The 72,089-nt window shown below is 36.0% G+C and overlaps 3 protein-coding genes across 5 annotated transcripts in view; 2 read left to right on the top strand and 1 right to left on the bottom strand.

The window, feature by feature from the left end:
- The window catches only part of LOC136034632 (longitudinals lacking protein-like), a 20,875-nt gene extending 4,978 nt beyond the window's left edge, over positions 1 to 15,897 (bottom strand). Inside the window, exon 1 of the mRNA XM_065715934.1 lies at positions 15,760 to 15,897. The gene's annotated coding sequence lies outside the window, so the exon portion shown is untranslated. The remainder of the gene's footprint in view (positions 1 to 15,759) is intronic.
- Positions 15,898 to 23,731: 7,834 nt separating this feature from the next.
- On the top strand, positions 23,732 to 58,327 carry LOC136034631 (uncharacterized). Of its 2 annotated transcripts, none has more exons than XM_065715932.1 (6): positions 23,732 to 23,801; positions 37,525 to 37,838; positions 38,631 to 38,835; positions 46,138 to 46,225; positions 47,470 to 47,882; positions 58,082 to 58,327. In XM_065715932.1, exons 2-6 carry the CDS (start codon positions 37,543 to 37,545, stop codon positions 58,181 to 58,183), a joined length of 1,104 nt encoding a protein of 367 aa, XP_065572004.1. In that variant the 5' UTR covers positions 23,732 to 23,801; positions 37,525 to 37,542; the 3' UTR covers positions 58,184 to 58,327. The 2 variants fall into 2 exon arrangements, with proteins under 2 accessions (XP_065572004.1, XP_065572005.1); XM_065715933.1 differs by lacking the exon at positions 23,732 to 23,801 and adding an exon at positions 23,802 to 23,820.
- An 8,178-nt stretch (positions 58,328 to 66,505) lies between these two features.
- LOC136034630 (MAM and LDL-receptor class A domain-containing protein 1-like) overlaps positions 66,506 to 72,089 on the top strand; it is a 114,529-nt gene continuing 108,945 nt past the window's right edge. For both annotated transcript variants that reach the window (XM_065715931.1, XM_065715930.1), the window contains exons 1-2: positions 66,506 to 66,619; positions 67,850 to 68,020. In XM_065715931.1, the coding sequence (XP_065572003.1) occupies positions 66,550 to 66,619; positions 67,850 to 68,020 (241 nt within the window). In that variant the 5' untranslated portion in view covers positions 66,506 to 66,549. The remainder of the gene's footprint in view (positions 66,620 to 67,849; positions 68,021 to 72,089) is intronic.

Raw genomic sequence — 72,089 nt, 5'->3', positions numbered from 1 at the left:
GACAGAGCCTCAGGGGTGTTAGATGCAAATTAAAGAAGGTCAGGGTTGGGCTGGCTAACACAACCAAGGTTCAGTAGTGAAGAGAAGTGATCCTTCCAGGCAGACAATTGAGTGCTCTTGTCAGTGAGAATATCTCCATCATTAGATGTGATAGGGTGTAGGGAAGATGGCTTTCCGTCTGTAAGATCCCAAAGGTGTTTGTATAGAGTGCATGTGTCACCCTTTCTGGTGGCCTCCTCAAGATTGGCAGCCTTTTTCTTGGTGAACAGCCTTCTGTCTCTGTGTCTTTTACATTGCTTACTCAAAAGAGTTCTCTTTTCTTTCTAATCCAGTGTTGTGAATTGAGCTGTACCCCATATTTTACGTTTTATTTCCAATATTATTATTGCACTTTTCTTCATGTACTTCAGTTTGAAATATTTGTACACTGACATATTTGGTAAAACAGATATTTGCAGATAAATAATTAATTTCAACAAGAAAAAAAATCCCCCCACCCTCCTAATTGTCTTTATGTAGCCAAACTTGATAAGCAATAAAATAGACCTTTTTCAAAATTCTGGAATCTTTGAAAAGGTATTTAAAAATCATAAACAGCAAGGAAATAGATGGTGTTGAATATTCAAAATAGAGGGACATGGGAAAATTAACATTTGATATCCATATCACTTAAAATAAAACGAAAACACAGAAAAAAACAAAGGCAAATCAAAGCAGAAGCATTTGAAGAATGGGCAGGTGGAAGGCTGTTGGAAACAGGAATTACAGGAAAAGATATATGTATCTTGACTGACAATTAAGCATGCCTAAAGGCTCTTTGAAACACAAAGGGCCAGCAAACTAGAGAATTGGAATGCTATGAAGTCTAGCATAGCTTTGCATCCAAAGGAGACCAAATTACCCAAATGTGGGTCTCAGGACACTCTGGAATGAAGGGTAATGAGATGGTAGATGAAGTAGCTAAGACCAGGACATCACTAGGACATTATAGTCCAGAACCTTTCATCCCAATTCCTCAGAGTTGCTGGAAGGGGGTGCAAGGAAATAAAGGAATTACTCCCAAGGTTCAACCCTGTTCTGACTAAATATTTTCTACAACTGAAAAGATCTGACACAAGAATAGTTATAGATAAATTCCCATTATACCAAAAATGCAAGATGGTCACAGTGGAAAGAAGAAAGCATCTGATAGAAGAACATCCAGCTAGAATTAGACACCAGCTTGAGATATTTCAGATATTTCATAATGTTATTGCTAAACTGGAGGACATAGTAAGGGAAGGAGAAGTCCAACAGCTGGCAAGATATGAGGCATGTTTTTTTTTTAAATTAAGGTTCATTTGATCATAAGTACACGACAAATATTATTTTAAATAAAAGTAAATTTATTTTAAAAAGTACATACTTTACTCTATTTAACAGCATAGTTGCCAAGTTTGTTGTAACACTTATCATGCCTCTCAACTAATTTTAAAGTAACTTCTGCATAAAAATCTGCCAAATGTAATACTAACCAGGAATCCACTTCTGTTTTTATGTTGTCATCATCATTGTAATGTTTGCCACTGAGCTGTTTGAGTTAGAGAAATGGATGGTAATCAGTCTGCCCAAGATCATAACTGTATTGTGGGTGATCTGAAACTTCCCAGACAAAACTGTCCAGCAAATTACAGGTCTGACCAGTAGTGTGAAGTCTCATTCTCATGAAGAAGAACAATTTACTTTGTAGGCATGCTAAGTTTTTATTTTTTATTTATTTATTTGTTTTTTTTTTTAATTGCTCTGCTATGCATTGATAGTAGTTCCTCTGTCGCAAGAAGTTGACCAAAAAACACCATGTCTATGTTCAAACATTGACGCCATGATTTTGTGCTTGGAGAGTTCAACCAGTTGCCACCTCAGTGGCAACCATTGAAAAGGTGACAATAACTTAAAAACAACAGTGAACTCTTGGTTATTGGAGCTGGCAGCATGTTCTTATAAAGACTTTGCTTTAAACTTAGTTGAGATGTATGATAAATGTTTCGAAAAACTTGGTAACTATATCGAAAATAGAATAAAGTATTTAATTTCTGAAAATAAAATCACTTTTTTGACCTAATCTTTTATTGGGTACTCATGTCCAAACAAACCGTAAATAAAAATCATGCCTCATATATGGTAAGGGTGGGGCTGCTGAATTCATCATTGCCCCTCCCCCAATCATAAATAGAGATTAATTTGTGGGTGTAGAGGCAATGGGCCTTGAAGGCCTGAGCCTTGACCTATTGATAGTGGGTCCACTCCTCCTCATAATAATAATAACAATAATAATAAAGAAGTAACTGAGAATATCTGTTTCATACAAATTGTAGGCATATTATAAAGTATTAAGTTTCTTACTATAGTGTTTGCTTTGGAAGAGGGTAAATAAAAAAATGTTACCCTAATTTTCAGAATGAGATACAGAATCACTCAAATAAATAAATAATTATCAACTGACTTATACAAGAAGAGTAGAAATTACATGACTATAAATATGATATAGTACATGAGATACACAAATTTATTTTGTACATACTTTTATGTTTATACACTAGATACAGATAAATAAAAAAAAAAAAAATAAAACTATGTTGAATGTTAACCAACATCTGGCTGGTGTGTAATATGTTTACAAAGCTGGCCAATATTGAGAAAAAATGCAGTTTCTCTAATGGCTTTGGATGGTCATTTTATAATGAATTCTGCTAGATACACAGTGCTATTATGTTGGGTAGACTATTGCCCAACTATGGCATACCAGAGTGCATATTACACCACAAAAATTCAACATGCTGTGTATGTGCACTAGTATCTGGGAACAAAAAAAAAATCACTGAATACCTCAGGCTACAACAACCTTTACTATTTAGGTTTGAGATTATTTCCAGCAATCTGATGTAATTACATGCCATGCAATATCTACTCTCTAATTAGATAAGAGATCATTAGCTGATTGTTCCATACCAGAACTGCAAATTTATATTTCAAATCTCTTTCAAAACTCTCAAAAGGGATGTCTACTTCTCTGTAAAGTGTGACTTTCTCTGTGCTCTCTTCTTTAGAGTCTTATGGTAGTGTTGGCCTACAATATGGGGTTCAACCGGTGGAGGATCTAAAGCATCTCTAACGTTTGAAAAGTTTATGTGTAATGTATAAAAATTTTTATTTACACAAATAATATAGCAAACGTACATACGACAAGGACAGAAACAGAATTAGGACTGACTCAAGTAATCTAAATTGGTGGCCTATATTCAGTAAAACAAAAAGATAAACATTGGAACATGTGACAATGACACTGTGGAGCTGACCTATTTTAATCAGTCAACTTTGAGGAATTACTGCAAATACTCAAAATTTATTTGACAGAACTTGAGAGTTCAATTATACATCTAACATAGAAGAGCCTACTTACACCAAATTATGCAAATTTTCCCCCAGGTTTTCAAAGTCATTGGCTAAGAGCTCATATGGCACTTGTGACGAGGTCAGAAGAGCCAAGAGCTCATATGATATGAGCTCTAGCTAAATTCTAAGAATCAATAGATTGCTATAAAAGGAAAATCAGAGGCTTAATGCTGGTTGGGATTTAAAATAAGTACTCTGAGTCACGAGGTCCTTCAAAATATCGGAATTCATTAAGATCTGATCACCCTCTCGCAAGTTAAAAATACCTCAATTTTTCTAATTTTTCCTCCCCTTTCAGCCCCCCAGATGGCCGAATCGAGGAAAACAGCTTTATTAAGTCAATTTGTGCAGTTCCCAGACACGCCTACTAATAATCATCGTCCTAGCACTTCCAGAAGCACCAAACTCACCAAAGCACTGAACCCCCAACCTAACTCCCCCAAAGAGATAGGATCCAGTCTGGTTAGATCAATCACGTATCTACGATATTTATAAGCGTTTTCCAAGATTTACGGTTTCCCCCTTTAACTCCCCCCAATGTCGACAGGTCTGGTCGTGATTTAAAATAAGAAATCTGAGACATGAGTTCCTTCTAAATATCAAATTTCATTAAGATCCAGTTACTCATTCTTAAGTTAAAAATACCTCAATTTTTCTAATTTTTCCAAATTAACAACCCCCAGCTCCCCCAAAGAGAACGGATCCGTACCAATTGTGTCAATGTCGTATCTATAACTTGTGCTTATTCTATCCATCAAGTTTCATCCCAATCTCTCCACTCTTAAGCATTTTCCAAGATTTATATTTCCCCCCTCCAGCCCTCTATGTCCCCAGATCGATTCAAATTGAAAATGGAGCATCTGAGACATTTCTTCTATACATCGAGTTTAATTAAGATCTGATAACCCTTTCGTAAGATACATCGATTTTCACATTTTCCAAGAATTCTGGTTTCCCTCTCCAACCCCCTTCAATGTCACCAGATCTGGTCCGGATTTAAAATGAGAGTTCTAAAGCACAAGATCCTTCTAGATATCAAATTTCATTAAGATCCGATCACCCACTTGTAAGTTACAGATACCTCATTTTTTTAACCTTTATGAATTACCCCCCCCCCCCAAACTCCAACAAAGAGAGCGCACCCGGTCCGGTTATGTCAGTCACCTATCTTGGACTTGTGCTTATTCTTTCCACCAAGTTTCATCCTGATGTCTCTGCTTTCAGCGTTTTCCAAGATTTCCAGTCCCCCCCCCCTATTGACACTGTATTCAGTCAGGATTTCAAATAAGAAATCTCAGTTTCAATGTCCTTCTAAGTATGAAATTTCATTAAGATACGATCAGTCTTTCGTAAGTTAAAAATACCTCATTTTTTTCTAATTTTTTAGAATTTACCCTGCCCCCAACTCCCCCAAAGAGAGCAGATCCATTCCGGTTATGTCAATCCTGTATCTAGGACTTGTGCTTATTTTCCCCACCAAGTTTCATCCCGATTTCTCCACTCTAAGCGTTTTCCAATATTTTAGGTTCCACCCCCAACTTCCCCTTCACTGGATCCAATCAGGATTTAAAATAAGAGCTCTGAGACATGATATCCTTCCAAAAATCAAATTCCATTAAGATTTGATCACTCCTTCATAAGTTAAAAACACCTCATTTTTCAAAATTTTCAGAATGAGCCCCCCCAAACTCCCCCAAAGAGAAAGGATCCGTTCCGGTTATGTCAATGACGTATCTAGGATTTTTTTGCCATCAAGTTTCATCCAGATCCCTCCACTCTAAGCGTTTTCCAATATTTTAGGTCCCCCCCCCAAACTCCCCCCATTGTCACCGGATTCGGTAGGGATTTAAAATAAGAGATCTGAGACACGATATCCTTCCAAACTTAAAATCTCATTAAGATCCAATCATTCCTTCATAAGTTAAAAATACCTCATTTTTTCTAATTTTTCAGAATTAACCCTAGCCCTCCCCCAACTCCCCCAAAGAGAGTGGATCCGTTCCGGTTATGTCAATCATGTATCTAGGACTTGTGCTTATTTTTCCCACCAAGTTTCATCCCAAACCCTGCACTCTAAGTGTTTTCCAAGATTTTAGGTCCCCCCCCCCAACTCCCCTAATGTCACTGGATCTGGTTGGGATTTAAAATAAGAGCTCTGAGTCACGATATCCTTCCAAACCTCATTAAGGTCCGATTACTCCTTCATAAGTTAAAAAAACCTCATTTTTTCTATTTTTTCAGAATTAACCCTCCCCCCCTCCAAGCCCCCGAACAGAGCAGATCCATTCCGGTTATGTCAATGACGTATCTAGGATTTTTTTGCCATCAAGTTTCATCCATATCCCTCCACTCTAAGCGTTTTCCAAGATTTTAGGTCCCCCCCCAAACTCCCCCCAATGTTACCGGATTCGGTCGGGATTTAAAATAAGAAATCTGAGACACGATATCCTTCCAAACTTAAAATCTCATTAAGATCCAATCACTCCTCCATAAGTTAAAAATACCTCATTTTTCTAATTTTTCAGAATTAACCCTAGCCCTCCCCCAACTCCCCCAAAGAGAGTGGATCCGTTCTGGTTATGTCAATCATGTATCTAGGACTTGTGCTTATTTTTCCCACCAAGTTTCATCCCAAACCCTGCACTCTAAGTGTTTTCCAAGATTTTAGGTCCCCCCCCAACTCCCCTAATGTCACTGGATCTGGTTGGGATTTAAAATAAGAGCTCTGAGGCACGATATCCTTCCAAACTTCATTAAGGTCCGATTACTCCTTCATAAGTTAAAAATGCCTCATTTTTCTATTTTTTTCAGAATTAACCCTCCCCCCTCCAAGCCCCCGAACAGAGCAGATCCATTCCGGTTATGTCAATCACGTATCTAGGACTTCTGATTATTTTTCCCACCAAGTTTCATCCTGATCCCTCCACTCTAAGCATTTTCCAAGATTTTAGGTTCCTCCCCCTCCAACTACCCCCAATGTCATCGGATCTGTTCGGGATTTAAAATAAGAGCTCTGAGACACGATATCATTCCAAACATCAAATTTCATTACAATCCCATCAACCATTTGTAAGTCAAAAATACTTCATTTTTTCTATTTTTTTCCGAATTAACCAGCCCCCCCCCCCCAGATGGTCAAACCGGGAAAACGACTATTTCTAATTTAATCTGGTGCAGTTCCCTGCACCAGTTTTTTCTAATACAAACAAATTTAATATCATAAGAATATCTTTAAAAATAACTTGTGTTTGAACATAAGGCCTAAATAAATATGATAATCTCCAAATTAAAGAAAATAGTGACTTTTTTTCCTTTCACAAAAGCCTTAATTTTTCCCAAAAACTATTTGATTTGTTTACTATTCATAAGATATCAAAAGGAAGTAAATGCACCTTTTGAGAAAAGTTGCTACAAAGCTTTTGTTTGCCATATTTACCCTTCCATTATTCCTATTTCAAAGAAAGTGTTTCTCCTGTCTAATCAATCAGCACAAAATCTATCTACATCTTTATTTTAACTGCAACTTATATTCCCAACACCACTTATGCTGTAAACTCATTTTATGAAATAGATTAAATAAAAAAAAACTAGTTTTTTTTTAACTGAAACTAAGGAGCGACATTAAAACTTAAAACGAACAGAGATTACTCCGTATATGAAATGAGTTGTCCCCTCCACAATCCCTCGCTCTTTACGCTAAAGGTTTTAATTGTTTTAAATAGTAGAATTGTGGCAAAGAGTCAAACTTTAGCGTAAAGAGCGAGGGATTGCAGAGGGGACAACTCATTTCATAGACGGAGTAATTTCTGTTCGTTTTGTTTCAATGTCGCTCTTTACTTTCAGTTAAAAAAACTAGTTTTTTTTATTTAATTTATGAACGTTTTTGAATTAATGCATATTTGATTTTGGCTCTCCGTACATAAATTATTAAAATGAAATTTGCATATTAATTCTTTTCTTGGCTAAATGGCTTTCTCTTAGTTTTAATAAGACGATTTTGAGAAATAAGAGGTGGGGAAGGAGGCCTAGTTGCCCTCCAATTTTTCGGCTACTTAAAAAGGCAACTAGAACTTTTAATTTTTAACGAACGTTTTTGTTAGTAAAAAATATACGTAACTTAAGAATTAACTTACATAACAAACTTTTATATTCTTAAATTTGTATTATGTATATGAGGGGGTTTGTCCCTTTGTCAATACCTCGCTCTTTACACTAAATCTTAAGTTTTGTCCCAATTCTTTAAGAATGACCCCTGAATCAGAGAGGCCATATAATAAATAGTTGAAATTACTAAAAATACTTTAGCATAAAGAGCGAGATATTTATCTCCAAAGTATTTTAGAACCCCTCATATGCATAATAATAACTGTTCATTTTAAGTTTTAATATTACTCCTTACTTTCAACTGAAAAACTTTTTCATGTTTATTTTCATAGTAATGCTAGAAAATCCTGCGCCCTTCTCATTGAATTTCTCTTCCCCCATGACATATTTCTCCAAGGAAAGATCCTCCCACATAGACCCCTCTTCTCAGACCCATCCCCAAACCAAAAAAAAATCTCCCTGAAAACGTATGTACACTTCCCAATAACCATTACTGTACGTAAACAATGGTCAAAGTTTGTAACTTGCAGCCCCTCCCCCCAGGGACTGTGGGGGAGTAAGTCATCCCCAAAAACATATTTTTATGGTTTTTGACTATGTGGAACAAAATGGCTATCTCAAAATTTTGATCCATTGACTTTGGGAAAAAATGAGCATGGGAGGGGGCCTAGGTGCCCTCCAATTTTTGGTCACTTAAAAAGGGCACTAGAACTTTTCATTTCCGTTAGAATGAGTCCTCTTGTGACATTCTAGGACCACTTGGTCGATTCGATGACCCCTGGAAGAAGAAAAAAAAACGCACCCATGATCTGTCTTTTGGCAAAAAATACGGAATTCCACATTCTTATAGATAGGAGCTTGAAATTTACGCTGAATGCGATGGTGTGATTTTCGTTAAGATTCTATGACTTTTAGGGGGTGTTTCCTCCTATTTTCCAAAATAAGGCAAATTTTCTCCTGGCTCATAACTTTGGATGACAAAGACTAAATTTGATGAAACTTATATATTTAAAATCAGCAGAAATTCGATTCTTTTGATGTATCTTTTAGCATCAAAATTCCGTTTTTTTTGAATTCATTTACTATTGAGCCGGGCCACTCCTTACTACAGTTCATTACCACAAACTGTTTGATACAGCTCACTTAGTCCAATGTCTTCTCCATAGACATGTGACCACCAATAAATAAGCGAATCATGAACCAGTTTTATTGCCAAATCTACTAAAACACTTGGCAAGACTTGTTTAACTGTAGATCCCTTTGTCCTAGTCAACACCTGCCTCCTAGCAGATAACAATAAAGAACACCTTCATAGCCAAGATGCACAATTACTATCTAATATTTTGCCAGGTGCAGAACTTTTTTCTGCCCAGTTGGCAGTTAATTTCCCATGTATGGAACTCTTTTCTGCCATGTCAGCTATTAATTTTCCAGGTACAGAACTCTTTTCTGCCCTGTTTGCTGTTAATATCCCATGTATGGAACTCTTCTTAAACAGGTGAGTACAACTTTTAATTTCCCTTCTAATGAACATCCAGAATTATCCAGGGCTCATTACCAGCTGGTAACGAGCCTTTTTAGCCTATTTGGTTGGCCAAAGGTATATTAGGTTATCTTATACTTTTTTGAATTTTACAAGATTGTGTAGTAAATTATGTTGCATGGGCTTCTCTTGAGAAAAGCCCACGCCTTTCTTAAGAAATAATAATATAAGAGCAGTACTATTCAACTCCCCAATCAACACTATTTCCATTGGGACTATAAAACTAGTTTTTTCAACTGAAAGTCAGGAGCAACACTAAAATTCAAAGCAAACATAAATTATTCTGTATATGACAGGAACTGTCCTCTACTTAACCCATTGGTTTTTATGCTAAAGTTTTTCTTTTTGTCCCAATTTATTAGGTTTGACTTTTTGTCCCAATTCAAGAACAGTTTTTCTAACCCAAGGTCATTTAACTAGAAAAAGAAATATTTTTAAAGCACTTTAAAACCTTAACATCAAAAGACAACATGGTAAAATATTTGTTATACTCCTAAAACCTTTTTGCAATAAGCAAGGGGTTGAGAAGGGGACAGCTACCCTTATTTATGGTATAATTTCTCTCCATTTCAAGTTTTATCATTACTCTTTACTTTCAGTAGAAAAACTTTTTCCATTAATTCCTGATCAGCAAAGACATGACTAAGATATGATATTTGTAATACCAATTCAGAAGAAGGGTACTGAGGAGGGTTTCAATGGGGTTTGACCAATTACACTCACCTCAGTTTTTTCAAAATTATATAAAAGCTTTCTGAGTGATTTGCTCAAATCAAAATTAAAGAACTTAGTGACCCAAACGAATTTGGTAATCAACGTGGCCTTTCTACCACTCATTATCCTGTAAGCTTACTGAATACAATATACAAAAATTTGGATAACCCTGATGATTAGCTAAATCTATTTCTAATAGACCTCCAAAAAGCTTTTGATCTGATTAGCCACAATGTTTTAGCTGAAAAACTCCTTAAAGAATTTCGTGTTAACCCAAACTCATGTTAGTCATGCCAACTCATGTTTCATGTTAGAATAATAGCACCTTTCCTTTCCAGTAGGTTTCAATGTGTAAAGTATAAAAATGTCTATTCATATCTCCTTCCAGTTTACTGTGGTGTGCCCCAGGGTACGCTAAGCCTGCTCCTGTTCTTGATTATGATAAATAGACTTGCTACTGAACACTCTGACTGCTGGAAATGCCCTTACTGGAAAAATGCCAGAAAAACTTGAAGAGCCCAGTCATGGAAATCATGGAAGATATTTCCAGTGATGCTGCACATGCTGACATGAATGTGAATGCCAAAAAGTCAAACATCATGATTATCAGTATCTTGAGGGATACAACTTCATTCAAGCAGCCAGTCCCTCTGTAGATGTCTGACCAACAGTGCAAACTTCTCAGTATCACTATCTTAACTGATCTGAAGTGGGAGGTCCATGTTACTCATCACTTACATCACAAAGCAAGCTAATTTGGCACTTTCTGCACTTCAATTTTTCTTCGTTTTCTTGCCCTGCATTCCACCTTTTAAGAATTTATACAAGTTTCATTTGCCCTGTTCTTGAATATTCTTGTCTGGTTTGGCATTTTGGCTTAACTACTTCCCAACCTTATTATATAGTCAGTGACGTGAGCATTAAGAATTATCTATGGTCAAGGTAAACTCCCCTATCATTTCTTCTTAAGCATTTCCAGCTCACTACCATATCAGAGAGAAGAACCCTCCTGTGTACCTGGTTTTGCAATAAAGCCATGACAAACTCCATTTCCAAGATTTATCCCCCCCACCCTTTCAACCTTTAAGATTGCAACCTCAAAGACTCAACTCCCAGAAAGTCCCCATCCTTCAACCTCTTCCACCAATCCACAAGAGATATAGGGAGAGTTGTAAGCATTTGTAAACATTATTAATTGGTGAATTTGTATCAATGACTCTGTTTTTTAGTTGATGATTGTTTTTTTTTAATCTGATAAGTGTCTATCTGACTCTGTGTGTCTGTGTTTTTCGCTCTTTTTTTTATTTGACAAGTTTTATCTGACTGTAATACCTTACATAAATCACTAATTTAGTGCCATGCACTGTGGAAGTTGTTTGTCTGCGATCATGCTTTGAAAAAAAAAACCTTAAATCCATATTTGTGTAGGTGGGAGCTTAGAATATCTAAAAATGGTTTTCAGGTGCATATGAAATTAAAATAACAAAGGTGTTTTCAACTGAAAATGTGGAACATCATGGAAACATAAAAAAAACAGAAATAACTCTATATACGAGGCCCTTCCCCCTTAATCCATTGCTTGTCAAGCTAATTTTTTTTGGTTCTTCCTAGAAGAGAGGGCTCATAGGAACACAGAATGAAATGGAAGAAATCTTCAAGTACCATTACCCCTTGAAAAAAAGAAGCAACTTTAATCTATCTTCTGGCAAAAAAACACAACATTCCATGTTTTTACATATAGGAGCTTTTACAGATAGGAAGCCTCTGCAATGGAGTTCTTTTTTATGCTGAATTTGGTGATGTGAAGATCATTCAGATCTATTGCCTTTTTGGGAACATTTTCTCCATACCTCAAAAACCAGGTAAATTTTCTCAGTTTGTAGCTTTCAATAGGTAGAACAAACCTTAATGAGTTTTATGTGTTAGGAATCAGCAAAAAATTGCAATTCTTTCAAAGTATTTATTATTATGAGGATTCCTTTTTCTATAGTTTTGATTACTATTGGGCTGACTCACTCTTTACTTACAGTTTGTGATGAACTGTTTGGAACACATTATATACAGAGTTACATTGAAAGATTGTACATAAATCAGAAATAAGAAACATAACCATTCAAAATGGCTGAAAACAAAGCTCCTGGTAGCACTTACAACCCACTCACAAGACTTCCTGGTAAGGCTTGGAATGTCCTGCCTTGCCATTTCCACCTCTGTATTGGTAGACATTTGATTTTAATTCTTATGATATATAGAAAAGTACTGTTGCCGTGGGAGGGGCAATATTGCCCTCTTCCTAGTACCAATGATAGAGACAGACCAAAATCATTCCCAGGAATCAAGGGGGGTTAGACATCAATATTCTCCCCTTTCAAACTAATTCTCATCTGAAGAATGAGGTATATTTATCAGGAGGCTTCATGAGAATTAGAAAATTTGGGCATCAAAATGCACTCTTTGAGACATCTAACAACCCTGTCCCCTCTAAATTATGACCCAGTGACCCAGCTTCAAAATAACTGATGTGCAAATATACATGCACTTATACAGGATAACTTTAATCAAGGAAAAGGCAAAGTTTAGGAGTCGGATGATTAAGTGTTTTAGATTGCTTTAAAGTAGTTTTCATAAAATCATAGGCTGTCTATACTAAGAGAGGATATCCTTAAAGATTACCCAAGATACAGCTGAACAGCATTTTGCTCTTTTTTTAACACTATAATCCTGAGAGTAGAGTGCTTTACAGTCTTTAACAAGGTAAAGTCTTGCAAGCCAAATAATAATACTTATAAAACTTAAAATATATATCATAAATGATATACACTTAATGTTCTGTCCATAGGTCAACTCTTTTCTTCCTGCTGCTTGTTGTCTTTCTTGTTTGCAGTTAAATTAATATGATGAAAAGAGTTAGTCTATACAGAATTTATTAACTACATGTAATTTGGGTAAAAGTTTAAGTGGTGGCTCTTCAAAAGGAAACATCTTCATAAAATAAATGTAGTACCATCAGATCCTTTATTGTATACCCCTTTTTAACAAAATTCATTACCCTGACAATGCATCCACCTCCTGATGAACCTATATATAGCCTGAATAATATAGTTCTTTGCTGCTTCAAGGTTCAATTGGTTTTGATTAAGAAAAGGAAATAACTAAACTTAAAGTGCACTACTGTGTGGCAAAATTCACATTGAGACCCATAAACATAAAAGATTCTTCACTAAAATGCAGTATGGCTCCCACTTCACTCTTTGACACAACCACATGCATCTTCATTATATATTTTTTTTCTTTTTTAACCATAGGGTTCCTCCCTCCCTCCCCAGAAATACAACCACCTCACCTAAATATACTAAAAAAAATCTAAACTTCAACTAATTTAATTTATCATTCTTTTTTTATCTTTCACTTATTGACCTTTAACTAAATATTTATTTAAATTATTTTTGAAAGACTTGAGGGAGCTCCTACATCTCAGCTCTTTTGGAAGCATTTTCTACACTTTAGCACATGCTACATCCAGGGAAAAATCTGAATGTACTGTTGGAGTTCATATCACTTGAAGGTCAAAGGCAGAGTGTGTGTTTTGAACCAAAACAGATTGTGGAAGGGAGATGGAAGTAAACTGGATAAAAATTTAAAAACAAAAACTGAGCATGACAGACAGTAAAGGGAACCAAGGGACAGATAGTCATCTACATTTCCAATAATAAAATATATCCAACTGAGCATGATTAAATATTAGATAAAAAAAAATAATATTTCAAATGGGTTTCTGAGTAAAAAGGGAGGAACTAACTTTGACTTAAGTCCTATCCACCCTTGATGGTTGCCTTGGGGTCTTGGTAATGGTGAGGATGCACCCTTTGTATGCCTTGTAGTATTTTGCTAGACAAAGAAGGTCTGAAAGGCAGTGAGGTGTAATTTTTTCTTCAACCTTTTTGGAGAAGGGGGTAACACAAGACTAGAACTGTGAGATGATTTTTGGGAGACTAGATTGACTCACAATGGATGTGGCCAATGTATGAAAGTTGCTGGAGCTGGATTATTATGTGGTTTGTTCATTGGATTTTAAGGCACTCGAGGAGTTTGATGTTTGGGATTCAATCAAGGTTGGTACCCTGGCAATTCAGTAGAGACATTTAGTTTTAACCTCTGCAGGTTAACTCTAGTTAGCCTATCAAATTTCAGCATCCATGCTTCACAGGAGTAGGCTGCAATTGACATAATAAAGGTATCAAAAATGGTGGCTGATGTTTACCACCCCCAGAAAACCCCCCCATGGCTGGTTGGTCTTCCAATAACTTTTGACTAAACTGAATTTCATTTAACTCTCAATAAAAAAAAGGACTTGAACTCTCAATTTCTGATCTAATGAATACTCTCTAAAGTTTATGCAACAATGCAGTAGAGACATGGATAAGGAAGGGGCAGCCCTCCTATATGAAATAGATTCTGCTCATTTTGGGGTTTAATGCTGCTTTTTACTTTTATAATAACAATATAGACCATATGTATTTCAAGAAATCATACTGGAGTAGGCTAGATTTCAATTTTACATTTTTGATGTTTTTTGAAGGATAATTCATCAATTTGTACCTCTAACCTTACCTTGTCTCTTCTTTAAAACTAATTCTGTATTTATCTGATGGATCAATGGGAGCTGGGATGTTTTGGCATTAAAATGCACCCTTTGAGGTATGTTCCTCTCTTCTAACTACAAAACAATCAGAGAACCCCATTGTAGAAGTTTAAGTAGGCTTACCTTTTTAAGTTTTATAATTGCTCTATTGCTTAAAGATAGTATTTGTTACTAGGAAACATAGGCCTACAGACTTTTCTGTGGGAGAAGTTGGTAAAATTATAGTAGTTTATATAACTGGCTTACCAATAAAGTGAACATATCACTTGATGCCTCTTTACAAACATAATAATTGCTTCTACCTTAAATTCAAATTTAAGCACTTTTTAACCTAACCTAGCCTTATTATAAATAGTTTTAACACTGGGAAAATGTAGCATTATTTTTTCAAAAACAATGGAAAAGATGGTACTGGGAAAATTAGTATTATTTTGTGGAAAATGAGCAATAAGTCATACTTTAATTTAAATTTGTCATTTTAAAGAGCTCAAAAAGTGCTTAAATTTGAATTTGTGGTAGAAGTGACTATTGTATTTGCAAAGAACATAAAAAAGGCATCAAGTGGTATGTTTGCTTTATTTATCAGTTACATAAACTGTCATAACTTTTTGAAAATTTGTAATTTTTAAGAGCTCGAAAAGTGCTTCAATCTCAATTTAAGGTAGAAGCAATTATTATATTCATAAAGATCATAAAAAGGCATCAAGTGGTAGGCTATATTCACTTTATAGGAAAGCCAGTTATATGAACTGCTATAATTTTACCAAGAAGTTCTCTGTAGGAGGGAAAGGAGTAAATTTTAGTGAATAATTTCCTTTCAGCAAGAATACATTTTCCAAGGGATATTTTCCACATGGGGGGGGGGGGGGGTTGGTATTTGCCAAGATAGCTACCTAGAGATAAGGAGATGTGTTGAGAAAACAATTCTTACTTCATAATATGCAGAATAATCATAATTAACACATTTTGCATGTAGCATCACTAAAATATACTCATCTGGTACATAGGCCTATTAAAAAGTGAAAATGTCCTCACTTTAATCTTTTGTTTGTGTGCTATGAATAGACCCATTAGGGGGAAGTGTGATTTATCATAAACGCATCTGTAAGTACTTCTAAGAGCATAAAGTAGGCACTATTCTTCTTTTACTATATTTCTTTGAGAAGATCTGAAACTCCTAAGCACAACTGATCCTAAGACCTAGCTCAACTACTTATCTATAAAATATTGAGCCTAAAAAAGATTTATCCGGGATGCGACTCTATTGCAAGAAGCAAACATATTGTAAACTGAGCTAAGTGAACTCAAACCAAACTAAACATACCTCTAAGAGGTAGATTTCAAAAGATTTAAATTGTGTGACAACAACGATGAAAGTGAAGAAGCGTTTTGATGAATTAAGGTCATTCGACACCTTATTAATCTATAAATCTCTCTAGAACACATCTAGCAATTCGAATGTGATAATTTAAGGTGGGGCATACACCATTTTTTGTGACTTTTCGGGGGAGCCAAAAAAAAAGAAAAAAGTTTGCTGGCCGTGGTTGTTTGAAGGATGGGACTAATTGAGGTAAAAGGAACATTTTCTAAACCCACTTTTTATGCTCTTTTTGTGGTATAAATTCAACTCGAATATTTCGAATGAAATCAAAATTATTCAGTTATTTGGGGGTGTGTCTCCTCTTTCTTGACAAAAAAGGAGACAAACACCGAATCCCCATCTCCATAAGATAATCCATTGCTGTTATTTTGTATGGTAACAAGACTTTTAGAAATGTGTTCATTGTTTGCACTGTTAGATAGGGCTGCCTCCGATAATCGTTTTGATATGTAATTTGCTTCGATCCCCATTCGGTTGAACTGCGAGAGACTTCAACGAAAGTTCTATTTTATGGTGTATGTCTCTCATTTCCTTGACAAAAAATTAGAAAAACGCATCATCACAAATATTGTAACTCCATGAGATAATTCTCATCCTGTTATTCTGACGTGCAACAAGATCCGAAATAATATGGCCATTTTGTTTGCACTGTCAGGTAGAACTGCCTCCTTATTTTTGTATGTAAATTACCATCGAAAACTGTTGAGTTGAAGTGCAAGAGGATCCAGCCCTTCTTTTTCGCAATAACTTCCTTTTCTCTTTCCCTTGATTCAATCCAAAAACAATTGCAGGAACCTGCCGGAATGTGGCTATTTTTGCTCATTCTATTGGACTGAGCATATCTGAACCTCCTTTTGGTATCTAATTTCCTAAAGACCATCGTGTCATTAAATTACTTTGAAACTCACCCTTTGCTGATTTTACTTACTCGTAGCCTCTTTTTTCGCTTTTTGTGCTCCAGGGTGTCAGATAAAATAATTGTTTTAATAAAAATACAAAAGAAAAAAAAATAAGAAACTCAATCACTGGCAAAACTTCTTGAAAGAACTTCGAATAATAGAAAAGCAAAATACAATGAACAAGTTAATTATAAATATCTTTGAAACATTGAATGATTTACTTGACAAAACAAATAAGAGTTCCAGGTCCTTTTGTGAAACAAAAATATATACAAAGGCTCAGGATATTTTGATGACACAGTCGGTCATCATCAGTAGTAGAGTAACTCTGCTGATGCTGATGACTGACTGTGTCGTCAAAATATTTACAGCCTTTGCATATATTTTTTTTTCACTGCCTAATAAATAAATAAATAAATAAATATATTCGCAAATTTGATGGCAGGCCGTTAAGCCTCTACAAAACAAAAATCTTAATTTGCATTGCTTCTAAATTTGCATAAGGAGAAAATGTCACTTGAATAATATTCATCAACTTCCTTCTTGAATGTCCGTAGGTTTGTGGAGCAGATTACTCTTTCTGGTAAGTTGTTCCAATGCTGAACAACTCGGTTGCCGAAAGTCCATCGGCCCATGTCCTTGTAAAAACGTTCCATACTCACTTTGAACTGATGTCCTCGGAGATGATTTTTATTGAACTGCACGATTCTCTGGGCTGGTACGTTATCATAGGCTCCATTGCAGAGCTTGTACATTTCAATAAGATCACCACGGTAGAATCTAAAGGCGAGGGTTGGGATTTCAAGCTTTCTAAGCCGCCCTTCGTAGGGAAGGAAGCGTAACCTGGGAGAGAATTTAGTTATCCTCCTCTGAACATTTTCGAGAGCATCTATGTCCTTGTTGTAGTATGGTCTTGTAGAACAATGTCCATACTCAAGAATCGGGCGGACAAGGGACTTATAGAGCGTAGCAAGCATTTTGTCGTCCTCGCACGAGAAGTTTCTTCTGATAATACCAGCAACTTTGGAAGCCTTCTTGACGACAGCTTCATAGTGGCTACTGAAGTTCAGTTCAGAATCCACTAAGATGCCTAGGTCTCTTTCTTCTCTACTAAGAGTGAGTGCAGCGGAACCAAGAAAGTATGAGGACGAAAAGTTTTGTGGACCCAGAGTGAGGATATGACTTTTCTGGGTATTGATTTCCATGATCCACTTCTTCATCCAGTCATCGATTCGTTGGAGATCCGCCTGCAGGTGGTGAATGTCTTCACATGACGAGATGACGCGATAGAAGGACCTGTCTCTATTTGGAACTCATATGTCATTAACAAGGCAGCGTGGTCTTAGAAAAAAATACCAAAGATTTTTTTGTGCAAGAAGCACGAAAGTAATGTTATCTAAATAATGACAAAATAAGTTTACGCTTCGTCGATTTCCACAACGAAGAAAAATGTTGTGATAAGTGCAAAATTATATTTAGGCTACTTTTACTAGAATCTACGAGAAGAAATAAATAATAAAGTAGCTTATTTGGTTTTATTTATATATCATCACTTTGGCATCCTTCAAAGCACGTGGTTAGACCAAGTGACTATTTATTCACTGGTTAGTCAAGTCAAAATTTTTTGTCTGATCATTAGAAAAGTATAGGAATAGTTACAGAATTTATGTTTTTCTTTTGAAATCCCTCTTGATTCCTTTACGTTCTATAGCAAATCTTTTTATGCGCTTCGATTTCTGTTTCAGGAAATCATAACGTTGCAAAGTGTTGTCAAACTCCTACTTGTAGAATGGGTTTCTCTGACCCTTTTGAAAAGTAACGTATACAATTCTTTTCAGGACGACCGAGTCCTTACAGTTGACTTCTCATATTTCAAAATGAAGAAATCTGTTTGGTCCAGAACCTTTAACCGTGTGTTTCTCCTGCAATTTTGCATCAGCATTACTAGATCTTTCAAATCCTTGACAGCAGCCAGGATTCTTATCTACTTTTCAATGCAGACACGAATACGGTCCACCATCACATATGTATGACCCTTGGTGAAGTACTTCAAGCTGATGGTGTTGTGTTAATTCACGGTGCAAACAAGTACACCGAACAGAATCCAATTTTTATTTTGGGCCGTGCAAATGTTGCACCACAAACAAATTCTTTCACTTCTCGTAGTTCACGGATTAGACTGCATATGGCTGAAACCACGCTTTCAATAGTTCTGCCGTAAATGGCTTCATGCCATGCAATATGCGATATCAGTCACACTTCTTGCTGATTTTAAAGGATCCGAAATTTCATTGAAGACTACTAGACGGTTTGGCATAATGGGCAGCAGATATACTTTTTTCATATCAAAACTATACACCGCTTCCCCTCCCCCCTCCTTGGGGGTGATTAGTATCTTTTCCTAGCTCTCATCGTTCTTTCTGCACCCTTTGCTTATGATTTTTCATTAAATCCCTGTCTGATTCACAGCTGTTTATTTTCCTCTTTGTTTTTCATTGTGTTGCCAAGTTCCCATCGAGTATAAATTGAACAGTGAGTTTTCTTGGTAAATATCTCACATTTGTGCTAGTTTTTTGACGATAATGTGACTGGCATGGTCTGACCGGAAAAGTCAAAGACTCATTGACAATTTTCTCGCAGACTGTCACAATCCGCTTTTGACTCTTAAATCCCAGTGTCGGCAAAAGTGTGTTTCGGCAGACGCTTATATGTAATGGTTTTGTACTGTAATAATCAGTTGACTTTAGATGTAAGAAATAGTTATAGCCGTGCTTTTTCTTGGGTGATATGTGACCATCCAGGTTCACCCTTCTCCTGAAAACATTCACAGGCTCTATTAGTGGATTTATTTAGGTTAGGGGGCCCTCGGAATCCAGAGCCCAGTATTCACAGTGGATATCCTTCCTGAAAGTGAAAGAAAGCGTTGTCGTAGAACCTTCAAAAAGGGCTCATTCAATTGGAAATTGGAAATTATTGGAAGATTGGAAATGCCCCTTGATTTCTCAGGTGTGGACCTCCTCTTTTCCCTCCCCAATAAAAATGCCGGACCTCCGCTCCTGACTGCAAGTATACCCTTTTGACGGTCTTTATGTATAAAGTGTCTTTCGATTTGGTCCAGAATCCCCCTAAAAATTTGCTGAAAATTTTAAAATTAGTATCTTTAGTCGTTCCTTAAATCTTGCAGAAACGCCTTTTTGACAACCTGGAAACGAGATGTGTGTTTTGATTTATCTCAACATGCCCTAAATATTTTAACATTCTGCCCTTATCTGCTCTTGAAATATGCGCTTCCTTGACATTATGGATGCACCTAGTGTCTTTTGATTCAGTTCAATATTCTCCCTTTAACAATCCCTGGACAGTTCAGCTTTATACCCTTAGCCATTCCTGTTATATTGCAGATGTGCACTTTGATCAATTGTTTGCATTTGTTGTGTTCAGAGTCAGTTCAAAACATCCCTCCCCCCTAGTTGTCCCTGAAAACTGAACACAATACCCTTAGTAATTCCAGGGATATTGCAGTTTCATAATTTTAAAAACTGGATGAATAAAATGTCTTTGATCTAGTTATTTTGCCCTCAGAGCTTCAGTTTGATACCCTTAGTTGTTCCTGAGACATCACAGAGACACCCTTTTGACAGCCTTGATGAACATTGTGTGTTTTGATTTAGTTCAAAATACCCTGAAAGTTTTAACTTAATGCACTTAGTCGTTCATGAGATATTGCCAGTGCGCCCTTTTGACAGAATAAGAAAATAAACATCATATGTGCTTAAGAATAAGAGAAAAAACAATATGGAGATATATACACATATATCTCCAAAGTGATGCTTGCTGCTAGCATCACTTTCATCACTATGCTTTTGACTACAATGAATTTCAGGTGGAAGTTTGCAAGCCCAACCGACCTAGGCCTCGTATTTCATTAAAGCAAGGTGAAATCTAGATACGGAAAGCTTCGGGGTTGGCTCCACCCGCTTCTTGAGGTTGAAGCCATCCTTTTAATGTTGTATTTAACTGCTGGAAATAATATATCCAGAGACACACGGTCAGAAGATAAAAATCTCCCTCATCCTAGACGATTTAAGGAAATGTTGAATAAGGATTTGCTTTATTTTATTCTTATAAGGAAAATGGAAACAGCAAGAAACATCAAACGAGAGAAATATCAGCTTTATTATACTTGCATTTATGATTTCACCTTTTTTTTTCTTTTGCTGCATGCAATTATTTTATGTAAAGTAAAGGTTGGAATATTAGCTGGTGTGAACCAGCACGATATTGGTAGTTTTTCCCCAGTGCAGTCATTGATACGATATTAAATTTTGTGAAAAATGAACAAAACTGAACTATACACAGGAGTTTTTTTTAAACAACTTCAGGAGACAAATGTCTTCAGTTTTATATTAGTGCAGACGTAATCAACTTTTTTTTAATGAAGATATAATCAAACAGTGCCTTTTCTCTGGATAACCTAGCTTTCGGGTATCACTAAATTAAAATCGTGAACGTAACAAGAAAAGACTATGCATCAATGAATTCGCCATTGTTAGCGGCTTTCTGATTGATAAAAACATATCAATACTTTTCATATGGGATGTCTGGTCATATTTACGGTTTTGCTACAAGTTGTCTTGAATATATTCACGGTTTTTCCACGATTTACTAAATTGACTCACAGAAGGAGTAATGAAACACGTATTAGGACTCAACCAATAGAAATAGCGTGTCAAAATAGTGTGGGCTGATATCTATCTCAAAATGCCACAAACTGACATTCAGATCTGTATCTTAGGTCAGCTGACGTTGCTAAAGGTTCACTTAGTAAAGATCTAGAATGGCGGCTCTAAAGAAGGAGACATGCTGGAAAAAAAGAAAATACGTTTATTTTGCTAATTTATGTTCTTTTTTGTTTTATTATTGTTCTCAACGGATCATCCCCGACCCTCCTCCATACTCCTAATGGTTCGGGTCTCATATTTTCTTGCATGCTATCTAAAATAACTAAAATAATAATTGGTGAAATTATATAAAAATGGAAAAAAATCACGAAAAGAAAGTTCATCTCTGTCAAAAATATGAGTGTCATGTTTTGTAGGAGATTGTGAAGAGAAATTGTCAAATGGGTCGATTCTGGTGACAAACTTTTAGTTCAGCTAGAGTGTATTGTTTCTAAAATAGCGGTGACAGATAATATTTAGAACTTTGTGCGTATTTACTCCTGGTTTTCTATCAACCTAAATTTTTGATATTGATTAATTTGACAGAGAGTGGTGGAAATCTAAAGTCGTCTGCATTTCTCTGGGCGATTTGACAAAAAAGAACCAGTAGCATTTTTGTGTGAGCTTGACAAGATAATTAACGTCGACGAAAACCCCATAGTCAGTGCGCCTCCAAGCTTCACGCAAATTCCAAGGTATTTGCCACATTTTTATGCAGTAAACGACAATTTTCGATGCTGGAGTTGAATGATCACCGCTGCGGTCCTTATCACCGCTGGTATATGAATTGGTTTCAGAGAGGGTGACGGCACTAATAGGAATGAACCAGTATGTCTAGCGCCAAACGAGTGGAATATTCCAACCTCGCTGATTAGGTGTGCTCGGTGTTAGAAGTTAAAAGAAAAAGGAACTGAAATATCCTTTTTTGTTTAAGCTATGATGAATTTTAAAATTTATGTTTTAAATCTTTCTGTTTTAGGATATTCTATGATGACTAGCGTCTTTGATGATATTTGAAGCTCAGAGATATACCATTCTTGATGTAGCTTGGAACTGAAATACTTGCTGCATACATTTTCATTGTTTAGCTTTCTCTGTCATTTACTGTTTAATGACAATAGACCGTTCCTTTTTCTTAGTTTACCTTAAAACTTCAACGATGGACCGAGCGTAGAAATGGCTTGTAGCATTTCAATGAGATGGAATTTACTTTTCTGGTCTAGAGAAAAAGAACTAAACGGCATACTATGAAGCTAAACTGAGCTCCAAACTCATTTGACGAACCTGGGAGAGTAACGAAAATAAAAACGAATGGCTTAGAAGCAAGGAAATTTAAACTTTGTCTAGCTACTCAAAGTTAAGAACTCCTTAGGCAATAAACGCCAGAAACCAATTCATTTCTTTTTAAGGCACAAGGTGAGTTAGCTTTGCATTCTCCTGAACTTCAGTGCTCAAATTTGTAGTTAGAAGATAATGCAGAACTCCCAGAAGGAAGCTACCGTGTGTGACGCGAACCGCTGTGTTTGGGACATTTTCGGTCCTTTCGGCAAAATAGTGCAATGGATTTTTTTTTGTAGAGCTCGTCACAATCCGCATGTGCAAAAGCAATATGCTTTTATTTTGCCTTAAGTAACAAAACTTTACTAACTCACTCATCTTATCTCCCTAACTTTAGTTAGGGAGATTTAGGTGGTAAATTTATAGCAAACCATATAACTGGCTTTTGCATAAAATGAATATACCAATCGATGCCTTTTTTATGCTCTTTACGAATATAATAATCGCTTTTGCCGCAGATTCAGATTTGAGCACTTTTTAGCTCTTAAAAATGAGAAATTTTCAAAAAATTATGACAGTTCATATAACTGACTTACAAATTAAGTGATCATACCACTTGATGCCTTTTTTATGTTCTTTACGAATATAATAATCAATTCTACGACAAATTCAAGTTTAAGCACTTTTTAAGCTCTTAAAATGACAAATTTTCCATTAAAGTACAAGTTATCTGTCGCTTCCAACAAAATAATACTACATTTTCTCCGCGCCGTTTTTGAAACAATAATACTACATTTTCTCAGTGCTAAAATTATTTATGATAAGGTAAATTTAGGTTAAGTTAAAAAGTGCATAAATCTGAATTTGCGGTAGAAGCGATTATCATATTCGTAAAGAACATAAAACATGCAAAACTGGTAGAAAGGAGTTACCGTGTGTGACACGAAGCGCTTTGTATGGCACATTTTTGGTGTTTTCGGCAATATACTTGCAATGGATTTTTATTGTCCGGAGCTAAGCGCCATCTGTATGTACCGAGATAAGCAAAATGTTTGAAATAAAGCGACGTGCTTTAATTTTGCCTCAAGTAACAAAACTTTACAAACGTATCTATAATAATAACGTTAACTGACAACAGTCTTATTGACGTGTTCTGAAATAGACAATGTAGCAAAGAAATTTTTATGTATATTTTTTTAGACCTAGCCTACATTCACATTGTTTTTTTTTTAATTTACTATTGGGTTATACTGCCAGATAAAATCATGGGTACTCAAAATATATTGTGGTTGGCTACTTACAACAGAATCATCAAAAAAAAAAAATTTAAACCAATAGGTTCCTTGTTTTATGCTAGCTCTGAACCTCATGGTAGCTTTCATGTCAATGCACCTCCCTCCCTTAAAGATCCCAGCTAGCCTATAGCTCTAATAGCCTAATGCGTCTTTTCATCAATTTAATTAGTAAAATGGTGAAAATATATGAGCAGTCCACCACTCAACCATATTTGTTTAAAATTCTAGTTAATTGACTTCTTGCTATCTCAGAAAGGGTTTAGGTTAGGAAAATGAAACTTCCAGGGATAAATCTACAGACTAAAGTATGTCCCAGAGAGGTATTTTGAAACAACTACCTCCACTCCTTCTTCCTCTAGAGGGCTTTGACCTTTAAAAATATGTGTTATAAAAGTGAAACCTTGCAAAATAGATCTTCTGCTTAATTGAAGTACAAAAAAATTGTTTTCAGATTTATAACTTAGCTCAATTCTATCTTATTAGGTTTTAAAGATATGAAAATACATTTCCTATATTTTGAAAAAAAAACATTGATATGGCTTAAAATTCTACCAAAATAACAGGAATTGCATAAAGAAAAAGCAAATAAAGGCAGAGAAAAAGCAACAAGTAACTGAAAATTAAGGTAAAATGTTGTTTTGTCAAAATTTCAACTGGTATAGACCTGTCATGTAAGGCAAATTTCAGGGCCCTCTAGAGGGAGAAGGAGTGGAGGTGGGTACTTCAAAATACCTTCCCAGGACATACTTTATCCTGTAGACCCATCCCTGAAAGTTTCATTTTCCTAACCTAAACCCTTTCCAAGATAGCAAGAAGTCAATTAACTAGATTTTTACCCATATTTGTAGCAGGAAAATCTTTATCTTTGCTTCTATCCTTCTTTATCTAGTTTTTAAGAAATTCATAATTTTTCACAATACTGTTTCATTCAATTTTGAAAGATTGGCTAAATGCACTAAATGCCACACCATCTTAAAAAATTATTTATAAGCCTAGTTGTTGCTATTGAAAATGCAGTAGTGGAAGTACAAATACATATGCTGTGGCAGATCATTACCACAGAAACTTCCAGAAACTTTGTGCAGTAAGCATTTTGTCATCTATAAAAAACTTATCTAGGATGACATATTTTTCAGAATAAATATGAAAACACATAAAATGCTTATGAAAAAGCATGGAGTTGTTCAAAAATTATATTACAAAACTGGAAAAAGGAAGAAAGAAGTGAAGATAAAGGTTCTACTGTTACAAAATATGTTAAGTAGGATTTTTTTGTATATTGTAAAGTAAGAATTGTTTTTTAAACATGTTCCCTTATGCAATTGACTGCTTTTTACATTTACTCTAGTAAAATTCTAGACAGGCTACTTTTTTTTTCTTTACAGGCTCAAGACTATCTTTAGAAGAGGTTAGGCTAGGAAATTGAGATTTTCAGGGATAGATCTATACACTAAAGTATGTCTTGGAAAGATATTTTGAAGTACCTACATTCACTCCTTCTGGTTCTAGGGGACACTAATCTTTGATGAACAATGATCTTTGATGGTAAAAATCTTTGTGTTGTAAAAGTGAAACCTTGCAAAATAGATCTTCTGCTTAAATGAAGTACAAGGGAATTATTTTCAGCTTCACAACTTTGCTCAATCCCAATTTAGCCTGTGAGGTTTCTAAGATCTGCAATTAAATTTATTAAATTTAGTAAAAACAATTTATATGCCTCAAAATTCAACTCAAATAACAAGAATTGCATATTTAGAACTAAAACCAGAGAAAAAAAACTGACAACTGAAAAATAAGCTAAAATATTGTTTTGTCAAAATTCCAATAGGTATTGTACCTGTCAAGTAGGCTTATTTCTATGACACAGAAATCATAATATAATAGCTTGACAATACCTTCCTAGAGTATGTTTTGGTCCTGGATTCATTGCTGGAAGTCTTATTTTTCCTAACCAAACCCCTTTCCAAGATAGTGACAAGTAGCTTGTCCTGAAGTTTACCTTTTAATCTCTTTATATATCACAGGTTCTTTGTTCAAGTGTGTTTCTGTACTCTTAACTTAATAAAATTCAGTTTTGCCTTGGTAACATAGGCTAAGCTAGCCTACATTTGAATATAGATAGAATGTTAGGCTATTTGAATAGATTTAAAGAAGTGGATAGTATTGGAAAGAAACATAATAATCTGATTAATAAAAATCCCCTGTGTATTATAAAGTAAGAATCCCTTTGTTTTAATGTTCCCATTTAATTTTCTATATGGCCTAAGACTATACTCTTTGGGCTATATCTAGTACCACCAGAAAGGTGAGGAAGAGAAGGGTACATTATTAGAAATACAACCATGACAGATAGAAATAGTATAAAATAGGCAATCTAATGGTTTCCTTCTGAAGTGGCCAATCACTGTATGTTTACCAAAACTTGCCCAAGCTTCATCCATAATACTTGGACATAGCCTTAGGCTATACTACTATAGTTCCCTTGTTTTTTTTTTTTTTTTTTTTTCGAAGTCAATTATGGGGGAGTGATGTAAAATATCTAAAAAGAGCAGCTGTAATGATCCAATAAATATATATTTTTTTTTAGTCTAATGTAGGCTAGGCCTTGGAAAAAGTTTGTCATTGCTGTGTTAAGGCCAGAAAAAGGTGTCAACAAGACTTACCAGTTAACTTATATACAAAATATCATAATTCAGATGAAATTACAGTTTAGCAGCTTTTTAATAGATCAATTCTCAAAGTTAATGAACTACAGGAAGGAAACTTTCAACAGATGATCTAAAGACTAAATTGATATTAAGGATTATGTCTTATAGTACCCAACTCCAACTAGAATTGTTTGAGTGAAGTGAATAAAAATTTCAAGAATGAGCCTAGAGCAGTGGTTCTTAACCAATTCTGGGCCTTGCCCCACCAAGGCATTTATGAAATCCTGATGCCTCCCTTGTGATGAAAAAATTTGTTATGAAACATTTTACATGAAATCACCTAAAGGAAGCAGAAAAGGCCATTATCTTGTTAGTTTTTTTGGCTCTTCTGTAGGAATATTTTTTGCTAATGAAAACTATTGTCTGTATAAAACACCTTTTATACAATCTATGATGTTATTGTAATATTATCATGTATTTTTGCTCTTTAATTCCATGAATATAACTTCCTTCATGTAATTCATGTGATTTTTTTGTTGTTGCAAAATTAAAGTTCTAAAATATAGTCAGCCAAAGGATGCACACCTTGCCCATGACTCACCAAAAATGTTGCCATGCCCCTTCAGTGGGGCCTGCAACCCATGTTGGGAACCACAGGCCTTGAACCTTACATATAGTGTCAGAAGATCCCTTAAAGAATTTCTTTTCACCCCTTCCTTCTTAATGGTACTGTACTTTGATAAACTTAGACAAACTCTGTGGTACCAAAGTCAAGATAAAAATAACACTTTGAGAAATGAATATAAAGTTGGACTACAAATAAGGCTCAAAGAAGTGTTTTTTTTTTACCATCATAAGTTTGCTAAATCCTGATTTATAAGGTTTTAAAGAGTTTAGAAAGATATATCTTAACTTTGAAAGAAGAATCCTGATTATCATATTTCAAGCCTATTTACAAAGCATTAAAAATATTGATGAAGGAGAAAAATAGTATACAAAATAGACATGAATGCATGCAAAAATATAAAAAATAGACAATAATACTAACTTTCCACAACAAAAACCAAAGCAGAAAAAGACTATAAATTGTGTCAAAAATTGCAGCTTAGAGAAAAGAAAGTAAAAACACCTTTGAACAAAACAACACTATGTAAATACAAATGCTATTCTGAGGAAAATCAATGAAAAGTTCTCCATGCTTTTTGAAAATTAATGATAGTGTATCTATTTATCTGTATAAAATGAAATCCTTGGATCTTTTGAGAAAACAAGTAACCCTGATTTATAGGCAAAATCCACAAAAAATTTGCTTGATAGGGCAGGATTATCATAAGTCTTTCAAAGTTTGTCTTGATAGCTTGAATAGTAAGGGTTTTGGATCTTTTACAGATATACCAAGGGTAGGAGAGACCAGGGTTATCCCAGACAGCTATTATTGGGAAACTATGTCCTGAAACCTATTTGACCAATTGGTGACTTCAATGGCTCAAGCAACTTGTTTTGCTGTGAAGTTTCTTAGGTCTGACATTCATAGTTTTTTTTTCTTTAAACACATCTGAAAATATTTTGTTTTCTTTTGTTTTTGATTACTGTCCATGGCTATCCCATGTAATGGAAAGAATCTGTTTGCATTTGGACATGTAAAAAAGGCTTTCACTTATTCAAATAAAGACTAAGATGAATGTCCAATCAAATATATTATACTCCAAATGAATACATATAGCAATTGAAATCCTATGAAATCTTGGGCTGTAGCCTATCTGGGACCATCAGGGGGAAGGGACTAGGGTAGATTGTCAGAAAAACAACTACAATGTTTGGAAATAATGTAAAATAAGCAATCTAATGGCATTACTTTTGTCTGTTTAGCATGTTTCCTTCAGAAATGGCCAATCACTGCATATTTAACAAAACTTGCCCAACCTATACCCATAATACTTGGATGTAGAACTATGCTATACAAATGTTTGCTGAATTTTCTTGTTTTTTTTTTTCTTTTCTTTTTTTCAAAGAGGAAGGCTTTGTTTTTGGCACTACAATTTAACTTTTAATCCTAGGTTTAATTATTAGACCTAGACTTGTAACTTTGCTTAATCCTAATTTGTAAAGTTTTAAAGAATTTAGAAAGATATATCTTAACTTTGAAAGAAAAATCCTGACGATCATTATCATTATGATATTTCAAACCTCTTTATAAAGAATTAAAAATGCTAAGAAAGAAGATAATAAGGAAAAAGAGCAAAAAATACACATGAGTACACAGAAAAATATAAAATATGACCAATAATACTAATCTTACACCAAAAAAATATTGAGACAGAAATTTTTTTTACATAATGTGCAAACAAACAAAAAAAAAATAACCTTTTAACAAAACAACACTGTTTAAATAAAAATGAATTCAGAGAAAAAAACAATGGGATTCTTTATGCTTTTTGGAACTTATTGATAGTGCATCTATATATAAAATGAAATCCTTTGGATGTTTTAACAATGCAAGTATTCCTGATCTGTAAGCTAAAACCACAAAAAATTGCATTGTGTGGCAGTTGTATCATAAGCCTTTCAAAGTTTCCCCTTGATAGCTTTAATAATTAGGGTTTTGGGTCTTTTATAGCTTCAGCAAAGGGTTGGGGCGACCAGGGTTATCCCAGACAGCTATAATTGGGAAACTATCTTCTGGAACCTCTTTGTTCAATTGGCAGCTTCAAAGGCTTAAACACCTTGTTTTGCTGTGAAGTTTCTTTGGTCTGATGTTCATATCTTTTCTTCTTTAAACACATCCGAAAATATTTTTTTGAACTCTGTCTACTATTTAAGGCCACCACATACAGTGGAGAGACTCTGGACATTACTTGGGGTGAATTCCAACGCATTAGAAATGGCTGTCATTTATCAAACAGTTTGTGTTAACAAACTGTAGTAAGGAGCAACCCGGCTCAATAGTAACCAAAACTCTAAAAAATGGAATTTTTATAGCAATAGTTGTGGGAAAAGTCAAAGTCATGGCCAATTGTAGAAAAAAGGATCGCGTTTTAATGCTGATTTTGAATATATAAGTTTCAATAAGTTTAGACTTACCCATCAAAAGTTATGAACCTGAGAAAATTTGCCTTATTTTAGAAAATAGGGGGAAACACCCATTAAAAGTCATAGAATCATAACAAAAATCACATAATCAGATTCATATCAGAGAAACCTTACAGTAGAATTTTCAAGCTCCTATCTACAAAAATGTGGAATTTTGCATTTTTTGCCACAAGATGGATCATAGATGCATGTTTATTTGTTGTTTTTTTTCCAGGGGTTATTGTATCAACCCAGTGGTCCTAGAATGTTGTGTGAAGGCTTATTCTATCAGGAAATAAAAGTTCTACTGCCCTTTTTAAGTGACCCAAAAAATTGGAGGGCACCTAGGCCCCCTCCCACGCTCATTTTTTCCCAAAGTCACTGGATCAAAATTCTGAGGTAGCCATTTTTTTCAGCATAGTCGAGAAACCTAATAACTATATCTTTGGGGACGACTTACTCCCCCACAGTCCCCATGGGAGGGGCTATAAGTTACAAACTTTGACCAGCGTTTACACATAGTAATGGTTATTGAAAAGTGTACAGACGCTTTCAGGGGGATTTTTTGGTTGGGGGAGGGGTTGAGGTGAGGGGGTTTTTCGGGGGATCTTTCCATGGAGGAATTTTTCATGGGAAAAGAAATGGGGGGGGGGGCAGGATTTTTTTTAAGCAATTTTGTAAAAGAACATTGAAAAAATAAATATGAAAGTTTTTTCAACTGAAAGTAAGGAGCAGCACTATAACTCAAAACGAACAGAAATTTTTATGCATATGAGGGGTTCACCTCCTCCTAATACCTTGCTCTTTACGATAAAGTAATTTTATTAATTTCAACTATATATTCTACAGCCTTTGCGATTCAGGGGTCATTCTTAAGAAATTGGGACAAAATTTAAGCTTTATTGTAAAGAGCAAGGTGTTGACGAGGGCATGACCCCCCTTGTATACATAATAAAAACATACGAATATAGGATTTCGTTATGTAAGTTAATTCGTAAGTTACGTATATTTTTACTAATAAAAACGTTTTTAAAAATTAAAAGTTCTAGTTGCCTTTTTAAATAACCAAAAAATTGGAGGGTAACTAGCCCTACTCCCCCGCTCCTTTTTTCTCAAAATTGTCTGATCAAAACTATGAGGAAGCCATTTAGCCATAAAAATAAATTAATATGCAAATTTCATTTTAATTTTTCATGGGAGGAGAGCGAAAATCAAAACATGCGTTAATTCAAAAATGTTCAGAAATTAAGTAAAAAAAAACAAGTTTTTTAAACTGAAAGCAAGGAGCAATATTAAAACTTAAAACGAACAGAAATTACTCCATATATGAAAGGGGCTGTTCATCCTCAACGCCCCGCTCTTTACGCTAAAGTTTTTTACTGTTTTAAAAATTCGAATTGAGAAAAAGAGTCAAACTTTAACGTAAAGAGCAGGGCGTTGAGGGCATTGAAGTTTTAATAATGCTCCTTACTTTCAGTTAAAAAAAACTTGTTTTTGTTTTATTCAAATACAGACCTGGATGAATTTCCAATGGAATAAAAAGTACAAAGAACAGTCAGCTGAGCCAACTCAGCTGATTTTGCATTCAAATATGTAGCCACATATTGATCTCTTGGTTCCATCAGCACCTTTTGGGGGAGACAATCATCTGTATTTTCCTTACCTGTCTGCTTGTCCTTAAGTCTGTTTCTTTTTTTTCTGGAGTGTCAGTCAATATTCTAGTTCTACCACTTAAACGATTTCTGTTACCTGTTATCAGTGTTCCATCAATCCTAGGGAATGGTCTAGTCTCAGTAATTCTGTGTAAACCAAAAACTTGACTTTTAGCAGTGAGATTTCTGGTATCTAGATGTGCCAATTCTGAAGGAGATTCATCAGTTGATCCCCCAGATAAGAGTGGTCTATCAGTAATTAAAGGAGGAAGGAAAGTCCTTTTGTTTTTATTATGAAGTATTCAGTTTTTTTGTAAAAATAGGCTACTGTTCATCCAGCCAGTTGAGTGGGCAAGTCCTAGTGTGCTGAGAGGAGCGCCACAGATCATACATGACACTTTTTCCAACCCAGTACTAAACACTTACCTCAGTTGAAATTTTTTTTTGCCAAAACAAAGTGGTAGCCATAACTTTGAGAACCACTGCTAGGTAGTGGAATGTTTTTCTGCAATGACTGTTACTCTATTGGCCTTTGAAAATAATCATTTAAAGTTAATTTTTCAATAGCTTTTTGCTCACAAATGTTATCAAAGATCACAGCTTTGACTGCTTTCTCTAAGTCCCATGTTGAGGCCACTGGGCTTTTTACATTTATATTGTCTTGGCATCTTTTATGAAGAAACAGCTGTGAATTTGATAGAAGATGATTCTTTAACACACAAAATAAACAAGCATAAATATTCAAATGAATCCAACAGGGAGATTCTGAATCTGAACTTGATTGTGAAAAAACATTTGTGTGATAAGCCAAAGATGAAGAAGTAAGTGGGCAGCATGAATTTATGAATCATAAAAGTAATTGGCAAGCTGCACATTGAACCACATTATTACAATACAAAGTCATCATAGGCAGCATAATAGTGCTGCCTAATTAAAGAACAATGTAGGTAGAATGTATTTTTTTGTTGTTTCTCCTTTAACCAGGGCACTTTTTACTAAAACGAGTTGTCTTATAAACTTTGAAAGGGGCTCATTCGATTGAAAATTTGAAGTTCTAGTGCCCTTTTTAATGGTTGGAAGGGATTTGAGGGTAACCAGTTCCCCATGCCCATCATTTCCCCAAACAGATACAATCAAGAATTTGAGATAGCCACTTTCTCCAGCATAGTTGAAAGGTTCAGTAATAACATGTTTGAGGGCGACACCCCCCTACATCCCCCAGAGCAAGAGTCATAAGTTATACTAGTTGCTTATTATTAACATTTATAGTTTATATGGAAGGGGTGGTTGTATAAACTTTGGAGGGGCTTATTTGATTGGAAATAAGAAGCTCTATTGCCCTGTTTAGAGTCAAAAGTGATTGGTGGACAACTACCACCCCCCATCACGTCCTATTTCCCCAAATGCATCCAATACAAATTTCGGAATAGTCAGTTTGTTCAAAATAGTCAAAAGATCATATATTAAGTTTATTCGGGTTGAAACAAACCCTAGAACAGGGTGAAGGGTTGTAAGTTATGTCCCAGTGGCATATGAGGTTTTTGTCGAAGGGGTAGCTGTATAAACTTTAGAGGAGACTCATTGGTTGGAAATTGAAAGTTCCAGTTTGCTTCTAAGAGTCAATGGCGATGGAGGGTATTTAGCCCCCCCATGCCCTCTTTACCCCAGACGAATTTGATCGAAATTCTTTGGACAAAAAATAGTGCTAAAACTACTGCTTCTGTAACAAGTACTACCAAGGCTGAGGATATTAAAATAAACATCTGAGGAAACATTCAGGAAAAAGTTGAACTAAATCAAAGCATAGTGTGTCTGTACAAATTGCTGATATGGGTGTATCAGCAACATTTTGGAATGAATTATTGTATCAAGGCAAAACTTCTGGGGCATCATGAGTGGGATGTTCAACTAATCAAAAGGCAAAATGTACCTGCTACTACTGCTATGAATGCTGTTCCTACTGCTGTTACTACTACTACAAACAATAAACTTGCTGCTACTACTGTTCCTATTACTACCACTACTACTATGGTACTAGTACAATTAAGGCTACGCATATGAAGGTGAAAATTTGACAGGATATTGAGGGGGAATTTCAACTAAATCAAAACACACTATGTGCATGTAGGTTATCAAAATCTTCAAATGGGTGTATCTCCAGAATGGTTTTGGGGATTGTGTTGGAACTTTCAGAGAATACTTAAAGGGGAAGATCAATTGACAAAAAGGTAATGTTTGTATGTCACTACTACCACTGCTACTTTTCTACCACTGCTGCTAAACTACTCCAATATATACTTTAATTGCACCAACTTGCAAGGCTTAGAGTTTTAAGATGGAAAGGGCATCAAAAGGGGTTCAAAAGGGCACATCAGCAACATTTTTGGAATGGCTTGCCATATCAAGGTGAAACTTCCAGGACATCATGAGGGGGATGTTAAAATGATCAAAAGGAAACATGTATGTGATACTACCATGAATACTGCTGCTACTTCCGTTAGTACTACTACTTGCAATACACTATTACTGCTACTACTGTTCCTACTACTATGATACTATGATGCTATGATACTATGATGCTTCATGGAAATTGTCAAAAGGGCGTATCTCGAGAATGGTTTTTGGGATTAACTTGGAACTTTCGAAGAATGTTTAAAGGGGAAGACCAATTGACAAAATGTAATATGTGCATGTCACTGCTAACACTACTACTGCTGCTACTTTTACTGCTACTAATGCTACTAAACAACTCCAACATATACTTCAATTGTACAACTTGTATGGCTTAGAGTATTAAGATGAAAAGGGGGTCAAAAGGGCACATCAGCAATTTTTCGGAATGGCTTACCATATCAAGGTGAAACTTCCAGGGCATCATAAGGGGGATGTTCAACTGACTAAATGGCAGCATGTACATGTTACTACTGTTATTAATACTGCCGCTACTACTGTGACTACTACTACTAGTACAACACTAGTACTGTCACTGCTTCTCCTACTGCAACCACAACTACTTTGATACTAATACTATCAAGACTAAGTCTATGAAGGGAAAATTTGAGAGAATATTGAGGGCAAATTTGAAATAAATCCAAAGACACTATGTGCATTCAGATTGTCAAAAGAGCATATCTTAAGAATTCATTTGTGTATTAAGTTAGAACTCTCAAAGAATGCTTAAAGGGGAAGATCAGTTGATGAAAAGGCAATATGTGCATGCTACGACTAATACTACTACCACTGATTCATTTACTAGTTCTACTACTATTATTACTCCAACTACTACTTCTATCACAACTACTTGTAAGGCTAAGAACATTAAGATGAAAATGTCAAAATGTATATGAGTATAAAGGTTATCAAAAGGACATATCAGCAATGTCATAGCAATGGCTTATTGTATTAAATTGAAGCTTCCAGGATTTGATGAGGGGGATATTCAACTGACCAAAACGCAATAGGTTAATACTAATGCTGCTACTAGTACTAGTACTATCACTGTGAATACTACTACTAGTACTAATACTGGTAATACTACATCTGTGACTACTATTACAAGTATGCCTAAGGGTATGAAGGTGACATTTTCAGGAATTATTAGGGGGAATGTGAGTTGAATCACAACACGCCTCTCATAATTAGGTTTTCCAAAGGGTATATCAGCAATGTCTTAGGAACAGTTTTGTGTGTGAAGTTGGAACTTACAAGGCTTGTTGGGGGATGTTGAACTAACCAAAAGACAATATTTGAATCATAATGATGCTGCTTTTGCTCCTACTACTACTACTACTATTATTACTGCTGCCACTACTGCTGCTACTGCTACTAAAGCTGAGGCTATTACTATTAATTCTACTGCTATTACTATTACTGCTGGTGGTACTACTGCTACTAAAGTCATAGAGTTGAGACTTTCATCATGTGCTGAAGGGGATTTTGAAGAAAACCAAAGGTGCTATCTGCATACTGCTACAAATGCTACTATTGCTTGGACACTAACAAAGGGTATTAAAGTGAAGTTTTGAAGGAAGATTTTGGTGGATGTTCAAATAAATAAAACGAACTATGATCATGTATATTGTCAAAAGGGTGAAAAAGCAATATCTCAAGAGCAGCTTACATTATTAAGTTGCTGCAAACTTTGAACTAGCCGGAAGACACTATGTCTATACTTTTAATACTACTTCTATGGCTACTTTAACTAATAACACTAAGGGCATTAAGATGAAAATTTAGGGAACGTTTAGGGGGAGTTTCAACTGAACAAAAATACCATATTTTGTACAGGTTTTCAAAAGGGCATATAAGCAATATCATAGACAGCACTTCTCTACCATAGCTCGCACTATCATTGCAACTTTTAAAGGAGCTTATTAGATTGGAAATTAAAAGTTCTAGTGCCCTTTTTAAGGGTCAAAAGTGAATTTATTTGTGTTTTTTTTCAGTAAAGTGCAATTTATGTTCTGGCCTTGAGAATGTATGGGGGTTTTCAGACCCCCATATGTTAATTTCTTCTTGTTTTGAGTTTGAATTGGTTATTTACTGTAACTTCTGCTAGTTTCGGGTTTAATTTATTTGTTGATGGTGATTTGTGGTAGTTTTACGTTTGGCAGATTATTTGATTTTATTTCTGTTCATTTTTGGTTCAATGGAGTCATTTACTTTTCTTTGAAAAACTTGTTTTGTGGGAAAGTTTTTTAAATTAATTTCATATAAAAGCCAACAACTTTATCATTCCATGCTTTTTTTAGTGATATCTATTAATTACTGAAAGAAACCTTGAATAATGAAGAGTGGTTTTTGAAATAGGAAGCTATTCATCGGCTTTTTACTTCCATTGGCGTTTTCTTTTGCTACATTTCTGATTATTACTACTGAAATAAAAACTCTTCACTCTTCACTTTTTGCAATGTATCAAATAGAAATGATAGAAGTGAAGGTGGCCAGAAGCCATTTTTATGAATGTTTCATGATAAACTTTTCAAAAAGGGTGAATGTGGAAAATAATAATAATACTAAAAAAAAAAGAAAAAAAAGCTTTAAGTGTAACAATTGCAGTTTGATACAGCTACTAATCATGACCAAGTCCTTGAATAAATTTGGGTTATTCGCTCATCGAATTTGAAGTTTAGATTTATTTTTGCTTTAAGTAGAGTATACTTTTACCATTAAAAGACTAAATCTGAAAGAACGTTCAATTTATTCAAATTTAACTTCATTATTGCTAGACTTATAAACAATGTTAGACAGTTGTGACAGTTTTTTCTGCAGACTGTGGTATGGATTAGTTTTGTTGTATAAGTAATGATTTTCCTTTTATAAATAATACTTTGCTGTGTATAAGTAATAGGTAAAGCTTTTTAATCTTGACAGTGGACAAGACAAACTGTACAGAGCTGAAGCTATTTGAATCAAGCTAAAGCTACGATAATATGGAAGTCCAAGAGACTGAATAGTTGGTTCAGAATTATATCCTAACAAAACCAAAAAATATTAAATGCGTTCACTTTATTCGAGGTAACCTTGCTCTAAATAGAGATACTGGGGATATTCCTATCAACCTGATTTTCGATTTTCAGTAGCTTGATACAAAGAGAATCATAGTATTCTTTTTTTTCATTTTAAACCAAGATCCTTTGAACCAATGAACATCATGCTAGTTGACAGGCAAAGTTAATTGCTAGGGACAGGATTCTTGCCCAGTCTAATTTATGGAAAGTCTTTCATTTGCTCTGAATTTTTTTTGTTTTACTGCTTAGAGTTATGTTTTTGTCTTTTCGCCTTTTTTTTTTGAATGGCTGAATATCACCCTTTTTCTCTTGGTTTTCTTAATCATTTGTATTTGTTGTTTTTTAATCGAATATAAAATGTTTTTTTTTTATATAAACGTGTTATGCATCATCTAGGTTTATATAATTAAAGTCAACAATATGTATGGATATTCTGTTTTAACATTCAGATAACAATTCTTCATGACATCTAGTTTTTTTTTTAGAAGAATAACGGCAAAAACATTTTTGGCTTTAGTTTTTGAACAGTTCCTCATTAACCTTAAAGTTTCCTTCATAATCAAGGTGACATGCACTACCCTTAACATAGTGCTAATTGAAAGTCCAGACAAAGTTTGACTTGCATTCATGTTTCAGGTTTAAAATGTAGGAGCCATGGGAAGACGTATGAAAGCTAGAAGAAAAAGTGACATTATTGGTAGCACCTCTAAAAACTTAAAAAGTGGAAGCTTTATTACAAATGGAAGGCTCACTTCTGCGTTTACGTCTATAAAGAATATGTTTTCAAAGAAGATTGAATCAAAGCCCTACCAGGCAAAGAGAAAGTTTGCCTCAAACAAAGATTTGCTACTTGAATTTGCATCTCCTCCAAAAGTGGTATATTGTGATGAGGTTTTGTCTGAGTCCAACATTGGTGGGAAGAAAAAGAAGAAAGAGAAAAATTTTGTTGAGTAAGTACAATCCTTGTAAATGAATTGTGTAATTTATTCCTTCTCTCTCCCCCTCTCTCTTTTTCCATCAATGATTTGAGCTCCGTCATTTTCTGGTAGAGTGGACCAATATAAGGTAGAACATATAGGCATTTCCTTAGTGTACTCTTATCTAAATTTCTAATGTTTCAGTATGTCATCGAAGTTTTATTTTTGCCAATTTCAACCCAATTTCTTGTCTTTTATACAGACTGAAACATTTTACTTCCCAAGCTTTCCAACTAGTGTTGTGCTGCTAAATTTTACTGCTATACTCTGTGTCTCCATGAAAATCCCAATCCCAAAGACGTGAACAAAAAAGAAAATTTTACATATGCATTTATATAGATATAACATATAACATGTTGTTTCTTTGTCTCAATGTCAAAATCTTCAGGTTTTTGGTAAATTGCATGGATTTCTAAAGTTTTTAAGGTGGGGAAGGATTGAAGTCTTGGATTTACTTACCGTTTCTCTAAGTCGGGGATGTTTACTGTCATGCAAAATTCAACATTTAACATTTAAAATAAACAGGGAACAAGAATAAAAACATCCTTTGAATGGACTGTGCAAATTAAAGTCAAATGATTTTTGAGCATACATTACTAAGGAAGTGCTGTAGATAGATGAAATAAAATCTTCCATAAAACAATCATAGTTCAACTATTTTATTCATTAAAAGAACACCTTTTTTGGCTGTTTATGTTATGGTAATTTGTTATATTCAAGAGGATTTCAATGTGATTGCAGTTCTGAATTACAGTCTACTTCCAGGCCAAGTGTTGCTTCAGCATCAGTTGGTCAAGTCGAAAGATTTTTGTCAGATTTGGAAAGCAATCATCAAGATCCTGTTCCAAACTGTATGATAAAAACGCCAGTAGTTTACGAGAAAGCCGTCATAGATAGAGACGCATTGCAAAGTATGCAGAAAAATCGGACAAATGGGTTCTTTGAGGAATCCCAATCTGAAGAAATCACTGTGAGTATCTGTTCCTTAATAAATAATGCTCCTGGTAACTAATTCAACAAGAAAATTCATTTTAAACCAAAGCCTCTTTGTAGGCATATCTTATGTACATAGCCCCAATCCTGATGGGGGATAAGAAGAATGTACCATAGGAGAAGGTTTTATACTCCTAAGCAGTCTTCATATGTATGTGTAGTTAGACTAGCATATCTAGACAAATATCTATTCAGACATCTTTATCCAGACAGTTCCCGTTCAAATGTAAAATTTGATGCTTGCCTGCATTAAGTTACAACCGAGCATTTATCTCCACAGTTTCAAATTTTATCAATCAGGAAGCTTCTTTTGTCACCATATCGGTTACCGTCTCTATCAGCGACGATAAACATATAGTTACTCTATCAGCGTTGAGATAGAAGTCTGGCTAGACTTCCACTTCAAAGCAAGGGCATGATCAGACAGATATGATGAGGCGTGGAAGTCCGGCTACGCCTGCATGTGGCTGCAGGTTTGCTTGCTATACTTAAAGCATTTTGTCAAAGGCAGCGAGCAGTATGCTATAGGTACTTACTTCAATACATTTTAAGGTGAGATATGAACTTTGAACTTTGATTTTATTCCATATAAACACAAAAATGAAACACAACTCCAGGGACTGATCAATGATTCCTAGGTCCTTAATGTAGTCCCTGGAGAACGTCGAGCATTCATATTAATATATCACTGGTTATTGACAAAATAACAAAGTGTTTTAAACTTTGAAACAGAAAGAATACTGAACAAGAGATAAGAACTCATATTGCACTTGTGACGAGGCCGGAAGAGCCAAGAGCTCATATGGTATGAGCTTTAGCAAGATTCTAAGAATCAATTGGTTGATTTAAAAGGAAAAATCAGAGACTTAATGCCGATTGGGATTTAAAATAAAAGCTCTGAGTCACGAGGTCCTTCTAAATATAAAAAATCATTAAGATCTGATCACCCACTCGTAAGTTATAAATACCAAATTTTTTCTAATTTTTGCTTTCGCTTCAGCCCCGCAGATGGTCGAATCGGAGAAAACGACTTTATCTAGTTAATTTGTGCAGCTCCCTGATACGCCTACCAATTTCCATCTTCCTAGCACGTCCAGAAGCACCAAACTCGCCAAAACAATGAAACCTGCCCCCTAACTCCCCCAAAGAGAGCGGATCCAGCACGGTTACGTCAATCACGTATCTACGGCATTTGCTTATTCTACCCACCAAATTTCGTCCAGATTTCTCCACTTTAAGCGTTTTCCAAGATTTACGGTTTCCCCCCTCCAACTCCCCCCAATGTCAACAGATTTGGTCGGGATTTCAAATAAGAGCTCTGAGACATGAGGTCCTTCTAAATATCAAATTTCATTAAGATCCGGTCACCCGTTCTTAAAGTAAAAAATACCTCAATTTTTCTAATTTTTCAAATTAACACCCACCCCTGTCCCCCCAGCTCCCCCAAAGAGAATGGATCCGTTTCAATTATGTCAATCACGTATCTATAACTTATGCTTATTCTTCCCATTAAGTTTCATCCCGATTTCTCCACTATAAGAGTTTTTCAAGATTTCCAGTTTTCAAGATTTCTGTTTCCCCCCTCCAACCCCCTGTGTCCCCATATCCGATTCGAATTGAAAATGGAGCATCTAAGACATAAGATCCTTCTGTGTATCAAGTTTCATTAAGATCCGATCACCCATTCGTAAGATAAAGATACCTCAATTTTCACGTTTTCCAAGAATTCCGGTTTCCCCCTCCAACTCCCCCCAACGTCACTGGATCTGGTCGGGATTTAAAATCAGAGCTCTAAAGCACAAGATCCTTCTAAATATTAAATTTTATTAAGCTCTGATCACCCATTCGTAAGTTACAAATACCTCATTTTTTCTAATTTTTCCGAATTACTCCAACCTCCCCCAACTCCACCAAACAGAGTGGATCTGGTCCGGTTATGTCAGTCACGTATCTTGGACTTGTTTTTATTCTTCCTGCCAAGTTTCATCCTGATCTTTCCGCTTTAAGTATTTTCCAAGATTTCCGCCCCCCCCCCATGACGCTGGATCCGGTCGGGATATAGAATAAGAGATCTGAGTAACGAGTCCTTTTAAATATGAAATTTCATTAAGATCCGATCACTCCTTCGTAAGTTAAAATTATCTAATTCTTTCAAATTTTTCAGAAGTAACCCCCCCCCCAACTCCCCAAATAGAGCGGATCCATTCCGGTTATGTCAATCACGTATCTAGGACTTCTGCTTATTTCCACCAAGTTTCTTCCCGATCCCTCCACTCTAAGCATTTTCCAAGATTTTAAGTTCCCCCCAACTCCCCCCAATGTCACCGTTTCCTGTCTTGATTTAAAATAAGAGCTCTGAGACACGATATCCTTCTAAATATCAAATTTCATTAAGATCCGATCACCTGTTCGTTAAAAATACCTTACTTTTTCTAATTTTTCCGGTTTAACCGTCCACCCACTCCTTACCAGATGATCGAATCGGGGAAACGTAAATTTCTAATTCTGGCTCTTGATACGCCTAGGTCTGGTTCTTGATACGCCTGCCAAATTTCATCGTCCTAGCATACCTGGAAGTGCCTAAACTAGCAAAACTGGGACCGAAAGACAGACAGACCGACCGACAGAATTTGCGATCGCTATATGTCATTTGGTAGATACCAAGTACCATAAAAAAGGCTCTGTGTTGGATAGCCAGCTGGTGATTTCAAGGGTGATATCTGCTGATTTTCTTTCAAAACAGTTGATCTGAAAAATTTATTATTTAGCACAAATGTGAATAAATAAGCTTGATTTTTCTCGAAGGCGGGGATATTTTTTAAGCTTGCTCTTGTGTTAAAGCATTTGTTCCTAAAGTACTGAAAACATTCACACTGAATTGTAAAGAAAGGGAGGGGAGGGGCTCTCTGCTAATTTAAAAGAAAATATCTGTTTTGTTTTTAGTTTTGATGTAACTATTTGCTTCCATTGGGATAATTTTTTTTGTGTTTAACTTCTGTTCGCTTTTAAAATCATACTTAGTGTATTTCAGGGATTTTTCCTCCACCAGAGACGCAGTTTTTGTGCGTGCCGATCTTTCTCATTGGAAGAACTGTTTTTACTTTTCTCACATCAGGTTTTGCCGTAATTGGACATTGGATCCGTGGGACACTTGTGGCTGTGTGGGTCCACTACCATCGGATTTTTTTTTTATATTTTGACCTTTCTGATAATAGCTTTCCTGAAATTATAATGTAATGTAAATTTTGTGAGCGCTTGGCTCCTGGGCCAAAAATGACGTGGGATGGGACCTAGTTGCCCTCCAATCTCTTTTGGCTCCTAAAATAAGCAATAGACTTGGATTTTAGTAAGACCTTTTATGATATTTTACGACTGTAGTTTCGACCCAACCGCACCTTTTACGGGTAGGTATTTTTCATGGGGATGGGGTATTTTCAGCGAGGTGGTATTTTCCACAGGAGGCGTATTTCCCGGAGGGGGGGGGGGCTGTTTGCCAACCAGTCACTTCTGACTTTTAAAAGTGCAATAAAACTTTTCAATTTCCAGGTGAATAATAAAAATTGATTAATAAACATGATTAACAAAAACTCCCACAGTTAGGTTGTATGTTATTGCAAGTAACCCATTGTTAAATTTGAGGTCTTTATAGAAGGGATGGTTGCACAAACTTTGGAGAAGGCTCATTCGATTGGAAACTAAAATTTTAAGTTCAATTTCGAAGAATCTAAGGTAATCAGAGGACAATCGACATCTCCCATCTTAACCGCCACCCCCCCCCCCCCAATGCATCCAATCAAAATAAAAAACAAAAATAGGTTTTTTTTTCAAAATAATCTAAAGGTCAAATTAACCATGCCTCTGGGGTTAACAGTCCCACTAGCAGCTTCTGGAGCAAGGGCTGTAAGTTAAGCAACTCAATGTTAACACATAAGGTTTTTATGAATTTTTCCTTTTATGAGAATCAGCTATAAATGGTTTGTGACATCAGGTCTTCTTGTTTTTTTGCAAAATAAAACAAAGCTTTTATTATGAATTATCTTACAGGCGTTTATATTATGACTTTAAGGAATAAACACTTTCAACAAGGTTGAACATGTAAAAATTCTAACTTATGTCTTACCCAATGATATTACCTCATATTTTTAGAATATTGGAAAACTGAGTTCAGTGGCTCAGTTGCACGATAGTTCAGCTACACGAGGGTTAAGTTGCAAGGTGATTAAGTTGCACGGTGGTTCAGTTGTACCGTGGCTCAGTTGCAAGGTGGTTCAGTTGTACGGGGTTCATTTAAACAGGGTAGAGTTGTACGGGGGTTGAGTGCACGAGGTTTTAGTTAAATGGGGTTCAGTTACCCGGTGGTTCAGTTACAAGGGTTCAGTTACACGAGGGTTTAGGTGCACGGGGTTTCGGTTACACGGGGGCTCAGTTGCAAGGTGGTTCAGTTACAAGGTGGCTCAGTTGCTTTTGGCTCAGTTACAGGGGTTCAGTTGCTTTTGGTTCAGTTACACGCACACCCCAAAAACTCAGCTGCATCAATGGTAAGACTCTTAGTAGTAAAAACAGTTCTGCCATCTACTATCCTGATCAGATATTATTTGTGTATCTTTTCTCTCTGGCGTCCTGTGTATTTACTCTTCAGTCTTCATTTAATTGTTTTGCAACTTCTACCCTAAACCTGGGCTCACACATCGTATTTATTTTGGACGTTTATTTCATTCTTCAGTTTACATTTAGTTGTTTTACAACTCCCTAAACCTGCGCTCACACATCGTGTTTATTCTGGACGTAAAGTGGTTTGTGTCAAGGCTGTTACCGTGTTTTAACCCCCCTTCCCCCGAAATAAATTGTCTAACTTGTAAAAAAGTAACCAGATGCATATGAATAATTTTTTTTATTAGTTTTAAAAGTTTTTTTGTGCTCCCCCTCCCCAAGAAAATCCTGGATAACGCCTTGGTCTACGTATAAAAGATACAGAGGAAAACTAGGCTTGTTTTTATCAAATCTGTGTGAAGCTTCTATAAACTACTAAAGAAAGAAAAGGCAAGAAACGGTTTAGTTAAATGCTAAAAAACGGTTGGATTTTATTTACTCTGCAAGGTGACTAAAATAACATTTACTCGTAAATCTGGCTTTAATTAGGAAATGTGAAATGAGAGAATAGGTCATAAAAAAGTATTAGCTGATTCATGTGGATTATATTATAAAAAATTCGGTCAAAATAAAAGCTATAAAAACAACAAAAAGTATAGAAAACAAATAAAATCATGGAAAAAATAGAATTAAATGAGAACGAACGAATAAAAAAAAATATATATATACTTCGATTAAATGAGGAAAAAATAAAATGAACCACGGGATCTACGCATGTAAGAGGGAGGAAGGGGCCTAGATATTAGGCATTATCTATGAGGATTATAAAAAGCATCTCTGTACGGAGTTGGTCATTGTTTGACACCAAAGTCTAAGTATATGGTAGGCTGCCAAACTCCAGCGGGGTAGCGACAATAGCGTTTTTAAGCAAATAAATTTAAGGCATGTATCCGTTCTTTAAAACTATTTCAGGGATCGCTTTTCTTCAGTGATGTTACCCTCATGATCATCAGATTTATGATTAGACGAAAGCGCTATTCCAACATAGTGTCCGAAATTGAAAATGGAATAGGTTAAAAAATGGTTTGGTTAAAAAAAAACTACTACTCAAAAAGTATTTTCAAAAGGGTTTTGAACATTAATTGCTTGTAATTGTTTATTTAACATTTTTAAAAATACAAAAAAAATTAAACGCGACAGAAAACGGAGCTTGTAAGGTTGGGTATATAAATAATTGGACATAGACCAAACAAAACATCTCATTATAATAATATTATTAATAGCAAAATATTAAGTTAATTAATAAAAAACAATAACAACAAAAACCTAAGAAACAAGGAAGAAAAGAAAGGAAGGGAGAAAAAAAATGCTCGAGAGGAGGGGCGTTGGAGGCCATCCCATCGTAGGGACAAAAACAAAACTCATAAAGAAAATATCATAAATTTAATATTCCATCATCAAAGGTAAATACACAAACATTAAAAAACAATATTTAATATTTGTTTCTTTAAATTCAGCTGAGATTTTTGTGATGGATCAATTTGAGTTTATCATTTAGCTTCTATATATTTGCAATTAATGGCATTAGGTACCTAAGGGAACAAAATTAATGATTGTAGCTTTTATTAGGATTGAGGCCATTTTTAATCATTAAAAGTTTAATTCAATATGGAAATAGGGTAAAAAATTCAATACTATTTTTGCAAATATATGGTATGCTTGAATGAAATCAATATTTCTAAGACTTTTATTTGTCGATTTTTAATGAGCCTACATGGATTTTGTTTGATTTTCTAACGTGTGGGTTTTCAATCTCTCGGTTGAAATGTTAAACACCAAAAAACAAGAAGAACAATAGGGAATTTTTTAAGACAGTGGGAAACAAATTAGAATGAATATTTCGGCCCTATGTCCAAGGGCCGTCCTCAGCAAAACGAATGAGAAAAAGATAAGAAATGAACAGTTCTCAAAACAGTCCCAGCATCCTTACCTCAGCGAAGTTCAATAGGCGAAGGACATTTCACTAACTCAGCGAAGGACATAGGGCCGAAATATTCATTCTAATTTGTTTCCCACTGTCTTAAAAAATTCCCTATTATTCTTCTTGTGATTGGTGTTTGTGATGGAAAGGCAGCGTGATCCCCGTCGTTATTTAGGTTGAAATGTTTTACCACACCTGGTTAACCCATACATGGCAGATACAAATGTCAGAAAAAGGATGAAATCCGGAGGAAAAACATACTTTTGTACGAAATCGTTTTTATGTAAACCTGGTTTGCGTACCTGCTGTAAAACCTAACATGTTAAAAGTAATCATAATAGATTCGTTTTACTTGACGCTTTTAGCATGATCTCACTTGGATATGGACCTTTCATTTAGTGTGAAACAGAAAATTGTAGGTGTTACCTTTGATTAGAACAGGCCACTTGCATGCAAATAAACGGCTACTTAGAAATTTCAAAGTGGATTCATGGTTAATGATAATAGTTTTTGTGGAATATCTTCGCCGTTGATTAAAATGAATGTCACGCAAGTCATGATACTTTCTGTATTGTTAAAACTACTGCCGTTATATGTAGTAAAAGATAAAGCCCAGGGAATAACTGTTTCCTCTGCGTATACCTTTATTCCCATAAATATAAATCTCTGTGGATTAATTCCGTTGCCAGTAATTATCCGTATTTTTAGGTAGAAATGAAGAAATTCCATCGGGAGGTATTTACTGTTGAACTATCGAAAACCTGGAGTGATCTGCCGCAACATCTGTGCAACAAAGGTATCCTTCTATTTTATTGATTAATCAAAAATAAAGTTTTTGTGATAGTAAATAGTGGAAACAGACATTGAATTGCTATTAGCTAAGAGTTTTTTATTTATCTGCCATGGCGATTCTTGTTATTGTAAGCTTTTGCTTTGTTCACCTCGACGCTATTGTTTTAGGGGAATTGGTGTCAAATACGTCTAATATTATTATGCCGCTGTAGAATGTATCGGATGAATTATCTGAAGAGGTTTTTTTTATATTTGTTTATGTCGTCGTTTCGCCGCTAATTTTGTAATTTTGTTTGTTTGCCCCTTTTTGCCTTTTTCTTGTTTTTGTTTTGTTTTCTTGTTGTTCTTTTATTTAATTTTTTTTGCTAGTCCACTATTTCTCATTTTTTTGTATAGTAGACAAAGCAAGGGTTATGCGGAATGAAGACCTTTTCAAAAGACGTTAATAAAGCGATATTTCAGCTATATGACGAATAGCGGGTTTCAGTGAATTAGAAGACAATCTAAAATAAAGAAACTAATAAAAAAAATCTGCCTCACGCTCAAAGAGCTCTTGATAAAAGCAAAAAAACTAAAAATCTACAATAACAACCAAAATTAAACTAGCATTAGTTCTTTTATTATCCACTTAATCACCTTTGTTAATGCCAATAATATTAAGAAAAAATCCATGAGGGATGAAAAACATATAGCCTCAATTATATTTAAACCCAATGGGGTGGGAGGAGGTCATAAGAAAGGATTTAAAGGAAATTGGAATTTCATGGAAGAGGTAAAAACTAAAGCTTTTAATAGGTTAGGGTGAAGCTGGGTCCTGGCCTCAGGTGGCTTGGTGCTGGAGTGAGTTGTTTGTAGTAGAAGTAGTGGTTTGTTTTAAATTTGGAAGAAGATAGACGAAACGCTTTTGAGATAGTTGTACTATGTGCCCATTTGCGGACTTTTGTTTTGACTATAATTCTATACTCTGGAAAAAGAGTCGAAAAAGGTTCTTTTTTTTCAATGTAATAAACTTTAAAGTTTTGTTCTAATTAACCTCAGACTTTAAAATAAAACTTATATTTTAGTTGTTGGATGCCCCAAATCCTGCTCCGTGAATAGGCCCGAGTTGTTCAACCCAGTGAGGTTTGAAAATATCCCAATTTGCAAGGGGATATAGGATAGATTTCTTATAGTATCTCATCAGTGAAATGGAAAACAAAGAATTGATTAAAGATAAATGCTTAATTGTTAATTTTAATAATATCATAGATTTGGCCGCGGAAAAGAAAAAGAAGATTAGTAAAGCCTATTATGAAAATGAAGCAGAGCGAACACTTTACATTCAGCAGAAGCTTGTAGAAGAAACTGAAGAAATTGTCTCAGATAGCCCCAGAGTTGATAAAGAAAATGAAGTTGCTTCTTGTTGCGATCCTCTCGATTTTCTGACGAACTTTCAAGCTAGTGTCCATCAACCTTTTCCACTGAAAGATCTCAACTCAACCAACAGTTTGACCAATGATAATTCTTTTGTCGGTTTTCCTTGTGTAGATATTAAAGACGGTGAAAACAGTATCTGCAATGAAATTGATTTGAATTATTTGCCCCGATCGGCATATTTGGATGTGCCTGGAAGTGCGTATCCGTATCGAGAGTGGTCTACTGGAGTTTCTAACTCAGTTCAGGTAAATGCTCTATTTCGATTTATTATTTGGATAATTCGCGAGAAGTGCTTGTTCAGGGATTTAATTTTGTTTACGTCATGTTAGGTGGTGATGCTGATACAAAATAACGCGGAAAGTAATGATTTTGCTTTTCTCTTAAGCAAAACAAATTTCCACAAACTTTGATGTGTCTTTTCGATGTTTTTTAAAAATTGCATTTGTCAGAGGTACTCGAGTAGCTACTAAAATATCGTGCTTGACTTCCACATTAGAATTTAGCTCAGAAATAAAATGAAAATTTGAGTTTTTGCTATATTGGGCCACCGATGTTATAATGAGGGCTACGTCCGTTTTAGTACTGAACCCTCTATTTTCTAAGCCGCCCGTAATCTTAACTATTATAAACCTTGCAACAACATCTATCGAAAATTGTATGTTCTTTTGCCTATAATCCTACTATAGATGCCTTGGCTTCCATGCCAGATTACTATGGACTTGATTGGTTACTTGTCTATAATGAATATAATTAGAACTGGCATATATTTGTTCTACTTTTCTAATAAGAAGCAATGATATCGGATTCCTTGACTGCCCACCTAAGCAATAAAAACTTTTTTCAAGAACCTTAGGTCGTTTCGCTTTTATGATTCTTTCACTCTACGATGTAGAAGTTTTCACACTAAGTTAGTTTAAGATTTTACGTTACGTTGTAATCTTACGGTTTGTGCTCGTTATAGAATTTTACGTTGCGTAAGTTTAAGTTACGTTACGGAAAAGTCAATGTAGCAGCAACAAAATCGAATTTCTGATTGAACAATTAATTGATTTTGAAAATAAATGTACCAACTTTTCCTTGCAAGCCTTTCATGCTTGCTCAAAGCTTTAATCGCCATTTCCATCCACAGGTTCGGTTTTTGTATATTTATCTTATGATGATCGGGATAATTTTACACTGTGATTATGATAATTTGTTTGGATTTTTGCGTTTGCCGAGTCATTAGAGAAAGCAGCACGCTTACATGACACCCGCAAGCTTTACCAGACCCTGAAGGAATCCGTTGGTAAGAAAGCTGCTGTCTCAGAAATAATCAAAAACAGATCAGGAAAAATCCTTAGTTGTCAGAAGGAACGTTCAGCAAGATGGAAGGATCACTTTCAGCTCCTCCTGAACCCATCCCCTTCATCTACTCATGATGCCTTCCCACCTTCCGTCTCTAAAGAGCCTTATGATATCGAGCTGGATACACCGACCAGAGCCGAAATACTAAAAGCGATCAAAACTCTAAAAAACCACAAAGCCCCAGGTGAAGACGGCCTCCCCCCGGAACTATACAAACAATGCCCTGAGGTCACTGCTGAACAGCTCCATGGCATTCTCGACGAAGTGTGGAGGACCAACACTTTTACAAAAGACTGGAAGACATCAGTCATCCTCCCTTTCTATAAGAAAGGAGACAAAACCGAATGCAAAAATTACCGCGGAATAAGTCTCATAGACATTGCCGTCAAAATATTCGGGATCATACTCTTGAACCGCTTTAAAGGGGCAAGGGAGGAAAGAACTCGAAGAAATCAAGCCGGCTTTCGACCAGGTAGAGGGTGTACTGATAATATCTTCGCCTTTCGCCTCATTATCCAGCAGTTTGAAAGATACAACCTACCCCTGATCTTGATGTTCCTAGACTTCATTGCTGCCTTCGACTCTGTCACTCGCAGAAACTTTGGAAGATCCTGGAGAATGACGGAATGCCGCTGAAGTTTGTTGAACTGATGAAGGCATACTATGACGCTTCAGTGAGCCGAGTTAGAATCTATGGCGAAGAAACTGAAGAATTTCTGGTTGAGTTCGGAGTAAAACAAGGATGTGTCCTCTGTTCAATTATTGCATCGATTGGGTGCTTGAAAATGCTCTATCGTCTTATCCAGGAGCGCAGGTTGGACAGAATCTCTCGCTGACTGACCTCGATTATGCGGATGATGTTGGCCTCCTGTCAGACCCTGTAGAAGCCCAAAACATGCTTGACAGCGTTGTGGCCTGGGCAGATCTGATCGGCTTGAAAGTCAGCACAGAGAAAACGAAATTCATGGCTATTAACCACGACACAGGACCATTCCCACTAACTATCAACCAAGTTCAGCTGGAAAAAGTCAACCGTTTCACATACCTAGGCTCCCAGCTTTGTACTGACGGATCTTCCGACGCTGATATCCAACAGAGAATACAGAAAGCGCAGACAGTCTTTGCCTCCCTTTGGAAACCCTTATGGAATCGCCGTGAAATCAGTGTCCAAACGAAAGTTCGAATTTACATGGCACTAGTCCGCACCGTTCTCCTTTATGGGTGCGAAACATGGTCGGCAAAACTACAACAAGAGAACACACTTAAGGTGTTTGAGCATACTTGTCTACGAAGAATTCTCAGAGTACAGCTACGTGACCGTATCTCCAACGTGAATATACGTCGAATGTGCAATATTCAGAGAGATGTTGTGCTCACTATTAAAGAACGCCGTTTGAAATGGTTGGGCCATGTATTGCGGAAACCGCCAGAGTACCTGCCTCGCCAAATACTTCTAGTTGAGCCTATTAGCTACTGGAAGAAACGCCAAGGAGGACAGAGGAAGAACTGGTGGAACCTGGCCAAGTCAGACCTTGAACCAATAGGGGGTTTCAGAAAATTTGGTGACAGATGGTCAACACAGTGGCTCGCCTTTGCAGAGCAGCTGGCACAAGATCGATCAACATGGTCCAAGAAGGTCTCTAAGATCATCGATGCCGGGCGAGGTGGAAACGCCTGATTCCCACCACAAGTACAAGTACAAGTAAGTACAAGTAATGCCGGGCGAGGTGGAAACGCCTGATTCCCACCACAAGTACAAGTACAAGTAAGTTTGTGAATGAAGTGGCTTCTTTAAGTCTGCAAGGTATGCTTAACCTAGAATAACTTAACCGCTTAGTGTAAGAAATTATATGCGTTGGTTGAAAGCCATTTTATTTTGGATCGTTACTCTTGGCATAGAAAAGGGCTACTGATGAGCTATTGCAGCATAGAAATGTAAATACTATAGCAAAGTTGTTAGAAAGAACTATAGCTGAACATTAAGACCTTGCGTTCATAGAATTCACATATTGGTGAAATTAGATTAAGAGAGACAAGGCAAGCTACATTTCCTGTAGAGGGCAAGCGCAATAAAGGAAATATTTAATATGTTGCATGAAGTACAGACACATGAAGATAGCTCAAAAGAATACTACTTGGTCGCGGCTTTTTTCATGTCACAATCCTTTGTTGGCTCCCCGAGGTTCAGTGTGCAGTTGATGGCTCCATGATCGGCAACCACTCTTGATCCCAGCGTTTGTTGTATTTCCTGAACCCGTTAAATGGCTCCAAGTCAGGCTTGATGGTAGATAATCATGTTTTTCTTTGACCGTGAATTCACCTGGCCCCCCATGGCAAATGCAGACGATTTTGCTTTGAAATTGGGTTGCCAGGGCGTCGTAGTGCGTGGGCAAACCTTCGTAGGTGTCTATATTTAATGACATTTTATATGAGTAGCCGTTTCCATCTTGACTGTGAATCTCTTGACTCTTTCAGATTGGCTGACATTCAAAATTTACCAAATTTACTGTAATTTTTAAAAAATAGTGTGATTTGTTCTCTATTGATACTATTGATGGTCGTTGGCTGAATTATGAAGGAGAGTCACATTTGACGCTTAGTGATCTATAAATAGCCTAATCAAGTTTTTCTATTCGGTTTGAATGAAGAAAACTTTCCTTTTACTTTTCCTGGAACATGTTATTTAACCTTGTTTTGCTCTTTTTTTTCTAACTGAGCACCGTTATGGATAAAGAGGCATATTTTCTTACTAGAACCTGTAAAGTCAGATGCAAAAAAAGGAAGAAAGGAAAAGGTAAATCAGCCAAAAATGGGAGCTCATAAGGCCAGGTGGACACTAACGTTCCTTTGAACAAAAATCAATATAATTGTACAGTTTTACCGGTTAGTTTAAGGATTCCTAATGGCCTACCCTCCCTACCATTTAAAACTTAATCTGTATAAAGGGCTGGATGCTAGCACCTAAAAGGAAAATTATGTTTCCCTTTTCCCTAATTTAGAAGATGGAGCAAGTACGCGTTGAATCCTTTTCAGTCATCGTCCAAAGGAAATTGCAAGCCATTTGCTCGTAATTAGTTCCAAGTTCTCGCTAAATGTAGCAATAGTCAAAGCTTAAAATGAAGTCCTAGATTAATGAGCACACAGCATGGGAGTTTCTATTTTGTTTTTCTCCACAACAAGTCTGCACTTTTGTAAACATTGGTTAAAATAAGCACAATTGAATTGGCTTCGTAACTGTTATCCAACACTGCGATTTGGCAATATACGAGGTGACTCGCAGATAGATTAGTGATGTCAAGATACTGGACGGGCAGGGGGGGGGGGAATTCTGTTCTTTAAAAATCTACCCTTTATAATGATATGGATATCAGTGACATGGGTTCCAAAGATGCTTTGAATGCTTGAATACATTAAAAGTTTTTGCTTACTATGCATATGAAGGCTGTGTACCTTTAACTTATGGTATTAGTCTAGCATTGTTGAACTCCGCTCACTTTATCACTGTTGACAAATATAAAGATTAATTACCTAATCGTACTTATCCTGCTTTCTTGATATCAAGATTCCTCTGTCTAGTAATAACCCTCTTATTGCCCATAAAAAACAAATTTCTAATCATAAAGGAGTCGGGCAGAGGGTTCTCGCTTCTGTTACTCTGTTAAATAGATATGTTTTGGACACAACAGCTAGTGATTCTCTTTGTCTTAAAATCCTTTATTCTTCTTTCAATCGTCGTTGCCTAGATCTTTCCTTTTTTCTGCCAATTTCTTGTCTACACCACCCAAGAATCCCGGTCGATCTGGCTCTCTGTTTCCTTAAAAATATCCTCCTCCATTTTCAGTCTCTCCAAAGCATCAGCAAGTGCAATATCAAACAAATTATCAAGATCAATTTTGCAATTGTTTTCAGGGCTTCTGAACGCAATCTGAGTTTTCTTACAATTTTATTGCAACTCTCCAAACATGATATATATCAACAAGTGTTTTCACGCAGCTAGGAAATAACCTTGTTGGAATTCTTGCTCTTTTCCCAATTTATGATGCACTCTTTAATCACAGTGTTTACACTTTCACAAACAGTCAGTTTAACCACGTGAATATTGTAAAATAGAACTGATAGAACTTGTCGATTAGAGGGTGATTTTGCACCATTTATCTGATAGCTAGGCGTTCCAATTAGGTAAATATTTTGTTTATCACTCCGTAATTCCACCGACATGTTTAGGCATTGAACAATGGAGCACTAATAGTCTCAAAAACCAAGTATGAAATGACAGATAAAACATGTAGTTACAAGTCACCGCGCAGTACCTACGCAACTTGTATGGACATGTTCAAGTCGCAAGTCGGCACGGTTTATCGTCTAAAAATCTAACTAATATTTTTTTTCTAAACCATATAGGTTTATTATGAAACTTTTAAGAAGGTATGCGTAAAAATATCGAACTCTTTATAAAAACAGCCCTAGTATCCTTACTTCAACGAAGGTCAACCAGGACTCTGTTTGTTATGAAGGGCACTGTGGTCTTTGTCCACATTGTCATTTTTTTAGCTCTTAAGTTTAGTATTCAACTATTCCTGGAAAGTTTCTCTCAAATTTTTATCCTGGAGTCTACAAACATCATAACTTCCCGGGTGGTTGTTACCATTCCCAGAATTTCAGCTTTAAATTAATCCTAGTTACTTCTAGATAGTGATCTTTACTTTTAACATAAGTAACAGCACTCCTACATACCCTAGTATCTTGTATTGTTCCTGCCAGTCTTCGGTTTACTATAACATAATCAATAAGGTTTGCCGTCTTACGATCACGTGAATACCATGTTAACTTATGCGCCATTTTATGACCAAACACCATATTCGTTTTAACTAGATTGTTATACATACAAAATTGCAAAAGTTTGTAGCCATTACTGTTTTCTTTTCCTGCACAAATTTACCTAGGCTTGGATACCATCTATCCCTATTTCTACCGACCTGGGCGTTAAAATCATTCAATAAAAACACCATATTTCTACCTGGGAACCTTGTCTATTTTCTCCTGCAACCGTAAGTAAAATTCATCTGAGTCACTAGTATCTCTGTCAATCCTTTTTACAGGGGCATACAATACTATAACCGATACCCTGGACTTTTTAGTCATAAATGAGCAATTATTATTCTATTATTAATATCTTCCCAGCCTGAACACGACTTAGCAGCTTTTTTATTCATTATGAGCCCTACTCCCTGTCTATGCCCCCCATCCTTCCTGCCTGAGTAAACAAATTCTATATCGCCTAATTTCATGCTTCCTACCCCTCGGATACGAGTGTCTGAAACTTCTAATAGGTCCAGTTCGAATCGTCTGAATTGGTCAGTTAATATGTCGATACCATAGTCATTTTTTAACACAGTAACATTCCCAGTTCCCATTTTCACGTTCTCCAAATCATTGAAATTATTTTGGCCTCGGGAAAAGTAATGATCCCGGATACCAGGGCAGGGCGGGGATCAACATATCTTTTCAAGTCTACGCCGAAGCGCTTAAACCGGCTTAGAACCGGACAGCAAGAAGTCCCTAGGACCTCCAGTATGAATGGAGGATTTGTTCAATCCTGAGCGCGTCTTGGTCATAAGATGGTTTTCAGCACTTGGCGATGCTCTTCTATCAACAAGCGTTGAAATCCTGCACAGACAGTCTCAAGCTTATTACCTCCGACTCATTATATATTCATGCCTACAAATATTATGCTACTATGGGAAGGCAAGCAATAGTATGTAAATTACCTAGGAAGAGGTTTTTCGAGCCCGAAAACGCCCGTCAAAACAGACGAAGCCCAGAAGAATTATCCGTTAATCATAATCCCGAGCGAATGCTGTGTCGTTTACCAGGATATAATTTCCTTGAGTGGGCGCCACTCCTCAAGTGGGAATAGAGTTGACCGCAAGGTCCCTAGTCTTGCAGGTACCCTGAATGGGTCGATGCAGCCCTTTGCATAGGTCGTTGTCCATAGATCTACATCTTACGTCCTGCCGCAGTTGTCCTCATATATAGGATCTTCCCACTATGGTGTTCTTCGCCACCCTGCAGTTTAACTCATTACTGGGGGAAGGTTTGTAACTTAAGGGACGTGTGGACACGCCGGTAGGCCCTCTTGAGTGTACATTTGAGGGGCGTTCTTTGTCCTTCACCCTCATTTGTGGCCCTGGGCGCCCCAGTTTCTATTGTGGACCCTCAAGGACAAGGTTCCCCCTTGGTCCGTGCCTCCTACGGAGATACCCTACATATCTGTAGGGCGTTTCCCTGTCGTCAAATGGGGAAACGCTAAGTGGCCTGGGGGAGGCCTCTACAGAGCAGCAAACTCAAAAAGAAATTTTAAATTCTCATTATAATCTTAATCTTAGAATTTGTGGAAATTCAGAATTTCAAGCGCTGAGACTTCATTTTGTTGCCCTAAAAATCTATCCTGTACTTCATTGGGAATCTTAACAACACCAAAGGATGCTTGATATTGGGAATACAATTGACGACGAGACTTGATTTATTTTGGAAATATAGCAGCATCTTGTTTACTGGATTCTGTAAATAGTGTCAAATTTTAGATTCAAGAGTCTGGAGATGTTGAATAATTTTCTCCCGCACATTATCTATTACTTTCGTTTCTGATCCTTTAGTTTTCATTGAAAGGTGTTCAGATACGGCAAAGTTTCCAAGATTTACTTTATAGTGCCAGTTCCACAGCTATAATATGAAAGATATGATAGTATCTTTGAAGCAAAGAATGTGAGCTTCTTTAACTTGCAGTTTATCTTATTTAGCTGATTCAGATAAATGAGCTACCATTTGGATTAGGGTCTAACCACTAAAATAAGCTTATGTTTTCTTCTATTTATCAGAATCATTTTATTTCATTTTCTATTTCAAAGACTCGACCGATAGTATTTCCTTATTATAACCAGCAAAAAATAGTACGAAAAAAAATTTTTTGCGATCGGAGGTTATGCTGTCACATGGTTCTTTGGAAAGATGATTATTGCCACCATTAGATTTTATATAAACTGAAAATTGTGAGAAATTTTTGTAAGGGTTTTGGAATAGCGTGTTTGCAAGGGCAGGTCGATGAATAAAGCAGTGTGGTGTGGTCCCTTTGTCTGTCGTGCAAGTTCTTTAACTTCCATCTTGAAAGCTCAACCTCAATCAAAGTAAGGATGCATCTCCGTTCCACATAATTTTTTCCTTTTTAAGCCGTTACTTTGAAATAATGAACTTGCCATCTCCATGACGTCTTTACCTTTCGTAGTAGTTTTACTTCTCTAAGAAACAAAAAGTTTACTTTGATGTCCTCTAAGTGAATATATCCTGCGGAAACGAGTAATTGGGAACATGAACTAGCATCAGCGAATTCATCAAGTCGAAAAGAAAAGACAAATAAAATTTGTGCTATCCCGACTATGGACATGTTAGAAATGTGTCTCTAAACTGTGTTGTTGGACAAAAAAATGGTGTAAATTTTAATTTCACTCGCTTCTCCATGAACTTTAAACTACTTTCATAAAAAAAAGTTGGATGAGGGTTTCTTCAATTTTATGTGGCGTTTTATTTTATATTTCGCAACTTTTTGGAACAATTTCATTTTATGCCTCAATTACAGCTAGGCTTTGTGTTTGAATCGTCCCAGTGAAATCTAACTGTTTTGCCTTCAAGGCAGCCCAGTGTTATTTGAAGAAGTTTTAATGTTTATCAATATGTTTCTGACGTTTGTGACAAGTGACGTTTGAGGGATTCATAGTTTCAGCGCTAAAAACAATATTGCATAAAACACAATGTGAATCCTCTATGCTGCTATAGTAAATCCAACTTTTAGGTAGTTTTCCAAGTATTTTCCTTTTTTCTCTCCATAGCCCTAATGTTTACAAAATCAAATGCTGCAAAATAATGCAACGCTTAAAAATTTCGAATCATTAGTATTTAAACTTCTTTATCTACCTGAATGGTCAATAATAGGAGAATCTATTTTAAGTTAACCTATCGAACATGATTTTGACAGGCTATCAGTTGCATGCAACGATTTTGGGAAACAAACTAGAAGCAAATCCAACAAACTCTTACCCTTTATTGACAAAAAGAAAAAAAAAACACCATAAAGACTTAACGTTCAGCAGCAGTTATTTTCTTTGGAAGTTGTAACGAAAAATCACTTTTAGTGACCGACAGGGGATCAATAAAGCAAGCAAATTGTAAAGGTTCAGTAAGAGCCATCTCTTTGTGGTCAGGGTTGCAATATACTGATCCCAAAATGTCGTCTCTGGATTGTGCTTCAAATAAAATCAGGCTGTTCGCTTTCTTAATGATAGTGGATAATTGTTGGGGCCCAAGTTTATGCGTGGTCATCATCGTTATGTCGTCTGAACGGTTAACAAAGGAGATTGTTTTTGGTGCGCCATATGTATGGTCAAAGCTCAGTTTACAGGACATTGGTGAAATAGTATCTTCGAAATCACTAAATGCTAGGGAAAACAAACGAACTCTTTGTTGCCTCTCGAGATTGTTTGGTCTTGTGCTTGGGGCACTTGACATTTGATCATATTCTACCAAATTGTTCGAAAGTAACGTTAGAAAAGTGCAATACGCCAAATAAATTATTATAAACAAAGTTGGCCTTGACTTGCATTGCAGCGAAATAGAATGTATTTGAGACAAAGCTTAAAAGTCAAGCCCAATTCGCCTTGGCCGACTTAGAGGTCATGACCCACCGGCAGGGGAACCGAATGCTACAGCGAACTGACTTTGCTTGATTGTGAGTATAATAACTGTAGACCTAAGACAGTTTAGAGAGCCATCAACTCCTGAAATATTCCTCTTATAACAACATCTTCTATCTTACTACACAAATCAATACACCTTTTCATGAGGCTGCCAATCCCTCCATTTTTGTAAACCTTGCACGAGTAGGGTTAATCATCCTATCTGAAAATAATAGAGAATGTGCTACTGATAGATCGGGTCTTTACGGTCATAATTCCAGGTCAAAAATTTTTTTTCAAAATTCCGCACCTTGTTTCAAGTAGATTATCTTCAACTGTTTTCAAACTATTTGTATTTGTTTCTTTTTTTTTAGTTTTCACCTAAGATAAACACTTTCATGGAGACTAAACCTGTTGAGCGACCATTTCAATTGAAGGTACCTGAGATTAAGTACTTCAAAATGATGCGACATTAGAAGCCGCTTTTACAGAGCTTTTCTGGAGATTGTTTTTTTGTTTAGTTTTTTCGTTTTCTTGTTTTGTATTTTTCACGCGGAAATATGTTTGTTTCAAAAGCGAATATTTGGTATATTTAAATTAAATGCCTTTTTCTGTTGTCAGTTATATGCTATTATTGGAGTTTTAACTTTCGTCTATTTTAAGGGTTCTGTTAAGTTATATACATTGGAAAAAGTTATGCAGGAAGTATGCAACCGGCAAAACAGAGCATGCTCTTGCTCTTAGCATCAATATTTACTCATGCAAAATATACATAATTCAAGCAAATATGCTGGAATCTTTTGTTGTTGTTTTTTTTTGGACGGGAGAGTCAAAACATAAACCCCACGGAAAGTCGACTTATAATATGGAAAATAAAAGAAATTGTGGGAAGAATTATAGAAAAAATCTAATTTTTCAAGAGGGAAGTACGGAATCGAACGCCCTCTTCCCCCCACATGCATACCTGACCAAACCTCCATCAGTTTATTGAGCTGAATTTGGCAAAAAGTACTTAAAGTTTTTAGTAGCTTGGGTTAAATAAGACATTTTAAATTCTGTTTTCGCTTACTTGCTGCATTTCTTTTACAAAATATGATCGAAAACACTTGCATAAAACTTAATAAAACAACCTCCTTGTTGACTATAGATATTTCTCCAGCATCTACGTGTACCTTGAAAAACTAAAGGCCGCCTGTTCTCCACAATTTAAGAAGCTAGTTCTGAGAAACACAGAGCACTTGTCCACGAAATTTCTGTTGACTTGCCTCGAAAGGTCAATGTATATTAAGACCTTTTTTTATTAAAATTTAACAACTTTTTACATTTTTGGCACCCAAATACCCTATCTGCAGTTTTCAGATCTTGTCCTATTCGGCCTTGTGTCTTTGTTTAGCAACAATGTCAAACGTGAAAGATATGACAGTCGGTCATTACGATACTATCTAGGGAATAATGAATACGGAGCTCACTAGCACTGCTGTCGTACATAGATATTTAATGCTTAAAAGTGACAGGGCCATGGCTACAAAAAGGAACAATCAATTCATAAAAACACTCAAGTACATTCAACATTAGTTTCAGTATTCCCCCCTCCTTTCCCCTAAAAAGTATTTCCATATATGTCATTCGTAATTTAAAAGATTCTACTGTCTTTTCCATGGTCCCATAACCTTTTGACACCATCACTAAAGTGAGCCACCATTGGACTCTGGTTTATTAAAAAAAAGTAGTTATTTCCTTTAATCCTGGAATTTGGGACAAAAGGTCACAAAATGAAGCAGTCTTTGCCAGTTTCTCCACAGATGGGGCATGACATGAGTAAGGACTATCCATCACCCTTACATACCCTAGATATTTCCTTTTCTCCTCGAGGACTAAAAAAATATCCCTCCGTGAAATATACTAATTAAATTTTTAAGTATTAACACCCGTCTTAAAATAAATAATATGTTCTCAGGCCTCCTTCCATTGCCAGGAAACTCCAGGGGGCATGGAGGGTGCGAGTCCACACAGCAATTTCAGAATTTCCTGGTCTTCCAACACACCTTTTACAGATTTGCTATATTACCTATATCCACTCCATTCGTCAATCAAAATATCTGATAACTCAAAACTATTTGAAACTGATTTTATCTAGGAAGCAAAGAAACTTTCCTTGTATTCTGCAATACCTCCAGATACGCTATATTTACTCATATATTATTCGGTAAACTAATAACTTTTTTTTCGATGTACTATCATTTTGACTAATCTTTTTATTTTTAATGAACATTGAATTCGTCTAAAATTTTTACCTATGAAGCTTAATAACTGTTGTTCCCAAATGCCTCAGGAGGATCCTCAGTAGCACCCATGAAGTCGTCTCACCTTTTCAACATGCCATTTTTATCTGGTCACTCCACTGTCTTGGACTTGTAAACCTGCATCCCTAATAAATAAAATCATTAACTTGTCTTATTTTTTTCCCTTTAAGCCAAAACTTATTCTTTTCCCTTTCATCATTCCCAAAAACTTAAATAACTGATTTGTCTATATCTAAACTAGTTTATTACTTTCTAAATAACTATCCAAAATTTCTAACATCTTTTGCAAATCTGCAGCCGATGTAGCTGGCAGTGCTAGCATCATCTGCAAATAATAAACAAAACAGGTCAAACGACATTAATTTTAACCTCGGGATATTTTATTTTGAAAGTCCTAAATGTAAATGATAAAAAGAGGAAAAACAAATGGGGTGATAGAGTGCATCCCTGTTCAAGTCCCACTTCACTTAAAATTGGCTTAGAGTAAAAAATGCCTATTTTTACTACTATTTTAATCACCTCATATCTTTTCATTATAACTTCTGCTAACGTATTTGGTGCTCCTATTTTCACTAGCGCTCCTTTCAACATACTCGTTGTAACCTCATCAAATGTTCCCCTAACGTCTAAAAATGCTGTATATTGTATACTTGTCCCTAAACCCAACCTAACACCTTCAATCAGCCTGCCTTTTTGCTTCAATCTCTTATCAACCCTATTACAAAGCACTCAAAGAACTTACTTGTATAACTTTCTACACTTATTCCCGTGTAGTTCTTGTGCATGTTTCTTTCTCCTTTTTTAAGTAATGGGATTGTAACGAATATCTGCTAATTCTGCCACTACAAGATTGCCCAAAATTGGTAAGTCTTCAATAAAGTCCTTCTGAAAAAATTTAATTTGCATTACGTATCGCAGGATCTTGCAGTTTTTTTTCAAACATGGAATGTTTCGTAAGTGCTAATAATATCAAACTAAAAAGAAGCTTTTCTTGCGAAGTCAGCAATATTTTAGTTGCCTTGTGATTTCTGGGATTTCAACTTTACAGTATTTTGTTAACACTGGTTTCAAATTGATTTTTGTCAATAAAATTCCACTACCCCAGTCCTTAAGAGAACCGCTCCACCATACCTACATAAGGGCTTTGAACTTGGTCTCCGGTATTTCCTTAAATTTTCTTATAATTCCCCTTTGTTTCTCTGTTCTGGTGAACTCAAACCCACCTGCCATACCCAAAACATATTAACTCTGTTTTCTTATCCATTAACATGTTAACTCCAGTTTCTTCTATTTTTGTTCTTATGCGTGCCGCCAAATATCCAGAAATATGTCAAAAAAAAAAAAAATCATTTCTCACTTTGGATCTGACTTTCAAATATGTTACCTTTTCAAATATGTTAGCATTGTCTTCACTAAAGTCACGTCCTGAACTTTGGATTCTTTATTGTAGCTCCGCAAAAACATTCTCCCTGGTAATGGCATTTTCCTTTGTTCGAGGAATGATTCGACAGTCTACAAGTTAAGGTTTGCAAAGTGAAAAGTTATTTCTACAAAGAATTTAAAACTAAATTTCGTCTTATATTGTAGTTTGGCCATATTATCAGCTCAGTCTGGTCAGAAATTTGTAACCCATTGTTTATTTAGAAAAGGCATCTAAAGCAGAATTCCTTGAACTGTCCAGGCATTATTTCACTTCTTAATACTTCGAAGACTTTTGGAAAAACTCTTCTTGATAAGTTCAGCTAGCAGTTTCTACCTAGTCCCTGTGGAACTGGAATAAACCGGGGCAACAAATTTAGAGAGATAAGTAGTTAGACTAGCCCACCCTGGTCAATCATGCATAAAAGTGATCTTTCGGGAAATGAATTTAAATGTTAACAACAAATAATAAAATTTTGGAATCCCAAACTTTAAGAAGGGTCCTGAACTGAACCCCCCAACCCCGGACTGCCAGATGCTTAAGGTTTTATGGTTTCCCCTATAGTTTCTTATATTATTTCTTGTTTAGTTGCTATTGTTTGGTGTTGTCTTTCGAAGTTGCCCTCCCCCCCCAAGTAAATCCTTGAATATTTGCCAGGCTTTTTCTATGCAAGATTAAATCTGTTCGTTTTTATTTTAAAAACACAAGCTAATATATAAAAGAGACACTAGTTGCATTTGAATCTCTTTGCATTTCCTAAAATATAATTGAATTTTATTGTATGAACTTGCAGGTGCTCACACAACATTAATTAGCTCGAATTAATTAGCAAAAACAGCAGTCTTTAGCTTCGTTGATAATCTTTAATATCCTAAGAGCTCTATAGTAACTGACTTGCGAAAAAGACATTCATTGCATTATTTATGCATTTTAATCTTTTAGTATTTAAAAAAAATTCTAAATTAGATAGGAATATACCAGGCATTTACGGACAATTTACTTTTAAAAACGATTTTGAAAAAATAGCAAAAACTTGCCAAGTTGTATGGAAAATATAAGAAATATTTGTACTAATCGTAATATACCGAGTATTTTTTGGGGAATAAATTATTTCTGAGGAGAAGGGCTTCCAAGATGAGGGCCACTTTCGGTAGACTCTACGGATAAGAATAGGAAAACAACTACAATAAGAAATAAACTTTTTATTTCTAATTTCTAACTCCTAATTTCGCAACTTAATTGGAACAAGACATATGCTTTGGAATATACAACAATGCTGTTATTTGAAAAAAAATATGGCCTACATAATGCGAAAAACAAAAACACAGTTTATTGGATTCAAATAATTTAGAAATCACGAACTCTAGCCACCTGCACAAAAATAAAATCTGGCACCCACAACTGGCTAATCTCTGTTTTCCAGGCTTGTCTACTTGAGCTTAATCAAAGAAAAAACTTTTCCAAAAAAGATTTTTTTCAAAGAAAGGTAAAGAGCTGAAATAAAGTATTGTGATAATTCAAAATTAAAACAGATCCTCTTAGAGATGAGTAGATTAATCATAAAACGACCAGAGATTAAAATTATTAATCATAGTAAACTGAAAATGAATAGAAATTGCCACAAAAAGGATTAGAACTACAACCCTGCTAAACCTTATAAAGGCCAGAGCGTCAAAGGCTACAGTGTCAAAGACCGGAAGTAAAATATATTTTAATATTTCCCCTTTTATAATTTAAACGTTGAAGAGTCAACAATAGCTGAAATTTTCAGAGATTGAATGGCCAACAATTTTGAACTTACCAGAGATTATTAAATATTTATCCTCCGCCTTTTCTCCCTAAGCCAAGATCTACTCCGATCTAAGATCTAAGTCGACATCTACTCTCGCCCCAATGCTTCCTGTAACTTTCAAATTGATTCCCAAAACTGTCCCTACGATATTACAAACACATTATTGAGATCACTCGACAGCACATAGTGTTTTTGTTCTCCTCGATTCTTAGCTGTACTAGATTATAGGTCCCGTAGAGGTTTGTAGAGGAAACAGGTTTAGATGGATCGAATATCCCAAGCCATTCCCGAGGTCTTGGACAAACGCTATTCTAGTAACCTGGTATCACATAGTGTCTTTTGATTTACCTCGTTACTTAGATGTGAAAAGGGTCTCATTCTCATTGGAGCTTATAATGCAAAAACATTTTGGTCCTAGAAAAAAAATTCAGCCCCTTATCCCTCCTCATAACGCCAAATTTAAAGTTATTTTGACCAACCTTTCCTTTCCCTTGCCCTAACAGTACCTGAAAGTTTCAGCTTCATCTCCAAATCTGTTCCCAATACATTGCAATTATTGTGTTTTGATAACCCGGAAGCACGTTGGTTTCTTTCGAATTTACTTTACCCTCTCCATCTAGTTGTAGTTCAATATCTACCCCTCCCCCTCTTGATACCCCAAGGTGTTTGCAAGATTATACAGATACACCATTTTGATAACTGGTGTCACATTATGTCTTAAGGTTTACCTTGCTAATTTTCTGTACATGGATTACAAATATCATAAGAGCTTATAGTGTAAAAACGTAAAAATTATAGTGTAAAAATGGATCAAAGACTGTTTGAGTGTCTCCCTCCTCGACCAAAGACAAAAAGGAGTGTCTCCCTCCTCCGCCCAAGACAAAATGAAAGGTCCCGTTCGCTCATCATCCTCTTTCTTTTCTAGTACCTGAAAGTGTCAGCTTCGTCCCCTTAACCGTTCCCGAGATATTGTAGATATGCTATTTCGATGACGTGCATGCACATAGTCTTTTTATATACCTCTCTCCCCTCCACTAAGTCAAAATTGCTGATGGAATTGATCCCCCAACACTCCTTGAAAGTTTCATCTTGATCTTTCAGGATGCACACAGCTTTCTTGGATTTTCTCAGGTACGCTTGTCGTTTCAAAGTTTACCTATGGGAAACTTTCAAATTCCTCGGCCTAACAAGCGACATCTAATAGCTCTTTGCTGATCGGACAGCCAAGATGAAACTTTGCCACCTTATCTGCTAAAATCTGTCGTGAATAACGGGTGGTCTACATAATAAAGGTCTATTGCCCTTGGGCTTTGAAGTTGATCCTAAAAGCATACTTATTAGACCTTGCGACCTTTATAAGAAAAGTGAATATCTCAAAATTTGATCTAATATTTTGGCAGAAACTGAAGGGGGCGCGCAGAAGAAAAGCGTACGGGAGGGAAGTTGGTGGCACTTCAATCCCTTTTAGCCTTTAATAATAGCACTAGAAATTTAGTTTCAAATCGAGAGGTTTCTGCAACTGCCTCTTCCATGTGTAGTGGCCGACCAGGGAGAAAAGCATTTGGTCCTCTTCTGTCCTTTTGTCAGAACCCGCTTTGGAAGGAACCAATAATCTTTCAATTTTTCTGTCTTCTTTAGAAATTCTTAAGGATTAGCGTCTTCCTATCCCCAGGACTTAAGGATGTAATTTTCGAGCCGATCGGTAAACATTTATCCATGTTTTCAGCTTCGTTTTTAGGAGAAGGATCGTATCATGGATCAATTTTGTTGCGCATTCGGCTCCTCTTTGTCTATCGACTTCGGGGAGTAAATTTCATACTAATCAGGAACATTTTTTTTCCATGTCTGAAACCCACACATAAGCCCCCCTTATGACATACACAAAAAAAAATTGATCCTTCCGACCATGAAAGCGATCCCTGAAAGTTTGAAGTCAATTGCACTCCTAACATCAAACAAACACCCCTCCCCTTTCCATTTTAAAACACTAGGTAATTTTTATTATTTACGGCTCTTGCCCTAGGGCCTATAGTGTCATGCCATCCTTGGATACATATTTATTGGACCTTTCGACTATGAGCAAAATTGCTATCTAGATATTTTGATCGGATATCTTGGGGGCTATTGGGAGCCGGATAGCAAAAATATACGGGAGGCTGCCTCGTTTCCTTCCAATCATTTGCAGCTCTTAAGAAGACACTAGAATTTTCAATTTCCAAATTGTCTTCATGTTTTCTTGTCTCATTTTTGTTTTTTTGATTTTCCACCCTATCTTTAGCATTTTTTTTTAATAATAAGCAAGCTCCACTTTTACAGCTATAAGTCATTTATTGACTGGATTATTTATATGAAGATAATTTGTACATTTCACAAGTTTTTCTGGATTATTTGTACATTTCATCAGTTCATCCAATTATTTTCCTCCACTGATAACAGCTCGATAAATGTCAGATATTTATTCTTTTTCCATCATCGCTGGTAAAATTTTATAGGCTACTAGTGTGTCAACAGTAACTTTCGATCCTAGGGCTCTACCGCAGGCAAGTGACACATACATTTTAATTAGCTTCACCGACCCTACAGAGTATGCAGGTATTTACCCCTCCCCCCTTTAGCATTTATCCTGACAGAAATGTACCATTTTGTCAGGAATTGATTGAAAAGGATTATTAGGACTGGATATTGTATTTTATTGGGAAGCCATCCCTAGGGCTACACAAAAGTTGGGAACCACTGTTCCTCCTTCAGTTCTTTGGCGTTCCAGAACATACCAAATTCATTTGTTAGTTTTGAAAGGTCCTGCTATTCAATTAGGTACCTAATGTCATTAATTTAAAACAAATTTAAGTTGAATGATAAAACTGTAAATGATTCATCCCGCAATCTCATCTGAAATTAAAGAAGAAAATATTTCGTATTAACCAAGTTATTTATCGCTATGATTATGACAAGATGTATTTAGTTTATGATATGCTCCACTATCTACTTGATCAACTTTGCGACCTCTGCTCTCCAGGGGGAGGGGGAGGGTTAATGTTTTTTGTAATCTTAAGTGAGCTAAATAAAACATTTGAGACAGCTAAGCTGGTTGAGATTCGAAAATTACTTACAGATGCGTACCTTATTTTTGTTATCCCTATTTAGTAGATCTTAAAAAACAGATATGGTCATTAAAAAGTCACAGCATTGTTTCCCATATTCCGGACTTTCCATAATTGTCGAGTGTAAAGGGGCGTTTATAATGTACCGGAAATGAAGATAATTTTGCGCGTTTGTAATCGATGTTTACAGAAGAGCTACAGTTTTGAGTTTGCTGTGAATTTCAAAATGAATAAACATTTACTAGTTTTGCTAGGTATATTTCTCGATGGGTTATTCTTAATCGCTGCGCAAAGAGGTAAGCAGCGTTTCTATATATTTTTGTTTCTTTATACAGTTACTTTTTATGCCGTGAAAAATTAGTAGCCACAAAAGTAAAATCCATGTAGTCTTCCCAAATTGACATTACTCACTATCGAATTGGTAAAAACACGGCTACCATAGGTATTAACCATCTAAATTGAAACAATCTTTGACATATTTTGGTCTATTTTGAGTTAGGTGTACGATCAATTAATGTTGCTGTTACCGAATTGACTTGTGATAATTGCAAAAACAATACATATATTTTTGTTAATTTTAACCGACTGAATAATTCAGTATATATTGTATTTTGCATGAGATATAGTGGTTTCCTACTACATTTGCCAAGATTTATATTTATATATATATATATATAGGTTACCGTGTCACCGTATAGGTTACCGTAAGAAGAGAATATGAGACCCAAAACTTTGGCTATTAGTATTTCCTGCTGAATGTGCATTTAAATCAGAATAAGTATTATTCTGTATGTGTTGCATGCATCCATAGGTATCACAGAAAGCAGGTATTTTACTCAGTAGAATAAAATCAACGCGCATAACAATCGGGGGGGGGGGATACAGTTAAAGCGGTAATGGCTCTACCTTCTCTTCAAATCAAATTTTGTTTTACTAGAGTTATGTCATAAGTAGTCTAAATGAAACAATAAAAGGAGACAAATGTTAACTATAAGGGTAAAACACGCTTCAATTCTCTTTAGCTCGAAGCCGTAACTTAGCACTTACCGTGCTTAGGTTTTTGATCACTAAATGTCGAAAAATCGATGTTCTTATGTTTTTAATTTCTAAGTTCTAATTTATTATTTGTTACGGTTTTCATATATTTAAGTTTGCGTGCTTTAATTTTCAAATTTGTATCATTTTGGTATAAATCTCTATTGAAGATTTGTTTAGATAATTCAAACATTACTGATAAAATTAATCTTTTTGAAAATCACAAAAATTACACTAGCACATTTCAAGGAAGCATATTCGAATTTTGTCTTCACTTCTTTTGGCAAACATCAAGCAAATTTGGCAAAATATCAAGAACTGCGGTGCATTAATGGCATTTTTATTCCCACGAGAGTCCTCAGAATGGTTGGAGGAACAGCCGTAAGAAAAAAAATCCTTCCCCTTCTTAGTGTGCTTCAGTATGTAATTGGTCAAAATAGTGATTTTTTATCATGGAAAGAATCATTAAAAACTGTTTATTTCCGCTTCAGGTAGCTGTCAAAATTTTGGAATATTGCCAAGAGGTCGAGTGAAAATCAGGAATAAGGGCCGTGTTATCAAGTTTTCCTGTGATAGAGGGTATATGCTAATTGGTTCAGAAGTGGCAACTTGCATCAGGCGTGAGTGGATGTTTAGCGTTGGAATCCCGCCAGTGTGTGTTAGTAAGTATACTGTTTATCTAGTTTAGACCATATAAGATACGTTTGCTCCGCTCTCGGCATGTACTCAAGATAAAAGGGGGATCGGATGGGGGAGAGGGGAGATCCCAGGCTTCAATATTTGAGGATGATTGAAGTCCGGTCATGAAAAAAAAAATAGGCAAAAACGATCTTTTAATAATTGGCTTCTATTTCCTTTTTTAAATTAATTTAAAAAACAAAGCAAGTTTTTCAAAGAAAAATAAAGAGCTCCATAAGACCGAAAATGAACAGAATTAAAATCAAATAATCTCCCAAGCGTAAAATTACCATAAATCACCACCAATAAGTAAATGAAACCCAAAACGAACAGAATTTATAATGAATAACCGAGTCAAAATCAAAACGAACAAAACTTAACAAGAGTAGAATTGACAACCCCCATGCCAAGATCAGAACATAATTTTCACTTTACTATTATATTCTCTGAGGCCAACCTGACTTTCATACATAATGATGATAGAAGGTAATAAGCTTACCTAAGCTATGGATGTCAGGTGACTGATTTTTCTTCTAACGATAATTTCAACAGGACCTGTGCCTGTCATCATCAGGTTAATTCAAATTTCTTGCCTCCGGCAAGAAATTTGAATTTCTGTCGAAATTATTGTCACAGGTCCTGTCGAAATTATCGTTAGAAGAAAAATCAGTCACCTGACATCCATAGTTTAGGTAAGCTTATTACCTTCTATCATCATTTTCACTTTACTGAAAAGAAAATGTATTAAAAGTATTTTCATTTTTTAGTTTAATAAGTAAAAAATTATTAAGACTTTCAGGAATAAATATCGGTATGCGCATATTAAACTGGCAATCCACTATCATTTTTTTTCCAGTAAAGTGCAAATTATGTTCTCGTCTTGAGAAGGCATGGGGGTTTGCAACCCTACTCGTGTTAATTAAAATGGAATCCAATGGGTCTGATGCTTTAAGAAGCCTGATGGGTTATAATGGGTTAAGAAGCCTGAAAACCCTAATTACCTCTTCCCTTTTCTGCCTACATTCCTCATCGAAAAAACCCTCAACTTTTCTGGTCAGATGCTTCCTATCCTGAGATAAAGGCTTGATTCCTTCATAAATCCTATCTGTAATTACCAAAACAGATTGATCCAATTCAGCTGGTTCTGAAAAATTCAAAATCGAATGGCAATCATTCTGAAAATCCTCACTTTTTAGTTCCATTTTCACCAATTCTTCTTTCTCCTTGGCTATCCAAACTACTTTATGGATCCTTTCATCACACCTAGACCTTTCCTTTACCCTTTCAGACCATCAAATACACGCTCTCAGCTTAATACTCACTGACAGATCGTCAGATCCGATCAATTCTAGAACCCTCAGGTCCACTGCCCGGCGCCAGAGAGTTAAACTACCTAGAATATTATCAATTAAACTCGGTCTAAACCCACTATAACCCGTAAAATCCCCCATATCCAAATTTCCTCCCATCCTTCCATTCATAATTAGTAGCCTTTTATTTTTACAAAAATTTATTAAGTTCTTTCCCTGTCTATTTATTTCCTGAGACCTATTCCTACTTTTCCTAATATAGAAAACATATTCACATTCATTGTCCAAATAAACATTTTGACCTGGTTCACTTACACGGGGCTCACCAACCTGCAACTCGTCCTCATCACTAGTATATGCATTGAAGTCCCCTTGAAAAACAAAATTACGGCAAGGGTACATTCTTTTGTACATCTGTGTTTCATTTTCAATCCATTTCCATGTATCATCATGGCTGTAAGAACTATTATTCGGAGACAAATACACAACACCCATAACAAGGTGAACGTATGTAACTGATAATGTTAACCGTAATAAATTTTCAGACTCACTTTCTAGCTTACGAAATAAATTGAGTACGCCTTTCCTTACAAGCGCCGCAACTCCTGCATAGTATTTACCATTTGCTGAAACTTTTTTCCTACACTCAAAAACATCAAATTATTCAGATGAAAAATATGATTTAGAGAATTCCGCATCTCAACAAGGCAGACAACATCCCAACTTTCACAACCGGCTGAAGTACTTGACTGTAATAGATTTTCTAACTTTTACCTACTATAGCCTTGCAAATTCCGAACTACAAAACGTAAGGAAGATTTACTATGGCCCCCTATTCCCTCTTCAGGCAATTTTGACTGGTTCCCAGGCACTACTATATCCCCCCAAGTAGTATGTTCCTGATAAAAAAAACGAGGCTTTCAATATCTGGCGAGGCACAAACTATTCGTAATCCTGAATTTTTTTTCGCACCTTTATCCCGCTATGAAGGGCTTATGTTCTTACTGTTTCTTTTCCTTGGACTCACACTCTGCCGAGTTAAATCCACCGCCGGTTCTTGGCTAATGGGGTATGACACTGGCCACCAATAAAAGTAGCCCGGCTCCTTCTTCTGCACTAAACACAGAAGCAGTGCTTCCAAAAATCTGACCACTAGTAGCAGAATTCACCGATTTTCTTCTCTCCAGAAAAATAATCTGATTACTCTGATTGGCACGAGCGCAAGATGTCCCAGGTTCATTAAAATCATTATGAGGTTTAGCCATCTCATCACGCGTACGTTTCTATGTATGAACTTCAGTAACTGTCCCATGCTTGACTGATCTTGAACCTTCTTTACCGGGTAAACTTTCATTGTCCATTACTTCATTGCCCCAGTGCATATTACAATTTAAGTATAAATTCTGATGATCGCGAGTTCTCATTTCCTCTACTTCTATAATCTTTCATTGTTCTCGATTAATTTCTTTCACTTTAATCAATTTACTATCGTATTCTAAATTCTTATCCCCCACGAAAAGTCTCACACCCCTCAGCCCCTGAGCCTACTGACAAATAAAACCTTTTGAAATGTGGAGCCTTGTTAAATAGGGATTTTTTTTTTTTAATACCATAGACACTAATTTAGTTATGACTGGTCTGACTTTCTGGTTTGAAGGTTAAAAGAAAAACATCTTTGATATCTGTATGGATAAACCTGGTACCTCTTACAGTATCAAGGAGGCACACTCGTGCCTCTATAAAGAGGCGACACACGACAATGTTAAGCGATCTTCGGTTCCAGTGGTTGCAGACGGATGGGGAGGGATGCATTTCGTAGCCCGAGCTCCAACTAAGAAACCTGCAAAATTTCATCCCCCTCCAACTTTTTCTTCATGGGGAAAATCTGGCCGAAAGTTTCGACCTGTCAACCCAAGCCCCCCCTTTAACGTTGTCCGATCGGGCTGAAATTCACAAGTTAAGGTTCCCTAGGGCCCAGGAGCTTATCCGCGAAATTTCAGCTTGATCCGATAACTCCTTCCCTGTTTTCCAGAAACCACGCATAGCCACTTAAAATTCATTTACTTTCTTTTTCGCCACGCCTACAGGTCACATCCGACATCGGATCTGGGTGTACGAAGACTCATTCGATGCGGAATTCTCCGAGTAAGTGCCCATGAAAGTTTCGTAGGAAAATCTTAACCCCCCGAAAGTTTCGACCCTCCAACCCCCCCCCCCCCCCCACCCCTTTTAACGTTGTCCGATCGGGCTGAAATTCACAAGTTAAGGTCCCCTACGGCCCAGGAGCTTATCCGCGAAATTTCAGCTTGATCCGATAACTCCTTCCCTGTTTTCCAGAAACCACCCATTAGCTATTTAAATTAACGGATTTCTCTCCATAAGAGCCCATGTTAATTTGAAATTTTTAAAAGCTATTGAGAAGTTATATTTACACACGTGCAAGTTATTAGCTCAGCTGGTAGAGCGTGAGACTTTTAATTCTCTGGTCAAGGGTTCAAGTCCCTTACGGGCGATTTTTTTTTCACAACATCAAAAAAATTTTGATAACACCTGGACAGCTTATCATTTGAGAGATAACAGAATATTAGCTTCTTATGAGCAAAAGAAACATTTCGGTCATTCTATCTATTTTTTTTTCTATTTTATACAATGATTTAAAAGCGGGGGTGGGTTCCTCTCCTAATTCCTGTACGAGGAGTACAGGAACTATTAAATTACATCCACCATGGATTGTAGAAAAACG

This window comes from Artemia franciscana, chromosome 13 (assembly GCF_032884065.1).
Source record: "Artemia franciscana chromosome 13, ASM3288406v1, whole genome shotgun sequence".
NCBI classification, from domain to species: domain Eukaryota; kingdom Metazoa; phylum Arthropoda; class Branchiopoda; order Anostraca; family Artemiidae; genus Artemia; species Artemia franciscana.
Note: the sequence above shows the minus strand (reverse complement) of the source record. Positions and strands in the feature narration are given on the sequence as shown.

Excerpts from the sequence above, each read along its gene's own strand:
- LOC136034631 (XM_065715932.1), top strand. The coding sequence starts at position 37,543 with ATGGGAAGACGTATGAAAGCTAGAAGAAAAAGTGACATTATTGGTAGC. Across the intron at positions 46,226-47,469 it reads GCAACATCTGTGCAACAAAG|ATTTGGCCGCGGAAAAGAAA; the intron begins GTATCCTTCTAT and ends ATAATATCATAG. Across the intron at positions 47,883-58,081 it reads GAGTTTCTAACTCAGTTCAG|TTTTCACCTAAGATAAACAC; the intron begins GTAAATGCTCTA and ends CTTTTTTTTTAG.